Source organism: Pristiophorus japonicus, chromosome 23 (genome assembly GCF_044704955.1).
Source record: "Pristiophorus japonicus isolate sPriJap1 chromosome 23, sPriJap1.hap1, whole genome shotgun sequence".
Taxonomy (NCBI): Eukaryota; Metazoa; Chordata; class Chondrichthyes; family Pristiophoridae; genus Pristiophorus; species Pristiophorus japonicus.
Window position 1 is genome coordinate 4,034,095 of NC_091999.1, and position 69,836 is coordinate 4,103,930.

A 69,836-nucleotide genomic window follows, 5' to 3' on the forward strand; every position below is an offset into this window, starting at 1 on the left:
CGCTCCTCCGCCCCCGATCTCTGGCCGCTCCTCCGCCCCCGATCTCTCGCTGCTCCTCCGCCCTCGATCTCTGGCCGCTCCTCCGCCCCCGATCTCTCGCCGCTCCTCCGCCCCCGATCTCTCGCCGCTCCTCCGCCCCCGATCTCTGGCCGCTCCTCCGCCCCGATCTCTCGCCGCTCCTCCGCCCCGATCTCTCGCCGCTCCTCCGCCCCCGATCTCTCGCCTCTCCTCCGCCCCGATCTCTCGCCTCTCCTCCGCCCCGATCTCTGGCCGCTCCTCCGCCCCGATCTCTGGCCGCTCCTCCGCCCCCGATCTCTGGCCGCTCCTCCGCCCCCGATCTCTGGCCTCTCCTCCGCCCCGATCTCTCGCCGCTCCTCCGCCCCGATCTCTCGCCGCTCCTCCGCCCCCGATCTCTCGCTGCTCCTCCGCCCCCGATCTCTCGCCGCTCCTCCGCCCCTGATCTCTCTCCGCCCCGATCTCTCGCCGCTCCTCCGCCCCCGATCTCTCGCCTCTCCTCCGCCCCGATCTCTCGCCGCTCCTCCGCCCCCGATCTCTCGCTGCTCCTCCGCCCCCGATCTCTGGCCGCTCCTCCGCCCCGATCTCTCGCCTCTCCTCCGCCCCGATCTCTGGCCGCTCCTCCGCCCCGATCTCTGGCCGCTCCTCCGCCCCCGATCTCTGGCCGCTCCTCCGCCCCCGATCTCTGGCCTCTCCTCCGCCCCGATCTCTCGCCGCTCCTCCGCCCCGATCTCTCGCCGCTCCTCCGCCCCCGATCTCTCGCTGCTCCTCCGCCCCCGATCTCTCGCCGCTCCTCCGCCCCTGATCTCTCTCCGCCCCGATCTCTCGCCGCTCCTCCGCCCCCGATCTCTCGCCTCTCCTCCGCCCCGATCTCTCGCCGCTCCTCCGCCCCCGATCTCTCGCTGCTCCTCCGCCCCCGATCTCTGGCCGCTCCTCCGCCCCCGATCTCTCTCCGCCCCGATCTCTCGACGCTCTTCCGCCCCGATCTCTCGCCGCTCCTCCGCCCCCGATCTCTCTCCGCCCCGATCTCTCGCCGCTCCTCCGCCCCGATCTCTCGCCGCTCCTCCGCCCCGATCTCTCGCCGCTCCTCCGCGCCGATCTCTCTCCGCTCCTCCGCCCCGATCTCTCGCCGCTCCTCCGCCCCGATCTCTCGCCGCTCCTCCGCCCCCGATCTCTCGCCGCTCCTCCGCCCCGATCTCTCTCCGCTCCTCCGCCCCGATCTCTCGCCGCTCCTCCGCCCCGATCTCTCTCCGCTCCTCCGCCCCGATCTCTCGCCGCTCCTCCGCCCCGATCTCTCGCCGCTCCTCCGCCCCCCGATCTCTCGCCGCTCCTCCGCCCCCGATCTCTCGCCGCTCCTCCGCCCCCGATCTCTCGCCTCTCCTCCGCCCCGATCTCTCGCCGCTCCTCCGCCCCCGATCTCTCTCCGCCCCGATCTCTTGCCGCTCCTCCGCCCCCGATCTCTCGCTGCTCCTCCGCCCCGATCTCTCTCCGCCCCGATCTCTCGCCGCTCCTCCGCCCCCGATCTCTCGCTGCTCCTCCGCCCCGATCTCTCGCCGCTCCTCTGCCCCTGATCTCTCTCTGCCCCGATCTCTTGCCGCTCCTCCGCCCCGATCTCTCGCCGCTCCTCCGCCCCCGATCTCTCGCTGCTCCTCCGCCCCCGATCTCTCGCCGCTCCTCTGCCCCTGATCTCTCTCCGCCCCGATCTCTCGCCGCTCCTCCGCCCCCGATCTCTCTCCGCCCCGATCTCTCGCCGCTCCTCCGCCCCCGATCTCTCTCCGCCCCGATCTCTCGCCGCTCCTCCGCCCCGATCTCTCGCCGCTCCTCCGCCCCGATCTCTGGCCGCTCCTCCGCCCCGATCTCTCGCCGCTCCTCCGCCCCGATCTCTCGCCGCTCCTCCGCCCCCGATCTCTCGCCGCCCCTCCGCCCCGATCTCTCGCCGCTCCTCCGCCCCCGATCTCTCTCCGCCCCGATCTCTCTCCGCTCCTCCGCCCCGATCCCGCTCCTCCGCCCCCGATCTCTCGCCGCTCCTCCGCCCCCCGATCTCTCGCCGCCCCTCCGCCCCCCCGATCTCTCGCCGCTCCTCCGCCCCCGATCTCTCTCCGCCCCGACCTCCCGCCGCTCCTCCGCACCAAACAATCGCCCAACCTCCGGCCGGATCGCACGCCAAATCTCAGCCGCGATCCCTCATCAGCCCTCCGCACACAAGCGCCGAAAGGCGATGGCCCGAGAGCTGCAAAGTGGGAATAGGCTGAACGGCCTCTTGGACACGATGGTCCGAAAATTGCAAATTTCGGTAAAATTTCAAGCATTTATCCCAATTGGCTTGTTTTTTGTTGTTGTTGTTGTTTGAAGGCAGCTGTTGCAATGCTGCTGGATGCCATTTGGTTTTTATTTGTTATGTTGTGTTGTTGCTGTTGCCAAAAAACTAAAAAAAAAGGTCAATGCAAACTTGTACTTACAGAGCCTGAGTGTGACATGTCTGGGGACTCCCCTGTCAGCTGTTCAGTCCATTGTGTCACTTTCAGTGGGAGCACCACTCAGACTCCGCCCACCGCCACGCTCGCGGCCAGTCCCCATGGTGATCCCCCCCCACGCACGTGGCGGCTGCCCCATTGTGACGCCACGCAGCGAGGGACCATCCCGCGCCGCGCATGCTCGCTCTCGCACCTGAGCCCCGGCTGAGGGAACTACAACCCCCGGCGAGCACTGCGGCAGCGGCGCTGCTCTGCGCGTGCGCGGGCTGCTGCTCACTGTGGCAAGTTCTTAAGAGGACACTCACTCACTCACTCAAGTCACACAGGACTCAGTGCCATTGCAGTGAAGGTGTGCACCACCTCACAACCCAGGGGTGGGGGGGGGGGGCAATTGGTAGTGCATGCTGCATTCATGGGAGATGTGGGCATGGCTGGCGTAATAAGGAAAGAAAGACTTGCATTTCGATAGCGCCCTGCTCAACCACCGGACGCCTCGAAACGCTTCATAGACATCGAAACATCGAAAATAGGTGCAGGAGTGGGCTATTCGGCCCTTCGAGCCTGCACCACCATTCAATAAGATCATGGCTGATCATTCCCTCAGTACCCCTTTCCTGCTTTCTCTCCATAACCCTTATCCCTTTAGCCGGAAGGGCCATATCTAACTCACCCTTGAATATATCCAATGAACTGGTCCCAACAACTCTCTGCGGCAGAGAATTCCACAGGTTCACCTCTCTCTGGGTGAAGAAGTTTCTCCTCATCTCGGTCCTAAATGGCTTACCCCTTATCCTTAGACTGTGACCCCTGGTTCTGGACTTGCCCAACGTCGGGAACATTCTTCCTGCATCTAACCTGTCCAGTCCCGTCAGAATTTTATATGTTTCTATGAGATCCCCTCTCATCCTTCTAAAATTCCAGTGAATACAGGCCCAGTCGATCCAGTCTCTCCTCATATGTCAGTCCTGCCATCCCGGGAATCAGTCTGGTGAACCTTCGCTGCACTCCCTCAATAGCAAGAACGTCCTTCCTCAGATTAGGAGACCAAAACTGAACACATTATTCCAGGTGAGGCCTCACCAAGGCCCTGTACAACTGCAGTAAGACCTCCCTGCTCCTATACTCAAATCCCCTCGCTATGAAGGCCAACATACCAGTTGCCTTCTTCACCGCCTGCTGTACCTGCATGCCAACTTTCAATGACTGATGTACCATGACACCCAGGTCTCGTTGCACCTCCCCTTTTCCTAATCTGCCGCCATTCAGATAATATTCTGCCTTCGTGTTTTTGCCCCCAAAGTGGATAACCTCACATTTATCCACATTATACTGCATCTGCCATGCATTTGCCCACTCACCTAACCTGTCCAAGTCACCCTGCAGCCTCTTAGCGTCCCCCTCACAGCTCACACCGTCACCCAGCTTAGTGTCATCTGCAAACTTGGAGATATTACACTGCAACCAATGAAGTGCTTTTGCAATACAGTCGCTGTTGCAATGTGGGAAACGCAGCAGATAATTTGCGCACAGCAAGCTCCCATGAACGGCAATGTGTTCATGAGCAGATAATCTGTTTTATTATTATCTCTCTTAGGCGGTCCCTTGTATCGAGGATGACTTGCTTCCACGCCAAAAAGGGATGAGTTCACAGGCATTTCAATGAAGGATCTAATATTCCAGATCCCGAACTACATATTGAAGGGTGGAAGATGCCCTGTGCGTGGATATGTTTAACGTGGGGTGGCCGTTGTACACCAGCCACCACACGGAGCTTGACAGAGCGAGGCCTTGGTCCAGTGGCAAGGGTTAACCAGGACGTCTGGAGACCAGCTCTGCTGCACGGACCTAGTGCGCCCACACACATATCGCACAGTGTGGGCTGGGCCCGTGTTGCCCCTGGGCCCTCGCCTCTTCTGGGCCCCAAACTCTCGCCTCTCCTGGGCCCCGATCACGTCCCTCTACAGTCTCTCGCTGCTCCTTCGCCCCGACCCATCCGCTCCTGCTGTACCTGCCCACGCTCCAATCAGCAACCTGGATCTTGGTGATGTCCAGTCCCATTGTCCTCCTCATCACCGTCACCCTCCCTGACTGGCTCAGTGTCAGGTCGAGGCCGTAAAAAGATGTTTAAAATTATTATAATAATTTTAAAACATAAGAAATAGGAGCAGGAGTCAGCCATTCGGCCCCTCGAGCCTGCTCCGCCATTCAATAAGATCATGGCTGATCTGATCATGGACTCAGCTCCACTTCCCCGCCCGCTCCCCATAACCCTTCACTCCTTTATCGCTCAAAAATCTGTCTATCTCCGCCTTAAATATATTCAATGATCCAGCCCTCCACAGCTCTCTGGGGCAGAGAATTCCACAGATTTACAACCCTCTGAGAGAAGAAATTCCTCCTCATCTCAGTTTTAAATGGGCGGCCCCTTATTCTGAGACTATGAAACATAGAAACATCGAAAATAGGTGCAGGAGTAGGCCATTCGGCCCTTCGAGCCTGCACCGCCATTCAATAAGATCATGGCTGAACATTCCCTCAGTACCCCTTTCCTGCTTTCTCTCCATACCCCTTGATCCCTTTAGCCGTAAGGGCCACATCTAACTCCCTCTTGAATATATCCAACGAACTGGCCTCAACAACTCTCTGCGGTAGAGAATTCCACAGGTTAACAACTCTGAGTGAAGAAGTTTCTCCTCATCTCAGTCCTAAATGGCCGACCACTTATCCTTAGACTGTGACCCCTGGTTCTGGACTTCCCCCAACATCGGGAACATTCTTCCTGCATCTAACCTGGCCAGTCCCGTCAGAATCTTATATGTTTCTATGAGATCCCCTCTCATCCTTCTAAACTCCAGTGAATACAGGCCCAGTCGATCCAGTCTCTCCTCATATGTCAGTCCTGCCATCCTGGGAATCAGTCTGGTGAACCTTCGCTGCACTCCCTCTATTTCTAGGTTCCCCCATGAGGGGAAACATTCCCTCTGCATCTACCTTGTCAAGCCCCCTCAGAACCAAGCTGGGGTTCTATTGGGTCTGGTGACCGTCACGTGACTGGCTAAGCCACTCACAATTCAACAGCTCTGCAAACCTGTGAGCATACTCACAGGTGCATACATTGCAGCCGGCATTTATTGCCCATCCCTAATTGCCCCTGGAGTAGGTGGTGGTGAGCCGCCTTCTTGAACCGCTGCAGTCCGTGTGGTGAAGGTGCTCCCACAGTGCTGTTAGGGAGGGAGTTCCAGGATTGTGACCCAGCGACGATGGAGGAACGGCCGATATATTTCCAAGTCAGCATGGTGAGTGACTGGGAGGGGAACGTGGAGGTTGTTATGTCTATAGTGTACTTATGAGTGACTCCACAAGGCAATGTGTTGTACTTGAACTGTAGTGACCTTGGTCCTTTTTCCCCAAACTCCAGAGTTCTGTGCAAGGACGGTGTGCAGCCTTTTATACAGGGCCCTGCCACCAGGCCAGGAGACCCCGGTCTCCACCAGTTGCACCCTCTAGTGGTGCCAGCATGTATGTACACATCGAAACATAGAAAATAGGTGCAGGAGTCGGCCATTCGAGCCTGCACCACCATTCAATAAGATCATGGCTCATCATTCAACCTCAGTACCCCTTTCCTGCTTTCTCTCCATACCCCTTGATCCCTTTGGCAGTAAGGGCCACATCTAACTCCCTTTTGAATATATCCAATGAACTGGCCCCAACAACTTTCTGCAGTCGAGAATTCCACAGGATAACCACTCCCTGAGTGAAGAAGTTTCTTCTCATCTCCGTCCTAAATGGCTTACCCCTTATTCTTAGACTGTGACCCCTGGTTCTGGACTTCCCCAACATCGGGAACATTCTTCCTGCATCTAACCTGTCCCGTCCCGTCAGAATTTTATATGTTTCTACGAGATCCCCTCTCATCCTTCTAAACTCCAGTGAATACAGGCCCAGTTGATCCAGTCTCTCCTCATATGTCAGTCCTGCCATCCCGGGAATCAGTCTGGTGAACCTTCGCTGCACTCCCTCAATAGCAAGAACATCCTTCCTCAGATTAGGAGACCAAAACTGAACACTATATTCCAGGCGAGGCCTCACCAAGGCCCTGTACAACTGCAGTAAGACCTCCCTGCTCCTATACTCAAATCCTCTCGCTATGAAGGCCAACGTACCATTTGCCTTCTTCACCGCCTGCTGTACCTGCATGCCAACTTTCAATGACTGATGTACCATGACACCCAGGTCTCGTTGCACCTCCCCTTTTCCTAATCTGCCGCCATTCAGATAATATTCTGCCTTCATGTTTTTGCCACCAAAGTGGATAACCTCACATTTATCCACATTATACTGCATCTGCCATGCATTTGCCCACTCACCTAACCTGTCCAAGTCACCCTGCAGCCTCTTAGCATCCTCCTCACAGCTCACACCGCCACCCAGCTTAGTGTCATCTGCAAACTTGGAGAAATTACACTCAATTCCTTCATCTAAATCATTGATGTATATTGTAAATAGCTGGGGTCCCAGCACTGAGCCCTGCGGCACCCCACTAGTCACTGCCTGCCGTTCTGAAAAGGACTCGTTTATCCCGACTCTCTGCTTCCTGTCTGCCAACCAGTTCTCTATCCACATCAGTACATTACCCCCAATACCATGTGCTTTGATTTTGCACACCAATCTCTTGTGTGGGACCTTGTCAAAAGCCTTTTGAAAGTCCAAATAGACCACATCCACTGGTTCTCCCTTGTCCACTCTACTCGTTACATCCTCAAAAAATTCCAGAAGATTTGTCAAGCATGATTTCCCTTTCATAAATCCATGCTGACTTGGACCAATCCTGTCACTGCTTTCCAAATGTGCTGCTATTTCATCTTTAATAATTGATTCCAACATTTTCCCCACCACCGATGTCAGACTAACCGGTCTATAATTACCCGCTTTTCACTCTCCCTCCCTTTTTAAAAAGTGGTGTTACATTAGCTACCCTCCAGTCCATGGGAACTGATCCAGAGTCGATAGACTGTTGGAAAATGATCACCAATGCATCCACTATTTCTCGGGCCCACGGTGTGAATCTTATTGATAGTACATCAGGTAAACAAGTCTCCATCTTATACAATCTCACAGTGACTACACATAGAGCATATCCATAATCAGCATACAACACAGGTGATGGTGTTCCTGTGCGCCTGCTGCCCTTGTCCTTCTAGGGGGGTAGAGGCCGTGGGTTTGGGAGGTGTTGCCGAAGAAGCCTTGGCGAGTTGCCGCGGTGCATCTTGTAGACGGTGCACACTGCAGCCACGGTGCGCCGGTGGTGGAGGGAGTGAGTGTTGAAGGTGGTGGGGAGCGTGCCGATCGAGCGGGGCTGCTTTGTCCTGGATGGTGTCGAGCTTCTCGAGTGTTGTTGGAGCTGCAACTCATCCAGGCAAATGGGGAGTGTTCCATCACACTCCTGACTTGTGCCTTGTAGATGGCGGAAAGGCTTTGGGGAGTCGGGAGGTGAGACACTCGCCGCAGAATACCCAGCCTCTGACCTGCTCCTGTAGCCACAGTATTTATGTGGCTGGTCCAGTTAAGTTTCTGGTCAACGGTGACCCCCAGGATGTTGATGATGGGGGATTCGGCGATGGTAATGTGGTTGAATATCAAGAGGCGGTGGTTAGATTCTCGCTTGTTGGAGATAGTCATTGCCTGGATCTTGTGTGGCGCGAATGTTAAATGGCAAAAAATAACATAAGGTAAAAGAAATAGATGAGAGTTTAGGACTGTCCGAGGCAAGAGACAAGGGTAACATAAGCGGTCAGGGCACAAATACAGAAGTTTAAAAATCTGTTAAAAATTAAAAGTGACCGGAACAACTGTTAAAGATAAATGAAACTGCCTGTACAGCAATGTACACAGCATCCAAAATAAAACAGGGGGAACTGGAGGCAATAATCCCTAGCGAGGAACAAGATTGTAGTTGGAATACCTGAAACATGGTTACATAAATAACTGGACTGGCAACTAAGTGTTGCAAGTTGTAAAAGAAAGACTTGCATTTCTATAGCGCCTTTCACAAGCACCGGACGTCCCAAAGCGCTTTACAGCTGATGAAGTACTTTTGGAGTGTAGTCACTGTTGTAATGTGGGAAACGCCAACTTGCGCACAGCAAGCTCCCACACACACAGCAATGTGATCATGACCCAGATAATCTGTTTTTGTTATGTTGATTGAGGGACAAATATTGGCCCCAGGACACCGGGGAGAACTCCCCCTGTTCTTCTTCCAAATAGAGATCTCTTACATCCACCTGAGGCCTCGGTTTAACGTCTCATCTGAAAGACGGCACCTCCGACAGTGCGGCACTCCCTCAGCACTGCACTGGAGTGTCGGCCTGGATTATGGGGCTCAAGTCTCTGGAGTGGGACTTGAACCCACAATCTCCTGACTCAGAGGCGAGGGTGCTGCCCACTGAACCACTGGCTGACAGTGTTATATATGCAATTATATCTCATTAATGTCACCATTAGCAATTATTCAAAAATCACAGAACGGTCACAGCACAGTAGGAGGCCATTCGGCCCATCGAGCCCGTGCTGGCTCTCTGCAGGAGCACCTCAGCCAGTCCCACTCCCCCCGCCCTTTCCCCGGAGCCCGGTACAATTTGTTCCTTCAGATACTTATCCAACTCCCTTTTGAAAGCCACGATTGAGTCTGCCCACACCACCCTCTCAGGCAGAGCATTCCTAGATCCTCACCACTCGCTGCGTAACAAAGTGTTCCCTCGTGTCGCCTTTGGTTCTTCTGCCAATCGCCTTAAATCTGTGTCCCTCTGGTTCTCGACCCTTCCACCAATGGGAACACTTTCTCTCTCTCTCTCTACTCTGTCCAGACCCCTCACGATTGTGAACACCTCGATCAAATCTCCTCTCGACCTCCTCTGCTCCAAGGAGAACAACCCCAGCTTCTCCAGTCTATCCACGTAACTGAAGTCCCTCATCCCTGGAACCATTCTCGTAAATCCCTTCTGCGCCCTTTCTAAGGCCTTCACATCCTTCCTAAAGTGCGGTGCCCAGAATTGGACACAATACTCCAGTTGTGGTCGACCTAGTATTTTATAAAGGTTCATCGTAACTTCCTTGCTTTTGCACTTATAGGAAAAAATTCCGAGGGACAGGATAGATCTTCCTATAGAAAGACCTGGATTAATCAAGGACAGTCAGCACGGATTTGTTAAGATAAGGTCGCGTCTGACTGACTTGAATGAACTTTTCGAGGAGGGAACCAGGAGGGTCGATGAGGACAGTGTGTACGATGTAGTGTACATGGATTTTAGCAAAGCTTTTGATAAGGTTCCACATGGCAGACTGGTCACGTAAGTAAAAGCCCCTGGGATCCAGGGCAAAGCGGCAAGTTGGATCCACAATTGTCTCAGAGGCAGAAAGCAGAGGGTCATGGTTGATGGGTGTTTTTGTGACTGGAAGGATGTTTCCTGTGGGGTTCTGCAGGGCTCAGTGCTGGGTCCCTGGCTTTTTGTGGTATACATCAATGATCTAGACTTGAATGTAGGGGGTATGATTACGAAGTTTGCAGATGATATTAAAATGAGGAACACAGGGACCCTGAAGGTAGCAGGCCAGGTGGATAAGGTGGTTAAGAAGGCATACGGAATGCTTGCCTTTATTAGCCGAGGCATAGAATATAAGAGCAGGGAGGTTATGCTTGAACTGTATAAAACACTGGGTATGGCCACAGCTGGAGTACTGCGTGCACAGTTCTGGTCACCACATTACAGGAAGGATGTGATCGCACTGGAGAGGGTACAGAGGAGATTTACCAGGATGTTGCACTGGAGAGGGTACAGAGGAGATTTACCAGGATGTTGCACTGGAGAGGGTACAGAGGAGATTTACCAGGATGTTGCACTGGAGAGGGTACAGAGGAGATTTACCAGGATGTTGCACTGGAGAGGGTACAGAGGAGATTTACCAGGATGTTGCACTGGAGAGGGGACAGAGGAGATTTACCAGGATGTTGCACTGGAGAGGGTACAGAGGAGATTTACCAGGATGTTGCACTGGAGAGGGTACAGAGGAGATTTACCAGGATGTTGCACTGGAGAGGGTACAGAGGAGATTTACCAGGATGTTGCACTGGAGAGGGGACAGAGGAGATTTACCAGGATGTTGCACTGGAGAGGGTACAGAGGAGATTTACCAGGATGTTGCACTGGAGAGGGTACAGAGGAGATTTACCAGGATGTTGCACTGGAGAGGGTACAGAGGAGATTTACCAGGATGTTGCACTGGCGAGGGTACAGAGGAGATTTACCAGGATGTTGCACTGGAGAGGGTACAGAGGAGATTTACCAGGATGTTGCCCTGGACTGGAGAATTTTAGCGATGAGGAAAAATTGGATAGGCTGGGGTTGTTTTCTTTGGAACAGAGGAGGCTGAGGGGAGACCTTATGGAGGTGTATAAAATAATGAGGAGCCTAGGGTGGATAGGACGGACCTGTTTCCCTGGGCAGAGGGGTCAACAACCAGGGGGCATAGATTTAGAGTAATTGGGGGGGGGGGGGGAGGTTTAGAGGGGGATTTGAGGGGAAATGTCTTCACCCAGAGGGCGGTGGGGGTCTGGGGGGGGAACTCACAGCCTGAAAGGGGGGGTAGAGGCAGAAACCCTCACCACATTTGGATGTGCTCCTGAAGTGCCGTAACCCACAGGGCTCCGGACCCAGAGCGGGAAAGTGGGATTAGGCCGGGTAGCTCTTGGTCGGCCGGCGCAGGACACGATGGGCCGAGATGGCCTCCTCCCCTGCTGTAAATCTGTATGATTCTATGCGTCCATTTATGAAGCCTAAGACTTAAAAAAAAACTGCTTTCTGGAACCATTTTTGTGAATCTTTTGTGAAGGCCTCTGAGAATTGATTATATTGGCGATAATGTCATCAATTGATGCTAATAATTGTATTATCTGCTAACGCCCCTGTGACGCGTCTTGGGACATGTCGTGATGTTCGAGGCGTTATATAAACATAAGTTACTGCAGTTAATTGTAATATTGCAGAATTGGCAATATTTGTGTTATTTGCAGTGATGGTAAACACAGGGGGAAACAATTGCAAGCAGTTTATTTCTTTAGTCGGCCTGTGCCAGTTCAGTGTTGAGGGATTGGGTGAAACAAGCCAGATTGCTTTAGTTAATGTTTAATGGTTAATGTTTAATGTTATTGAGTCAGCAGGGTGTGTGGGCAGGACCCAGGCTCCAGCTGTGAGCCACACGACGGCATGACGCAGGCGCGCCTTGATTGACGGCAGCCGCCGGCCAATGGGCAGCGGCGCCGGCGCCGGCCAATGGGAGGGAGCGGGAGGCGAGCCTCCCGGCGCGGCCATTTTGTGCAGCCCATGGCCGGGGCCCGGGGGGTGAGTGGGCGCCGCCGCCGCCGCCGCCGCTCCCCCGCCCCCCGCTCCCCCTCCCCCTCCCCCCGCTCCCCGCCCCCCGGTGGTGTCGCTCGGCGGGCCCGCGGCTCACGGTCCAACCGCCGGGGGGAGGGGAGGGACTAACCGATCCACATCTAAAACCAACTGGTGCTGGGGGGCGGGGCACTCTGTTAAAGGGGCAGGCCATTAAAGGGAGGGGGCAGTTAAAGGGGCAGGCCATTAAAGGGAGGGGGCAATTAAAGGGGCAGGGCATTAAAGGGAGGGGGCAGTTAAAGGGGCAGGCCATTAAAGGGAGGGGGCAATTAAAGGGGCAGGGCATTAAAGGGAGGGGGCAATTAAAGGGGCAGGGCATTAAAGGGAGGGGGCAATTAAAGGGGCAGGCCATTAAAGGGAGGGGGCAATTAAAGGGGCAGGCCATTAAAGGGAGGGGGCAATTAAAGGGTCAGGCCATTAAAGGGAGGAGGCAATTAAAGGGGCAGGGCATTAAAGTGAGGGGGCAATTAAAGGGGCAGGCCATTAAAGGGAGGGGGCAATTAAAGGGGCAGAGCATTAAAGGGAGGGGGCAATTAAAGGGGCAGGGCATTAAAGGGAGGGGGCAATTAAAGGGCAGGCCATTAAAGGGAGGGGGCAATTAAAGGGGCAGGGCATTAAAGGGAGGGGGCAATTAAAGGGGCAGGGCATTAAAGGGGCAGGCCATTAAAGGGAGGGGGCATTAAAGGGGCAGGGCATTAAAGGGGCAGGCCATTAAAGGGATAGGGCAATTAAAGGGGCAGGGCATTAAAGGGATGGGGCAATTAAAGGGGCAGGGCATTAAAGGGAGGGGGCAATTAAAGGGGCAGGGCATTAAAGGGAGGGGAGCAATTAAAGGGACAGGCCATTAAAGGGAGGGGGCAATTAAAGGGGCAGGGCATTAAAGGGAGGGGGCAATTAAAGGGAGGGGGCATTAAAGGGGCAGGCCATTAAAGGGAGGGGGCAATTAAAGGGAGGGGGCAATTAAAGGGATGGGGCAGTTAAAGGGGCAGGTCATTAAAGGGATGGGGCAGGGCATTAAAGGGATAGGGCAATTAAAGGGGCAGGGCATTAAAGGGATGGGGCAATTAAAGGGGCAGGGCATTAAAGGGATGGGGCAGTTAAAGGGGCAGGGCATTAAAGGGATGGGGCAGTTAAAGGGGCAGGGCATTAAAGGAATGGGGCAGTTAAAGGGGCAGGGCATTAAAGGGGCAGGGCATTAAAGGGAGGGGCAGTTAAAGGGGCAGGTCATTAAAGGGATGGGGCAGGGCATTAAAGGGATAGGGCAATTAAAGGGGCAGGGCATTAAAGGGATGGGGCAATTAAAGGGGCAGGGCATTAAAGGGAGGGGGCAATTAAAGGGGCAGGGCATTAAAGGGATAGGGCAGTTAAAGAGGCAGGGCATTAAAGGGATGGGGCAGTTAAAGGGGCAGGGCATTAAAGGGCAGGGCAATTAAAGGGGCAGGGCATTAAAGGGGCGGGGCATTAAAGGGATGGGGCAGTTAAAGGGGCAGGGCATTAAAGGGAGGGGCAGTTAAAGGGATGGGGCATTAAAGGGATGGGGCCATTAAAAGGATGGGCCGTTAAAGGTATAGGAAAATTAAAGGGATGGGGCCGTTAAAGGGATGGGGCAATTAAAGGGATAGGGAATTAAAGGGATGGGGCCGTTAAAGGGATGGGAAATTAAAGCGACGGGGCATTAAAGGGATGGGGAATTAAAGGGATGGGGCCATTAAAGTTATGGGTCCATTAAAGGGATGGGCCCGTTAAAGGGAAGGGCCGTTAAAAGGATGCAGCTATTAAAGGGATGGGCCATTAAAGGGGCAGGGCACGTGATTAAAGAGATGGGCCGTTAAAGGAGCAGGGCATGTGATTAAAGGGATGGAGCCATTAAAGGGATCGGGCTATTAAAGGGATGGGCTGTTAAAGGGGCAGGGCACATGATTAAAGGGATGGGGCTATTAAAGGGGCAGTGTGCACGATTAAAGGGATGGACCATTAATGGGGCAGTGCATGTGATTAAAGGGCTGGGGCAATTAAAGGAATTGTGTGGGGAATAAAGCATGGGGGAAATATATGCGCAGTGAAAGAAAGACTTGTATTTATATAGCGCCTTTCATGACCACTGGACATCTCAAAGCGCTTATGCTATAAAAGGGTCATTGTGGTTAAAAGGACTGGGCAATGAATGGGGTTGTGTGATTAATGGGGCAATGCGTGATTAAAGAGCCAGTGTGGAATTGGGTAGTTAAAGGGACGGTGTGTTATTAAGGACCGGTGTGTGTAATTAAAGAGGCTGTAAATCAATGAAAGATGTAAAAAAGGAGAAACACTTTCCAGTGTTTGAAGGTTTGGTAACCAGAGGGGGAGATTGCAGCGCGTTGTTGTGATCTGAAAGAACGGTGAAAGCATATTCAATGGTAGCTTTCAAAAGGGAATTGGATAACTAGCTGCAGGGGGGAAAAAGTGCAAGGCGTTTGGGAAAGTGCAGGGGAGTGGGACTTTCTAAGAGCTGGCACAGGCACGATGGGCCGAATGGCCTTCTGTACTGTACCATGCCACGATTCTATGCAGACCAGAGGGAGTTCTCTCCGGTGTCCTGGGGCCAACCAACATCACTGACATAATTTTATCGCATTGCTGCTTGTGCGAGCTTCAATAAAGTACTTAGTTGGCTTTTGAGCATCCCCGGTTTTAAATGCTCCACCGTCGGTGGCTGTGCCCCCAAGCTCTGGAACCCCCTGCCTAAACCTCTCCACCTCTCTTTCCTCCTCCAAGATGCTCCTTAAAACCTACCTCTTTGACCAAGCTTTTGGTCACCTGCCCTAATTTCCACTTGGGCGGCTCGGCGGCAATTTTTTTTTCCGTGAAGCACCGGGGGGGGCGTTTCACTGCGTTAAAAGGCGCTATCTCAATGCAAGTCGTTGTTGTTGTAGGGCGCTTTTGGGATGTCTTGAGGTCGTGGAAGGCGCTCTCGAAATGCAGCTCCGTTAACTTTCCCCCGTTGCTGACTTTTGCTTGTTAACTCCCTTCTGCAGTCGAACACAGCCGGCCGCTGAGAGCCATCGCATCGGAGCCAGCCCCGGCGAGAGCCGACGGCGTCGCCGGCCTTCGAACATGGACGGATAAGAGCGAGAGCTCTGTGGCCGGCGGGCAGGACATTTATAACGTCGGGAGCGACCCGGGGGGAAAAGCGGCGAGACGCACACGGCCCAGAGACAGAGCGAGAGAGCGAGAGAGAGAGAGACTCAGAAGGCGTTGCCGGATGCGCGGGCCGTTGAGCGTGCTTTGACCAACGACGGTGGGCTACCTCACGGCTGGGGGGGCGGTGGTGTGGGGGGCGGGGTTTGGAGGGGCGGGGTGGTGGGTGGGGGGTGGAGAGAGGGGGGTAAGAAAACCGTCCCATCGCCATCAAGCAGACCGGAAAGATGGACGCCGGCGATCCCGGCGCGGGCTGCGACCGGCCGTCCGAGCTGGAGGCCCGCGGCCAACGCGTCGCCGATCGCGGCAACTGTGTCGGCGCGCGGGGCGACCGCGGCGGGCGGGCCGGTGACCGAGACAGCCGCGACGTTGGCGACCGAGACAGCCGCGACGTTGGCAACCGCGACGGGCGCGCCCATGACCGAGACAGCCACGACGTTGGCGACCGAGACAGCCGCGACGTTGGCGACCGGAACAACTGTGCCGCCGCCGCCGCCGCCCGCCCCTTCGCCTGCTCCGAGTGCGGCAAGCACTTTGCCCACTCCTCCACCCTGCTGACCCACCGGCACACCCACACGGGGGAGCGGCCCTTCGCCTGCGGGGTGTGCGGCAAGAGCTTTGCCCGCTCCTTCAGCCTGCTGACCCACCGCCGGGTACACACGGGCGAGCGGCCCTTTGTGTGCGGCCACTGTGGCAAGGGCTTCACCCAGTCCTGCAACCTGCTGAGCCACCGCCGGGTGCACACCGATGAGCGGCCCTTCCGCTGCTCCCACTGCGGCAAGGGCTTCCGGGTGTCCAGCAGCCTGGCCCGGCACCGGCGGGTGCACACCGGCGAGCGGCCCTTCGTGTGCGCCGAGTGCGGCATGGGCTTCACCCAGTCCTCCCACCTGCTGGCTCACCGCCGGGTGCACACCGGCGAGGGCCCCTTCGCCTGCGGGGTGTGCGGCATGGGCTTCACCCACTCCTCCTCGCTGCTCACCCACCAGCGGGTGCACACCGGGGAGCGGCCCTACACCTGCCGGCTGTGCGGCAAGGGCTTCACCCAGTCCTCCAACCTGATGACCCACCAGCGGGTCCACACCGGGGAGCGGCCCTTCCGCTGCTCCCAGTGTGCCAAGCGCTTCAAGGTCTCTTCCCACCTGCTGCGGCACCAGAGAGTGCACGCCGGCGACGAGGGGCCGGGGGAAGGGGAGGGGGGCGAGCCGCCTCGCCGGCCCAGCTGATCGACCGGGTTCTGGGTTCTCCGTTCCCCCCCCGGGTTCTGGGTTCCCCGTTCCCCCCCCGGGTTCTGGGTTCCCCGTTCTCCCCGGGTTCTGGGTTCTCTGTTCCCCCCGGGTTCTGGGTTCTGGTTCCCCCCGGGTTCTGGGTTCCCCGTTCCCCCCCGGGTTCTGGGTTCCCCGTTCCCCCCGGGTTCTGGGTTCCCCGTTCCCCCCGGGTTCTGGGTTCCCCGTTCCCCCCCGGGTTCTGGGTTCCCCGTTCCCCCTCGGGTTCTGGGTTCCCTGTTCCCCCCCGGGTTCTGGGTTCCCTGTTCCCCCCCGGGTTCTGGGTTCCCTGTTCCCCCCCGGGTTCTGGGTTCCCCGTTCCCCCCGGGTTCTGGGTTCCCCGTTCCCCCCCGGGTTCTGGGTTCCCCGTTCCCCCCGGGTTCTGGGTTCGCTGTTCCCCCCGGGTTCTGGGTTCCCCGTTCCCCCCGGGTTCTGGGTTCTGGTTCCCCCCGGGTTCTGGGTTCGCTGTTCCCCCCGGGTTCTGGGTTCCCCGTTCCCCCCCGGGTTCTGGGTTCTGGTTCCCCCCGGGTTCTGGGTTCCCCGTTCCCCCCGGGTTCTGGGTTCTGGTTCCCCCCGGGTTCTGGGTTCACCGTTCCCCGTTCCCCCCAGGTTCTGGGTTCTGGTTCCCCCCGGGTTCTGGGTTCCCTGTTCCCCCCGGGTTCTGGGTTCGCTGTTCCCCCCGGGTTCTGGGTTCCCCGTTCCCCCCCCCGGGTTCTGGGTTCCCTGTTCCCCCCGGGTTCTGGGTTCCCTGTTCCCCCCCGGGTTCTGGGTTCCCCCCCCCGGGTTCTGGGTTCCCCGTTCCCCCCCAGGTTCTGGGTTCCCCGTTCCCCTCGGGTTCTGGGTTCCCCGTTCCCCCCGGGTTCTGGGTTCCCCGTTCCCCCCGGGTTCTGGGTTCCCCGTTCCCCCCGGGTTCTGGGTTCCCCGTTCCCCCCCGGGTTCTGGGTTCCCCGTTCCCCCCGGGTTCTGGGTTCCCCGTTCCCCCCGGGTTCTGGGTTCCCCGTTCCCCCCGGGTTCTGGGTTCCCCGTTCCCCCCGGGTTCTGGGTTCCCCGTTCCCCCCCGGGTTCTGGGTTCCCCGTTCCCCCCGGGTTCTGGATTCGCTGTTCCCCCTCCCTTCCCATCCTCGATTCCAGCGCCCGAGGGGACAAGGGGAGGGATGGGGGAGTCGCCTCGTGGACCTACCTGATAGTCCGGGTTCGCTGTTTAACCCCCTCCCCCCCCCTCCCCCACCTCCTCTCTCCCTCGATTCTAGCGTCGGGAGATCTCTTTCGACTGACTTCACACAAAACCTCCATCCCCCAATACATCATCACCGGCAGTCCCTCGGAACCGAGGGAGACCTGCTCCCGTTCTAAAAGCGAGTTCCCGGGTGACTGAGCAGTCTCTTGTCACAGCCCGTGGTTGGAGGAAAGGGTGGGGGCGGGGGGGGGGGCTGGGTTTGCCGCACGCTCTCGGCGACGAGGCACTCGAGGTGCTCAGCGCCCTCCCGGATGCACCTCCTCTCACCGAGGGCGGTCTTTGGCCAAGTTGGGGCTTTCAACACGTGGTGTACACCTTGAAATAAACCAGCTTTGTTCTAAACCCACACGTGGATGGATCTTTTCGGCGCGGTGTCAGGTTTACCGCGGGGGGGGGGGAAGTGCTGTGAGGAATTGTCGCTGTTCCGTCGGGGGGGTGGGGTGGGGTATGGGGGCGCTCGCGATCCCTACGAGTCCAGAGTGTCGCTTGACCCCGATGAGCCGCGGCAGTACCTGACAGTAAACATTGCGTAATTTACTTGACAAAACAAGAGCCCCATTATCAACAGCGCGATTGCAGCAGACAGTCTACAGTGTCTATTTTATAAAGAGCCGCCGCAGACTACAGCAAAAGCGGGACTCGAGACCGGAACCACGGCGGCTTGTCCCGATAAAGGCAGGTGTATAACGCAGTACGGGTAACGTGCGGGAAATCGACTCACGCCAACTGAGAGCACTCCCATCATCATGGGCAGTCCCGCGAAGCGAGGACGACTTGCTTGGATGATACTAAGTTGGGTGGCAGTGTGAGCTGCGAGGAGGATGCTATGAGGCTGCAGAGCGACTTGGATAGGTTAGGTGAGTGGGCAAATGCATGGCAGATGAAGTATAATGTGGATAAATGTGAGGTTATCCACTTTGGTGGTAAAAACAGAGAGACAGACTATTATCTGAATGGTGACAGATTAGGAAAAGAGGAGGTGCAACGAGACCTGGGTGTCATGGTACATCAGTCATTGAAGGTTGGCATGCAGGTGCAGCAGGCGGTGAAGAAAGCAAATGGCATGTTGGCCTTCATAGCGAGGGGATTTGAATACAGGGGCAGGGAGGTGTTGCTACAGTTGTACAGGGCCTTGGTGAGGCCACACCTGGAGTATTGTGTACAGTTTTGGTCTCCTAACTTGAGGAAGGACATTCTTGCTATTGAGGGAGTGCAGCGAAGGTTCACCAGACTGATTCCCGGGATGGCGGGACTGACCTATCAAGAAAGATTGGATCAACTGGGCTTGTATTCACTGGAGTTCAGAAGAATGAGAGGGGATCTCATAGAAACGTTTAAAATTCTGACGGGTTTAGACAGGTTAGATGCAGAAAGAATGTTCCCAATGTTGGGGAAGTCCAGAACCAGGGGTCACAGTCTGAGGATAAGGGGTAAGCCATTTAGGACCGAGATGAGGAGAAACTTCTTCACCCAGAGAGTGGTGAACCTGTGGAATTCTCTACCACAGAAAGTAGTTGAGGCCAATTCACTAAATATATTCAAAAGGGAGTTAGATGAAGTCCTTACTACTCGGGGGATCAAGGGGTATGGCGAGAAAGCAGGAAGGGGGTACTGAAGTTTCATGTTCAGCCATGAACTCATTGAATGGCGGTGCAGGCTAGAAGGGCTGAATGGCCTGCTCCTGCACCTATTTTCTATGTTTCTATGTTTCCACGCAAAAAGGGATGAGTTCACGGGTGTTTCAATGAAGGGCCTGACATTCCAGGCCCCGAACTCCACCCTGAAGGGCGGAAGATGCCTGTGCGTGGGTTTTTTTTTTAACGTGGGGTGGCCGTTGCACACCAGCCCACCACACGGGCTTGACAAGAGCGCGGTTTAACCAAGGGTTAAGGGTCAAGGGGCAGTGGCAAGGGTTAACCAAGACGACTGGAGACCAGCTCTGCTGCACGGACGCAGTGCGCGCGCACGCGTGTCGCACAGTGTAGGGCGGAGCCCGTGCTGCCCCCCTCTGGGCCCTGGCCTCTGGCAAGGCCCCCCGCCCCCCCGAACTCACGCCTCTCCTGGGCCGCCGGTCGCTTCCATCCGCGAGCTCTCGCCGCTCCTTCGCATCCCTCCTGCCGTGCCTGCCCGCAGCGCAACCAGCGAGCTGGCTTTGCAGCCGGCGCTCTCCTGCAGCAGCACGCGCCGCTCCCTGCGTTGGCCTGCCGCCACTTGGAGCAATCCAGGCCGTGATTGACAGGGGGAAAATCAGCCAAGGCCGTGATTGATGGGGAAAATCAGCCAAGGCCTTGATTGACGGGAAAATCAGCCAAGGCTGTGATTGACGGGGAAAATCAGCCAAGGCCGTGATTGACGGGGAAAATCAGCCAAGGCCGTGATTGACAGGGGGAAAATCAGCCAAGGCCGTGATTGACGGGGAAAATCAGCCAAGGCCGTGATTGCCGGGGAAAATCAGCCAAGGCGGTGATTGACAGGGGGAAAATCAGCCAAGGCCGTGATTGACAGGAAAATCAGCCAAGGCCGTGATTGACGGGAAAATCAGCCAAGGCCGTGATTGACGGGAAAATTAGCCAAGGCCGTGATTGACGGGAAAATTAGCCAAGGCTGTGATTGACGGGAAAATCAGCCAAGGCCGTGATTGACGGGAAAATCAGCCAATCATCTCCGTTCCGGCCCGGAATAGTGGTGTCACTCCGTGAAGCCCAACGATGGGAATGAGCTAGAGCATATACAACACCCTTTATTTTCTTTGGGCGAAAAATTCGTTATAGCCCGGTTTGAGGCGGTAATACCGCCCGGTCGCCAACTTTAGCACCGGGCGATGTTTAGCGCCTCCGACTGGGATATTCCCTTTGAGCGCCCCGAGAGGGGAGCGGAGGGCGAAGGGAAGCGTCCCACACCTCTCTGAGGGCGCTAACGCTGATCCCTGGGGGCGGGAAGGCCACTGAAATTCTGCCGCCAGGAAACGGGCATCCCAGCGCCTAAAGGGGGCCAGCCGGATGGCTAAAGTAAAGCCAAGTCCGGCTAAATAACAGTGCCCAGCATCTAGGAGCGACGCGTTAATGGAAACAAAATTAAGTTCACAGCCCCACCTGCTCCCCCTCGGACATATGATCCCGGCAGCTACTTCGTGTCATCTGTTTTCCCTGTCGGAGGTAGTGCCGGGCGCTATGGCAGGCGAGAGCAGTCAAGTTCAGGCCGCAGTGCTACAGAGGCATCGCACACCTGGAGTACTGCGTACAATTCTGGTCTCCTGATTTAAGGAGGGATTATACCTGCATTGGAGGCAGTTCAGAGAAGGTTCACTCGCTTGATTCCTGGGATGAAAGGGGTTGTCCTATGAAGAAAGGTTGAGCAGGTTGGGCCTCTACTCTTTGGAGTTTAGAAGCATGAGAGGTGATCTTATTGAAACGTCAAAGATTCTGAGGGGGCTCGACAGGGTAGACGCAGAGAGGATGTTTCCACTGATGGGGGAGACTAGAGCTAGGGGGCATGGTCTCAGAATAAGGGGCCGCCCATTTAAAACTGAGTTGAGGAGGAATTTCTTCTCTCAGAGGGCTGTAAATCTGTGGAATTCTCTGCCCCAGAGAGCTGTGGAGGGCTGGGTCATTGAATATATTTAAGGCGGAGATAGACAGATTTTTGAGCGATAAGGGAGTGAAGGGTTATGGGGAGCGGGCAGGGAAGTGGAGCTGAGTCCATGATCGGATCAGCCATGATCTTATTGAATGGCGGAGCAGATTCGAGGGGCCGAATGGCCGACTCCTGCTCCTGTTTCTTCGTAAAAGATGAGTCTCTAGCTCTTTGTGTTTTAAATTAGCCTCATTGCAACTGATTGCGTGAGGGAATGCGTTCCTTTCAGTTCTAGCCCCTCCGCGCCCCCCCCCCCACCCCCCCCGGCGCCCATGACAACACTGGGTTGTCAGGAGGCCCTATGGTGTCGGCTGACGTCACCTCCTCATTTGCACAGGAACTTCCTGCTCGCTGTAGGCACGGGGGCCCAGGAATAGGTCTCGGTCGGTTGGCGCCGAACTGCCGAGCGATCCAATATCCCCCGCCCCCCCCCCCCCCGGCCGATGCTCCCGCCCCAGGGTTCTGCGGCATCGCACGAGTCGGAGCCCGGACGCTCCCAACACCATCCTCCCATTTTAGTGGGGGAGGAAACTCGGAAATCGCAGGATAATCCAAACGGGACAAAGACCCACCGGGCGGTAAGTGAGGGCAGTCGGGGGAGGGGGGTATGTGCGGGGAGGGGCCAGTAAGGGGTATAAATGGGGAGGGGGGGATGAGGGGGATGAATGGGGAGGGGGAGTGAGGGGGATAAATGGGGAGGTTGGGAATGAGGGGGATGAATGGGGAGGGGGAAATGAGGGGGATGAATGGGGAGGGGGAAATGAGGGGGATGAATGGGGAGGGGGAGTGAGGGGGATAAATGGGATGGGGGGAGTGAGGAGTATAAATGAGGAGGGGGCAGTGAGGGGGATAAATGGGATGGGGGGAGTGAGGGGGATAAATGAGGAGGGGGAGCGAGGGGGATAAATGGGGAGGGGGGAGTGAGGAGTATAAATGAGGAGGGGGCAGTGAGGGGGATGAATGGGGAGGGGGAAATGAGGGGGATGAATGGGGAGGGGGAGTGAGGGGGATAAATGAGGAGGGGGCAGTGAGGGGGATAAATGGGATGGGGGGAGTGAGGAGTATAAATGAGGAGGGGGCAGTGAGGGGGATAAATGGGATGGGGGGAGTGAGGGGGATAAATGAGGAGGGGGAGCGAGGGGGATAAATGGGGAGGGGGGAGTGAGGAGTATAAATGGCGAGGGGGATAAATGGGGAGGGGGGAGCGAGGGGAATAAATGAGGAGGGGGCAGTGAGGGGGATAAATGGGATGGGGGGAGTGAGGGGGATAAATGGGGAGGGGGGAGTGAGGGGGATAAATGGGGAGGGGGGCGTGAGGGGGATAAATGGGGAGGGGGGAGTGAGGGGAATAAATGGGGAGGGGACAGTGAGGGGGATAAATGGGGAGGGGGGAGTGAGGGGGATAAATGGGGAGGGGGAGTGAGGGGAATAAATGAGGAGGGGGCAGTGAGGGGAATAAATAGGGAGGGGGGAGTGAGGGGAATAAATGGGGAGGGGGGAGTGAGGGGGATAAATGGGGAGGGGGAGGAAGGGGAATAAATGTGGAGGGGGAGTGAGGGGGATAAATGGGGCGGGGCAGTGAGGGGGATAAATGGGGAGGGGGGGAGTGAGGGGTATAAATGGGGAGGGGGAGCGAGGGGATAAATGGGGAGGGGGCAGTGAGGGCAATAAATGGGGAGGGGGGAGTGAGGGGGATAAATGGGGAGGGGGGAGTGAGGAGTATAAATGGTGAGGGGGATAAATGGGGAGGGGGGAGCGAGGGGAATAAATGAGGAGGGGGCAGTGAGGGGGATAAATGGGGAGGGGGGAGTGAGGGGGATAAATGGGGAGGGGGGAGTGAGGGGGATAAATGGGGAGGGGGGAGTGAGGGGGATAAATGGGGAGGGGGGAGTGAGGGGGATAAATGGGGAGGGGGGTGAGGGGGATAAATGAGAAGGGGGGAGTGAGGAGTATAAATGGCGAGGGGTATAAATGGGGAGGGGGGAGCGAGGGGAATAAATGAGGAGGGGGCAGTGAGGGGGATAAATGGGGAGGGGGGAGTGAGGGGGATAAATGGGGAGGGGGGAGTGAGGGGGATAAATGGGGAGGGGGGAGTGAGGGGGATAAATGGGGAGGGGGGAGCGAGGGGAATAAATGGGGAGGGGGGAGCGAGGGGAATAAATGAGGAGGGGGCAGTGAGGGGAATAAATGAGGAGGGGGCAGTGAGGGGGATAAATGGGGAGGGGGGAGCGAGGGGAATAAATGAGGGGGCAGTGAGGGGGATAAATGGGGAGGGACAGTGGGGGATAAATGGGGAGGGGGGAGTGAGGGGAATAAATGGGGAGGGGGGAGTGAGGGGAATAAATGGGGAGGGGGGAGTGAGGGGAATAAATGGGGAGGGGGGAGTGAGGGGGATAAATGGGGAGGGGGAGGAAGGGGAATAAATGTGGAGGGGGATAAATGGGGCGGGGGCAGTGAGGGGGATAAATGGGGAGGGGGTGAGGGGGATAAATGGGAAGGGGGGGTGAGGGGGATAAATGGGAAGGGGGGGTGAGGGGGATAAATGAGAAGGGGGGAGTGAGGGGGATAAATGGTGAGGGGGATAAATGGGAAGGGGACAGTGAGGGGGATAAATGGGGAGGGGGGAGTGAGGGGAATAAATGGGGAGGGGGGTGAGGGGAATAAATGGGGAGGGGGGAGTGAGGGGAATAAATGGGGAGGGGGGAGTGAGGGGGATAAATGGGGAGGGGGGAGTGAGGGGAATAAATGTGGAGGGGGATAAATGGGGCGGGGGCAGTGAGGGGGATAAATGGGGAGGGGGGAGTGAGGGGTATAAATGGGGAGGGGGAGCGAGGGTATAAATGGGGAGGGGGGAGTGAGGGGGATAAATGGGGAGGGGGTGAGGGGGATAAATGGGAAGGGGATGGTTTGAGGGGGATAAATGGGGAGGGGGGAGTGAGGGGGATAAATGGTGAGGGGGGTGAGGGGGATAAATGGGAAGGGGACAGTGAGGGGGATAAATGGGGAGGGGGGAGTGAGGGGAATAAATGGGGAGGGGGGTGAGGGGAATAAATGGGGAGGGGGGAGTGAGGGGGATAAATGGGGAGGGGGGAGTGAGGGGGATAAATGGGGAGGGGGGTGAGGGGAATAAATGGGGAGGGGGGAGTGAGGGGGATAAATGGGGAGGGGGCACACAGGAAGGGGCTACAAATTCCGAAATTGATTTCATGAAATTGCCCCGGCATTATTTCTACGCGGAATTTGAACCCACTCGTGGCTCGATGTTGTCCATCGGACACTGCGGGATAGCCACAGGAAGGACCACGGGGACACGACTTTAGCTGCATCCACTAACCTGAGGAGAAAACTAATTGTGTCCAATTCTGGGCACCGCACTTTAGGAAGGATGTGAAGGCCTTAGAGAGGGTGCAGGAAAGATTTACTGGAACGATTCCAGGGATGAGGGACTTCAGTTACGTGGGTCGACTGGAGAGGCTGGGGTTGTTCTCCTCGGAGCAGAGAAGGTCGAGAGGAGATTTGATCGAGGTGTGCAAAATCGTGAGGAGTCTGGACAGAGTAGAGAGAGAGAGAGAGAAAGTGTTCCCATTGGCGGGAAGGGTCGAGAACCAGAGGGACACAGATTTAAGGCGATTGGCAGCAGAACCAAAGGCGACACGAGGGAAAACCTTTTTACGCAGCGAGTGGTGAGGATCTGGGAATGCACGGCCTGAGAGGGTGGTGGAGGCAGACTCAATTGGGGCTTTCAAAAGGGAGTTGGATAAGGACCTGAAGGAACACAAGTTGCAGGGCTCCGGGGAAAGGGCGAGGGGAGTGGGACTGGCTGAGGTGCTCCTGCAGAGAGCCGGCACGGGCTCGATGGGCCGAATGGCCTCCTGGGCTGTAACCCGTTCGATGAAAACGTCTTCCACACAATACAGGTAAATGTACTTCGCAGGTTTATATATTTTAATACAACACATGCCGCCATTTTTACTAAGGTATGGAATCCTGGCGTGAATTTACCAGGCACAACACATCTTCGGGGTTTTTTTTGCCCAGCGGTTGTGAGCGGGACTTTGACCATCGGAGAGATTGCTGAGGAAGTTGGCTCGCACAAGTTGTGCCAGACCTTAGCCCCCACCTCCTCCATCCAGACCTGCCCTCGCCCTCCATCAAGAGTCGCCCCTTCCCCCCCCTGCCCGCCATCCAGAACACCATTGCCCTTTGCCCTGTTGCAGCTGCTTGCTATTGGCCGAGCTTATTTTGGTCTGCTGGCCCGGAGCGGGTAGTTTGATTGGTTGAGCTGCCCTCTCCATTTAACGTTGCTGGCGTTTCCATGGTAGGACCAGTCGACAAGAGCTGTTGACAAAGCATACGGGATCCTCGGCTTTACAAACAGAGGCATAAGAGTCTCCCTTACCTAAGGAAGGATACACTTGCCACAGAGGGAGTGCAGCGAAGGTTCACCAGACTGATTCCTGGGATGGGGGCATTGTCCTATGAGGAGAGATTGAGCAGACTGGGCCGATATTCTCCAGAGTTTAGAAGAATGAGAGGTGATCTCATTGAAACACACAACGTTCTTACAGGGCCTGACAGGGTAGATGCAGGGAGGGTGTTTCCCCCGGGGCTGGGGAGTCTAGAACCAGGGGTCACACAGTCTCAGGATAAGGGCTCGGGCCATTTAAGACTGAGATGAGGAGAAACTTCTTCACTCGGAGGGGGGGTGAATCTTTGGAATTCTCTGCCCCAGAGGGCCGTGGAGGCTCAGTCCTCGAGTATATTCAAGACGGAGACCGATAGATTTTTGGATATTGAGGGAATCGAGGGATTATGGGGACAGTGCAGGGAAAGTGGAGTTGAGGTCAAAGATCAGTCATGATCTCATTGAATGGCGGAGCAGGCTCGAGGGGCCGAATGGCCGACTCCTGCTCCTAATTCTTATGTAAGCATGGAAGTTATGCTAAAACATGATAAAAAGGATGAACAAGCCGGGTCTCTTTTCTCTTGATAAAACAAGGCCGAGGGGTGACCTAATAGAGGTCTTTAAAATGATGAAAGGCTTTGGTAGAGTGGATACAGGGAGAATGTTTCCACTTGTGGGGAAGAGCATAACTAGAGGCCATCACTATAAGATAGTCACCAAGAAATCCAATGGGGAATTCAGGAGAAACGTCTTTCCCCAGAGAGCGGTGGGAATGTGGAACTCGCTGCCACAGGGAGGGGTTGAGGGGAACAGTATCCATGCATTTAAGGAGCGGCTGGACATATGAGGGAGAAGGGAACAGAGGGTTATGCCGATAGATTTAGATGAGGAAAGACGGGAGGAGACTGGAGTGGAGCATAAACTCCGGCAGGGACTGGTTGGGCCCAATGGCCTGTTCCTGTGCCGTATATCCCATGTACTATTTAAAACACTGGTTCGGCCCCAGCTGGAGAATTTTGCCCAATTCTGGGCACCACATTTGCAGAAGGATGTCAAGGCCTTGGAGAGCGTGCAAGAGATTTATTGGAGTGGCACCAGGGACTTCAGTCATGAATGGTGGTGGACAGTTAAACAATTAACAGAAGGAGGCGGCTCCAGGAATATCCTCATCCTCCCATGATGGCGGAGCGCATGGTTGGATGCAGCAAAGGCTTACGGGCCCCAACAACATCCCGGCCTTCGTGCTGAAGGCTTGTGCCCCAGAACTAGCCGCGCCTCTAGCCAAGCTGTTCCAGTACAGCTACAACACTGGCATCTACCCGACAATGGGGAAAACTGCCCGGGTATGTCCTGTCCTGGCCAATTACCGCCCCGTCGGTCTGCTCTCAATCATCAGCAAAGTGGTGGAAGATGTCGTCGAGGGTGCTATCGAGCGGCACTTGCTCACCAATAACCTGCTCACTGCTGCCCAGTTTGGGTTCCGCCAGGAACACTGGGCTCCTGACCTCATCACAGCCTTGGTCCAAACAGGGACCAAAGAGCTGAATTCCCGAGGCGAGGTGAGAGTGACTGCCCTCGACATCAAGGCAGCATTTGACCGAGTGTGGCATCAAAGGGGAAACTCTCCACTGGCCTGGAGTCATACCTGGCACAAAAGAAGATGGTTGTGGTGGTTGGAGGTCAATCATCACAGCTCCATCACTGCAGGAGTTCCTCAGGGCAGTGTCCGAGGCCCAACCATCTTCAGCTGTTTCATCAATGACCTTCCCTCCATCATAGGGTCAGAAGTGGGGATGTTCGCTGATGACTGCACAGTGTTCAGTTCCATTCGCAACTCCTCAGGTAGTGAAGCAGTCCGTGCCCACATACAGCAAGACCTGGACGATATTCAGGCCAGGCAATGACTATCTCCAGCAAGCGAGAGTCTAGCCAGTTCCCCTTGACATTCAACGGCATTGCCATGGCCAAATCCCCCACCATCAACATCCTGGGGGGTCACCGTTGACCAGAAACTTATCTGGACCAGCCACATAAATACTGTGGCATCAAGAGCAGGTCAGAGGCTGGGTATTCTGCGGCAAGTGTCTCACCTCCTGACTCCCCAAAGCCTTTCCACCATCTACAAGTCAGGAGTGTGATGGAACACTCCCCGCTTTGCCTGGATGAGTTGCAGCTCCAACAACACTCGAGAAGCTCGACACCATCCAGGACAAAGCAGCCCCGCTCGATCGACACGCTACCCACCACCTTCAACACTCACTCCCTCCACCACCTTCAACACTCACTCCCTCCACCACCGGCGCCCCCTGGCTGCAGTGTGCACCGTCTACAAGATGCACCGCGGCAACTCGCCAAGGCTTCTTCGGCAACACCTCCCAAACCCGCGGCCTCTACCCCCTAGAAGGACAAGGGCAGCAGGTCCATGGGAACACCACCACCTCCACATTCCCCTCCCAGTCACACACACACCATCCCTCGACTTGGGAATATATCGGCCATTCCTTCATCGTCGCTGGGTCACAATCCTGGAACTCCCTCCCTAACAGCACTGTGTGGGAGCACCGTCACCACACGGGACTGCAGCGGTTCAAGAAGGGGGCTCACCACCTCCTTCTCCAGGGGCAATTAGGGGACGGGCGATAAACGCCGGCCTTGCCAGCGACGCCCACATCCCAGGAACGAATAAAAAGAAATGAACCAGAGGGAAGATGAGAATTGTTTTTTTATGCAGCGAGTTGTTGTGATCTGGAATGCGCTGCCTGACAGGACAGTGGAAGCGGATTCAATAGCGACTTTCAAAAGAGGAATTGGATAATTGCTTGAAGGGGGAGAATTTTGCAGGGATATGGGGAAAGAGTAAGGGGGAGTGGGACTAATTCGATTGCTCTTTCAGAGAGCTGGCACGGCTATGATGGGCCGAATGGCCTTCTATGCTGAGACACAATTCTATGAAGAGAGCAAAGTGGTTGCTGATGTAAAACATTTTTGGGGTGTTCGCTTTCATTCCTTATCCATGCCTTTGTTACCTCCAGACTCGACTATTCCAACGCACTCCTGGCTGGCCTCCCACATTCTACCCTAGAGGTAAACTAGAGGTGATCCAAAACTCGGCTGCCCCGTGTCCTAACTCGCACCAAGTCCCGCTCACCCATCACCCCCCTGTGCTCGCTGCCCCGTGTCCTAACTCGCACCGAGTCCCGCTCACCTATCACCCCCTGTGCTCACTGCCCCGTGTCCTAACTCGCACCGAGTCCCGCTCACCCATCACCCCCTGTGCTCGCTGCCCCGTGTCCTAACTCGCACCAAGTCCCGCTCACCCATCACCCCCTGTGCTCGCTGCCCCGTGTCCTAACTCGCACCAAGTCCCGCTCACCCATCACCCCCTGTGCTCACTGCCCCCGTGTCCTAACTCGCACCGAGTCCCGCTCACCCATCACCCGCTGTGCTCACTGCCCCCGTGTCCTAACTCGCACCGAGTCCCGCTCACCCATCACCCCCTGTGCTCACTGCCCCGTGTCCTAACTCGCACCGAGTCCCACTCACCCATCACCCGCTGTGCTCGCTGCCCCGTGTCCTAACTCACACCAAGTCCCGCTCACCCATCACCCACTGAGCTCGCTGACCGACATTGGCTCCCGGTTAAGCAACGCCTCAATTTCAAAATTCTCATCCTTGTTTACAAATCCCTCCATGGCCCTCGCCCCCTCCCTATCTCTGTAATCTCCTCCAGCCCCACAACCCCCCGAGATGTCTGCACTCCTCTAATTCTGCCCCCCTGACCATCCCTGATTATAATCGCTCCACCATCGGTGGCCGTGCCTTCTGTTGCCTGGGCCCCAAGCTCTGGAACTCTCTCCCTGAACCTCTCCGCCTCTCTACCTCTCTCTCCTCCTTCAAGTCTCTCCTTAAAACCGACCTCTGTGACCCAGCTTTTGGTCACCTGCCCTAATTTCTTCTCATGTGGCTCGGTGTCAAATGTTTATCGCCTAGTACATCTGTGAAGCACCTTGGGATGTTTCATTACGTTAGAGGCGCTATATAAATGCAAAGTTAGGTGGGAAAGCAAGTTGTGAGAAGGGACGCAAAGAATCTACAGAGGGATACAATACAGACAGGCTAAGCTCATTCAAGACTGTTCCGACGTGCTCAGAATGAGGAAGAGTTTGCAGGACTTCACCATTAATTGACAAGAGTCATTTAATTCATTTCGTAATTTAACATGGGCCGTCATGAACGGCTGCAGTCCGTGAGGAGGTGATGGTGTTCCCGTTCGCCTGCTGCCCTGGTCCTTCTAGGCGGGTAGAGGCCGCGGGTTTGGGAGGTGTTGCCGAAGAAGCCTTGGCGAGTTGCCGCGGTGCATCTTGTAGACGGTGTACACACTGCAGCCAGGGGGCGCCGGTGGTGGAGGGAGTGAGTGTTGAAGGTGGTGGAGGGAGTGAGTGTTGAAGGTGGTGGAGGGAGTGAGTGTTGAAGGTGGTGGGTCGCGTGCCCATCGAGCGGGCCTGCTTTGTCCCGGATGGTGCCGAGCTTCTCGAGTGTCGTGGGAGCTGCAACTCACCCGGTGCCTCGTGATATGTGAGCCTCTGAGGGATCATGGTTAATAATACTATGGTACAGCCAAGTTTGATGTGCAAGAGTCCACGCGTAGCAAGAGGCCATTCAGCCCCTCAAGCCTGTCCCACCCTGAAATCGGAGCATGCCTGAGCTGCATCTCAAGTCCATTTACCCACCTGTGTTCCACACCCCTTTGATACCCTTACCGAACAAAAATCCTTGCCTATTTAGCAGCAGGAAATGCTGGGAATGTCAGCGGGTCAGGCAGCATCTGTGGAGTGAAAACAAGAGTTAATGTTTCAGGTCGGAGTGCCTTCGTCAGAACCGGAGGAAAAAAAATGGAGACGGAGCAGATGTTTAAGCAAGTGCAGGGGGCGGGGTCAGTGACGGGGAGGAGAGGAAAGAACAAAAGGGAAGGTCCTGTGACAGGGTGGAAAGCAGGAGAGATTCGAGGGACAAAAGGGATGATGGGGGGGAGAAATGAGATGGTAATGGAATGAGTTCAGAGGCACAAGATGCAAAGATGGGACGGGAAAGCAAGTTGTGAGGAGCACACAAATAATCTGCAAAGGGACATATTCAGGCTCAGTGAGTGGGCAAACATTTGGCAGACGGAGTATAATGTGGGAAAGTGTGAGGTTATCCACTTTGGTAGGAAAAATAAAAAAAGCGAATTATTATTTAAATGGGGAGAGATTACAAAGTGCTGCAGTACAGAGGGACCTGGGGGTTACCTTGTGCATGAAACACAAAAAGTTAGTCTGCGGGTACAGCAAGTGATCAGGAAGGCCAATGGAATCTTGGCCTTTATTGCAAAGGGGGATAGAATATAAAAGCAGAGAAGTCCTGCTACAATTCTACAGGGTATTGGTGAGGCCACACCTGGAGTACTGCGTGCAGTTTTGGTCTCCGTATTTAAGGAAGGATATACTTGCATTGGAAGCTGTTCAGAGAAGGTTCACTCGGTCGATTCCTGAGATGAGGGGGGTTTGTCTTATGAGGAAAGGCTGAGCAGGGTGGGCCTCTACTCATTGGAGTTTAGAAGAATGAAATGTGTAAGATTCTGAGGGGGCTTGACAAGGTGGATGCAGAGAGGATGTTTCCACTGATGGGGGAGACTAGAACTAGGGGGCATGATCTTAGAATAAGGGGCCGCCCACTTAAAGATGAGGAGGAATTTCTTCTCTCAGAGGGTTGTAAATCTGTGGAATTCTCTGCCCCAGAGAGCTGTGGAGGCTGGGTCATGGAATATATTCAAGGCGGAGATAGACAGATTTTTGAACGATAAGGGAGTCAAAGGTGATAGGTCCTTACTACACAGTATAAATGCACACGAGGCCCATGCTTGAGAGAAGGTCAGTCTGTGACCTGTCCTTTATTTCATAGCACTCAAGTGATGGAAGTGGGTGGAGCTTCCCCTTTTAGACCTGAAGGTCCAGGTTTGGAGTGTCTCCCACAAGTTCACCACCTAGTGGTCAGTGTTCTCACAGTGTACAACTTCGGTCAGATTACACATGGGTTACAATGCTGGTTGAATACATGACAAAAGGGAGCGGGCGGGGAAGTGGAGCTGAGTCCATGATCGGATCAGCGGAGAAGGCCCGAGGGGCAAAATGGCCGACTCCCGCTCCTATTTCTTACGTCCTTAAAAGATGAGTCGAGATGGGGTGTGAATGGCGGGATCACCATCAGCCTTCTGAATGCACAACACAGTCCTTTCCCTTGAATAGCCACCTAAAGCCCCCCCCCTTCCAGTCAAGATACTCACTTGGAGTGTTCATTGCAAGGAATTCCTGATTCTGGCTTTCAACCTTCACACATCGCCCACAATTGTCTCAAAGGAACCTTGAATTCTTGTCAGAGTTCCTCAGAAGGGAGCATGAGCACAGTTGTAGAAGCCCCCCGTGAAATTGTGAAAGAGTGCCTGACTGAGGAACTTGTGGAGCCAGTAGCCCGAGATTCCAGCCACACACAATGCAGTGATGAGAACTCAAACAGTTACAGGGTATTGGTGAGGCCACACCCGGAGTACTGCGTGCAGTTTTGCTCTCCGTATTTACGAAAGGACATATTTGCTTTGGAGGCAGTTCAGAGAAGGTTCACTCGGTTGATTCCGGAGATGAGGGGGGTTGACTTATGAAGAAAGGTTGAACAGGTTGGGCCTCTACTCATTGGAGTTCAGAAGAATGAGAGGTGATCTTATCGAAACGTATAAGATAATGAGGTGGATGCAGAGAGGATGTTTCCACTGATGAGGGAGACTAGAACTAGGGGGCATGATCTTAGAATAAGGGGCCGCCCATTTAAAACTGAGATGGGGAGAAATTTCTTCTCTCAGAGGGTTGTAAATCTGTGGAATTCGCTGCCCCAGAGAGCTGTGGAGGCTGGGACATTGAATATGTTTAAGACAGAAATAGTTTCTTAAACGATAAGGGAATAAGGGGTTATGGGGAGCGGGCAGGGAAGTGGAGCTGAGTCCATGATCGGATCAGCCATGATCGTATTAAATAGCGGAGCAGGCTTGAGGTGCCGTATGGCCTATTTCTTATGTTCTTCTTAAACCTCTCCGCCTCTCTACCTGCCCTCCAAGATGTTCGTGAAACCTGACATCATTGACCAAGCCTTTGGTCACCTATTCTCATATCTCCTAGTGACAGTCTTGGCTCAGTGGGTAACACCCTCGCCTCTGAGTCAGAAGGTTGTTGGTTCAAGTCCCACTCCAGGGACTCGAGCACATAAATCTAGGCTGACACTCCCAGTGCAGTACTGAGGGAGCACTGCACTGTCGGAGGGGCAGTACTGAGGGAGCGCCGCACTGTCGGAGGGGGCAGTACTGAGGGAGCGCCGCGATGTCGGAGGGGCAGTGATGAGGGAGCACTGCACTGTCGGAGGGGCAGTACTGAGGGAGCGCCGCACTGTTGGAGGGGCAGTACTGAGGGAGCGCCGCACTGTCGGAGGGACAGTACTGAGGGAGCGTCACACTGTCGGAGGGGCAGTATTGAGGGAGCGCCGCACTGTCGGAGGGGCAGTACTGAGGGAGCGTCACACTGTCGGAGGGGCAGTACTGAGGGAATGCTGCACTGTCGGAGGGGCAGTACTGAGGGAGCGCCGCACTGTCGGAGGGGCAGCACTGAGGGACCGCCGCACTGTCGAAGGGGCAGTACTGAGGGAGTGCCGCACTGTCGGAGGGGCAGTACTGAGGGAGCACCGTACTGTCGGAGGGGCAGTACTGAGGGAGCGCCGCACTGTCGGAGGGGCGGTACTGAGGGAGCACCGTACTGTCGGAGGGGCAGTACTGAGGGAGCGCCGCACTGTCGGAGAGGCAGTACTGAGGGAGCGCTGAACTGTCGGAGGTGCTGTACTGAGGGAGCCCCGCACTGTCGGAGGGGCAGTACTGAGGGAGCGCCGCACTGTCGGAGGTGCTGTACTGAGGGAGCCCCGCACTGTCGGAGGTGCTGTACTGAGGGAGCCCTGCACTGTCGGAGGGGCAGTACTGAGGGAGTGCCGCACTGTCGGAGGTGCTGTACTGAGGGAGCGCCGCACTGTCGGAGAGGCAGTACTGAGGGAGCGCCGCACTGTCGGAGGTGCTGTACTGAGGGAGCCCTGCACTGTCGGAGGGGCAGTACTGAGGGAGCCCCGCACTGTCGGAGGGGCAGTATTGAGGGAGCGCCGCACTGTCGGAGGGGCGGTACTGAGGGAGCGCCGCACTGTCGGAGGGGCGGTACTGAGGGAGCGCCGCACTGTCGGAGGGGCAGTACTGAGGGAGCGCCGCACTGTCGGAGGGGCAGCACTGAGGGAGCCCCACACTGTCGGAGGGGCGGTACTGAGGGAGCGCCGCACTGTCGGAGGGGCGGTACTGAGGGAGCCCCGCACTGTCGGAGGGGCGGTACTGAGGGAGCCCCGCACTGTCGGAGGGGCGGTACTGAGGGAGCGCCGCACTGTCGGAGAGGCAGTACTGAGGGAGCGCCGCACTGTCCGGGGTGCCGTCTTTCAGAAGAGACGTTAAACCGAGGGCCCCGTCTGCCCTCTCAGGTGGACGTAAAAGATCCCACGGCCACTATTTCGAAATGGGGCAGGGGGGAGTTATCCCCAGTGTCCTGGGGCCAATATGTATCCCTCAATCAACATCACAAAAAAACCGGATGATCTGGGTTCATTGCCACGTTGCTGTTCATGGGATCTTGCTGTGCGCAGATTGGCTGCCGCGTTTCCCACAGTGACTACACTCCAAAAGTACGTCATTGGCTGTAACGCGCTTTTGCGACGTCCGGTGCTTGTGAAAGGCGCCATCTAAATGCAAGTCCTTTTCCTTATTTGTCTCGGTGCAAGCTCGTGCCCGACTCAGCCCCTGTGAAGCACACTGGGACATTGTACTACGTTAATGGCGCTGTCTGATAATGTATGTTGTTGGTGTTGTTGGCTGGCTTTCTTAAGGCAGACCTGCTCTCATTTGCCTGCCAGCCTTTGTTGCAACAGTCTCTGGTTTGTTCGGTGTCAAGAGGAAGTGGCAAGGTTTGGCTGCTGCCCACTTCTCTGTCCGCGGGTTGGTCAGTAGAACTGCCAATTGATCTGTCATAGTCCACTCTCTCCCTGCAGCTCCTCTGATCTCGGCATGGACTCCTGAACAACTAAGCTGCTCTGCTGGACTCTCCCGCCAGAGGGAATAGTTCCTGCTCACGGACCCTGTCAAATCCTTTAATCATCTTAAAACACCTCATCCCTTAATCCCCCCATACCCGAGAGGACACAAGCCCAGCTGACCCGTCAAGGTTACGCGTACAATTGCTGCTCAACGTGCAGCTGGGAAAATCTCCAGCCTCCTCGCCTGAAGTCGGAGGGTGAAAGTCACAGTCACTCCTCATCATCATCATCGACAGTCCCTCGGAGTCGAGGAAGACTTGCTCCCACTCTAAAAGCGAGTCCTCAGGTGGCTGAACAGTCCCAATACGAGAACCACAGTCCCTGTCACAGGCGGGACAGACAGTGGTTGAGGGAAGGGGAGGGTGGGACTGGTTTGCCGCACGCTCCTTCCGCTGCCTGCGCTTGCTTTCTGCACGCTCTCGGTGCTCAGCGCCCTCCCGGATGCACTTAGGGTGGGACTGGTCTTTGGGCCCAGGGACTCCCAGGTGTCGGTGGGGGGGGATGTTGCACTTTATCAGGGGAGGCTTTGAGGGTGGTCCCTTGTAACGTTTCCTCTGCCCACCCTGGGGCTCGCTTGCCGTGTAGGAGTTCCGAGTAGAGCGCTCGCTTTGGGAGTCTCGTGTCGGGGGGACATGCGGACAATGTGGCCCTGCCCAGCGGAGCTGGTCGAGTGTGTGGTCAGTGTTTCGATGCTGGGGATGTTGGGCCTGGTCGAGGACGCTAACGTTGGTGCGTCTGTCCTCCCAAGGGATTTGCAGGATCTTGCAGAGACATCGTTGGTGGTATTTCTCCAGCGACTTGAGGTGTCTACTGTACATGCTCCATGTCTCTGAGCCATACAGGAGGGCGGGTATCACTACAGCCCTGTAGACCATGAGCCTGGTGGTGGATTTGAGGGTCTGGTCTTCGAACACTCTTTTCCTCAGGCGGCCGAAGGCTGCACTGGAGGCGGTGTTGGATCTCCGCGTCAATGTCTGCCTTTGTTGATAAGGGGCTCTCGAGGTATGGGCAATGCCCGTCGTTTGGTGGTGTGCAGTTGGGCAGCACAGCCTGTCCCCTGGGCGAATCGCCACCCGGAGCGAGTCTTTCCTCGCTCATCTCCTTCTCGTCCCGCCTCAGCTCATCCGCTGCTGAAGCCCTCACCCATGCCTTTGTTACCTCCAGACTTGACTATTCCAACGCGTTCCTGGCTGGCCTCCCACATTCTATCCGACGTCAGAGGTGATCCAAAACTCGGCTGTCCGTGTTCTAACTCGCACCAAGCCCCGCTCACCCATCACCCACTGTGCTCGCTGCCCCCGTGTCCTAACTCGCACCGAGCCCCGCTCACCCATCGCCCGCTGTGCTCACTGCCCCGTGTCCTAACTCGCACCAAGTCCCGATCACTCATCACCCCCTGTGCCCCGTGTCCTAACTTGCACCGAGTCCCACTCACCCATCACCCCCTGTGTTCTAACTCGCACCCAGTCCCGCTTACCCATCACCCCCTGTGCTCACTGCCCTGTGTCCTAACTCGCTCCGGGTCCCGCTCACCCATCACCCCCTGTGCTCACTGCCCCGTGTCCTAACTCGCACCAAGTCCCACTCACCCATCACCCCCTGTGCTCACTGCCCCGTGTCCTAACTCGCACCGAGTCCCGCTCACCCATCACCCCCTGTGCTCGCTGCCCCCGTGTCCTAACTCGCACCGGGTCCCGCTCACCCATCACCCCCTGTGCTCGCTGCTCCGTGTCCTAACTCGCACCGAGTCCCACTCACCCATCACCCCCTGTGCTCACTGCCCCGTGTCCTAACTCGCACCAAATCCCACTCACCCATCACCCCCTGTGCTCGCTGCCCCGTGTCCTAACTCGCACCAAGTCCCGCTCACCCATCACCCCCTGTGCTCACTGCCCCGTGTCCTAACTCGCACCGAGTCCCACTCACCCATCACCCCCTGTGCTCACTGCCCCGTGTCCTAACTCACACCAAGTCCCACTCACCCATCACCCCCTGTGCCCACTGACCCGTTTCCTAACTCGCACCGAGTCCCACTCACCCATCACCCCCTGTGCTCGCTGACCTACATTGGCTCCCGGTTAAGCAAGGCCTCGACTTCAAAATTTACACCCTTGTTTACAAATCCCTCCATGGCCCTCGCCCCCTCCCTATCTCTGTAATCTCCTCCAGCCCCACAACTCCCCCCCCCACTCCCTCCCCAAGTACAGTTTACGTGCTCTTTTCGCTTCGTTGCTTTAAACGTGGAATTACACACACACTCAGTTGTAGTAAATGGCAGGATCATGTCTTTTATTTAGACATTCGTACTATACAAAGCAAGTATGAATGTTACTGAGACACATCACAAAGGCAGCTCTCTCTCCCGATTTCCGTGGCTGTTTGTGACACGCACACCTTCCGAGTTTCCAGCGTCTAATGTGTGGTATGTGTCCAACAAAAACCAGTTCCATCTCTTGTACCTAAAAAGCCTTTGAAACTCTTGTTTCCTTGCATAGTACATACAGACAATTAACTTGCAGACAATGTAGACTCAAATGTCATTGTCCCGAAATCACGACTAACTGCTTTCTGAATTACTATACACAAACCAGATTGTTTCCTCTCATAGTCCACTACCAGGCCAACATCGAAGCACTGACCACACACTCGACCAGCTCCGTTGGGCAGGGCCACATTGTCCGCATGTCCCCGACACGAGACCCAAAGCGAGCGCTCTACTCGGAACTCCTTCACGGCAAGCGAGCCCCAGGGTGGGCAGAGGAAACGTTACAAGGGACCACCCTCAAAGCCTCCCCTGATAAAATGCAACATCCCCCACCGACACCTGGGAGTCCCTGGGCCCAAAGGCCAGTCCCGCCCCTAAGTGGAGGAAGTGCATCCGGGAGGGCGCTGAGCACCTCGAGTCTCGTCGCCGAGAGCGCGCAGAAAGCAAGCGCAGGCAGTGGAAGGAGCGTGCGGCAAACCAGTCCCACCCTCCATATAAGATTATGAGGGGGCTCGACAAGGTGGATGCAGAGAGGATGTTTCCACTGATGGGGGAAGACTAGAACTAGGGGGCATGGTCTGAGAATAAGGGGCTGCCCATTTAACACTGAGATGAGGAGGAATTTCTTCTCTCCGAGGGTCGGGAATCTGTGGAATTCTCTGCCCCAGAGAGCTGTGGAGGCTGGGTCATTGACTATATTTAAGGTGGAGATTGACGGGTTTTTGAGCGATAAGGGAGTGAAGGGTTACGGGGAGCGGGCGGGGAAGTGGAGCTGAGTCCATGATCAGATCAGCCATGATCTTATTGAATGGCGGAGCAGGCTCGAGGGGCCATATGGCCTACTCCTGCTCCTATTTCTTATGTTCTTATATTATGTTCTTTCCCTCAACGACTATCTGCCCCACCTGTGACAGAGACTGTAATTCCTGTATTGGACTGTTCAGCCACCTAAGGACTCATTTTCAGAGTGGAAGCAAGTCTTCCTCGATTCCGAGGGACTGCCTATGATGATAACACAAACCAGATCGTTTCCTCGCATAGTAACAAAGAGACATTCAAATACTTAACATACAAACGCTGTCATGAAAAACCAGATGATCAACAGATCCATGCATAGATAGTATCAATGATACATACAAGTAGTTAACACACGGATAAATGCCCAGCTAACTCATTATCCTGAAGTCAAGTCTCACTCATCATCATCATCATCAAAGGCAGTCCCTCGGAATCGAGGAAGACTTGCCTCCACTCTAAAAGTGAGTTCTCAGGTGACTGAACAGTCCAATAGGGGAACCACAGTCCCTGTCACAGGTGGGACAGGCAGTGGTTGAGGGAAGGGGAGGGTGGGACTGGTTTGCCGCACGCTCCTTCCGCTGCCTGCGCTTGCTTTCTGCGCGCTCTCGGCGACGAGACTCGAGGTGCTCAGCGCCCCTCCCGGATGCACTCCCTCCACTTAGGGGCGGGACTGGTCTTTGGGCCCAGGGACTCCCAGGTGTCGGTGGGGGATGTCGCACTTTATCAAGGGAGGCCTTGAGGGTGGTCCCTTGTAACGTTTCCTCTGCCCGCCCTGGGGCTCGCTTGCCGTGTAGGAGTTCCGAGTGGAGCGCTCGCTTTGGGAGTCTCGACATGCCATAAATCGACTCCCACCACGACGTACCGTAAACACACAGCTGATCAGATAGACACACTTCTATGGCTACATGGCTCCATACCGTCTAGCGGCCTGTTTCGATCCAGTCGCCCTCTGTTTTAATACAGACTTCAAGCTTCAACTTTTAACCCTTTCGATTTGCCAAGGCAAAGCGTTTCAGGAATTCGGGCTTTCTTGTTGTTGGCTGAAATAACCTTTGCACACGGGCATTATATTTCTGGAGCAGGAATTGAACCCACAACCTTCTGATTCAGAGGCAAGGAATCATAGAATCATAGAACGGTCACAGCACAGAAGGAGGACATTTGGCCCATCGAGCCCGTGTTGGCTCTCTGCAAGAGCACGTCGGCTAATCCCACACTCCCGCCCTTTCCCCGTAGCCCTGCAAAATTCTTTCCAGAATTGGACACAATACTCCAGTTGTGGCCAAACCAGTGTTCTATAAAAGTTCATCGTAACTTCCTTGCTTTTGTACTCTGTGCCTCTATTTATGAAGCCCAGGATCCCGTAAGCTTTTTTTTAACCGCTTTCTCAACCTGCTCTGCCACCTTCAGCGACGTGTGCACATATACCCCCCAGGTCTCTCTGTTCATGCACCCCCTTTAGAATTGTACCCTTTAGTTTATGTTGCCTCTCCTAGTTTTTTTCTACCAAAATGTTATCACTTCGCACTTTTCTGCGTTAAACTTCATCTGCCACATGTCCGCCCAGTCCACCAGCCTGTCTATGTAGAAACATAGACAATAGGTGCAGGAGTAGGCCATTCGGCCCTTCGAGCCTGCACCACCATTCAATAAGATCATGGCTGATCATTCCCTCAGTACCCCTTTCCTGCTTTCTCTCCATACCCCTTGATCCCTTTTAGCCGTAAGGGCCACATCTAACTCCCTCTTGAATATACCCAACGAACTGGCCTCAACAACTCTCTGCGGCAGGGAATTCCACAGGTCAACAACTCTCTGCGGCAGGGAATTCCACAGGTCAACAACTCTCTGAGTGAAGAAGTTTCTCCTCACCTCGGTCCTAAATGGCCTGCCCCTTATCCTGAGACTGTGTCCCCCTGGTCCTCTTGAAGCCTATCACTGTCCTCCTCACTGTTGCCTATACGTCCAAGTTTTGTGTCATCTGTAAATTTTGAAACTGTGCCCTGTACACCCAAGTCCAAGTCATTAATATATATCTCAAGAAAAGCAGTGTTCCCAGTACCCCTGGGGAACACCACTGTATCCCTTCCTCCAGCCCGAAAAACAACCAGTCACCACCACTCTCTGTTTCCTGTCACTTAGCCAATTTAATACCCAGGCTGCTCCTGTCCCTTTTATTGCATGGGCTTCAACTTTCTTGGCAAGCTTATTATGTGGCACTTTGGAAGTCCGTGTATATCACATCAACTGCATCGCCTTCGTCTACCCTCTCTATTACCTCATCAGAATACTCCAATCAAGTTAGTTTAACCCGATTTGCCTTTAACAAGTTAATTAATCCACACTTGTCCAAGTGACTGTTAATTTTGTCCCTGATTATTGTTTCTGAAAGCTTCCTTACCTCTGAGGTTAAACTGACTGGCTTGTAGTTGCTGGGTTTATCATAGAATCATAGAAGTTTACAGCCATCTCGGCCCATCGTGTCCCGTGCCGACCGACCAAGAGCTACCCGGCCTAATCCCACTTTCCCGCTCTGGGTCCGTAGCCCTGTGGGTTACGGCACTTCAGGTGCACATCCAAATGTGGTGAGGGTTTCTGCCTCTATCCCCCCTTTCAGGCCGTGAGTTCCGCCCCAGACCCCCACCGCCCTCTGGGTGAAGACATTTCCCCTCAAAGCCCCTCTAAACCTCCCCCCCAATTACTTTCAATCTGTGCCCCCTGGTTGTTGACCCCTCTGCTAAGGGAAATAGGTCCGTCCTATCCACTCTATCCAGGCCCCTCATCATTTTATACACCTCAATCATCTCTCCCCTCAGCCTCCTCTGTTCCAGAGACAACAACCCCAGCCTATCCAATCTTTCCTCATCGCTAAAATTCTCCAGTCCCGGCAACATCCTGGTAAATCTCCCCTGTACCCTCTCCAGTGCAATCACGTCCTTCCTGTAATGTGGTGACCAGAACTGTGCACGCAGTACTCCAGCTGTGGCCTAACCAGTGCTTTATACAGTTCAAGCATAACCTCTCTGCTCTTGTATTCTATGCCTCGGCTAATAAAGGCAAGTATTCCGTATGCCTTCTTAACCTCCTTATCCACCTGGCCTGCTACCTTCAGGGATCTGTGGACCTGCACTCCCAGGTCCCTCTGTTCCTCGACACTTCTCAGTGTCCGAACATTTAATGTGTATTCCCTCGCCTTGTAAGCCCTCCCCAAATGAATTAACACGCACTTCTCCAGATTGATCGCATCGGACTCAAGGGATTGAATGGCCTCCTCCTGTTCCTGTGCAACAGGCTCGAGGGGCTGAATGGGCCTCCTCCTGTTCCTGTGTAACAGGCTCGAGGTGCTGAATGGGCCTTCTCCTGTTCCTGTGTAACAGGCCCGAGGAGCTGAATGGCCTCCTCCTGTTCCTGTGTAACATGCCCGAGGGGCTGAATGGGCCTCCTCCTGTTCCTGTGTAACAGGCCCGAGGGGCTGAACGGCCTCCTCCGGCTCCTGTGTAACAGGCTCGAGGGGCTGAACGGCCTCCTCCTGTTCCTGTGTAACAGGCTCGAGGGGCTGAATGGGCCTCCTCCTGTTCCTGTGTAACAGGCCTGAGGGGCTGAATGGGCCTCCTCCTGTTCCTGCGTAACAGGCTCGAGGGGCTGAATGGCCTCCTCCTGTTCCTGTGTAACAGGCTCGAGGGGCTGAACGGCCTCCTCCTGTTCCTGTGTAACAGGCCCGAGGGGCTGAACGGCCTCCTCCTGTTCCTATGTAACAGGCTCGAGGGGCTGAATGGCCTCCTCCGGTTCCTGTGTAACAGGCTCGAGGGGCTGAATGGCCTCCTCCTGTTCCTGTGTAACAGGCTCGAGGGGCTGAATGGCCTCCTCCTGTTCCTGTGTAACAGGCTCGAGGGGCTGAATGGGCCTCCTCCTGTTCCTGTGTAACAGGCTCGAGGGGCTGAATGGCCTCCTCCTGTTCCTGTGTAACAGGCTCGAGGGGCTGAATGGGCCTCCTCCTGTTCCTGTGTAACAGGCTCGAGGGGCTGAATGGGCCTCCTCCTGTTCCTGTGTAACAGGCTCGAGGGGCTGAATGGGCCTCCTCCTGTTCCTGTGTAACAGGCCCGAGGGGCTGAATGGGCCTCCTCCTGTTCCTGTGTAACAGGCCCGAGGGGCTGAACGGCCACATCCTGTGCTTACGATTGGCTGGCATAAAGGGCACCGACACACTCTGTTTAAATCACCGGTGCTTTATTTGACATATGTACAGAGCATACAAAACTGGGCCCAGTTCAAAAGGGCCGCCAACAGACAGCAAACCCCCAGCAACCGTGACAACCGAACGGTACCCGCTGGCGGGTGCCGGCAAACACCCGCGGCGACGGCAGAAACCCGCCCACTAGCCAAACCGGGGAGAGCGGAGCGGCCCGGACAGAAGGCTGCGACGGCCCCCTTGTGGCGTGAAAAACCAGAAGCCCCGCGGGAGGGACAGGCGCACTGGCGGCGATTCAAGTCGGGAGCAGCCCGACTCCACAGTCCGCCCGATTTTCCGGTCGGCCGGAGACATCGACGAGGAAATTCGAGCGGGGTGCAAAAGAACCGGGGGGAGGGGGGGGGGGGAGTGGGGGGGACACGATGGGGGGGGGTGGGGGCGCAGTTGTACGAGGAGAATGTTTTTTTTCCCGTGAGTCCGCGTGACCCGGGAACGCGCTTGCTTGAAAGGGGCGGCGGGAATTAGATTCAACCGTTGACTTTCAAACAGGGGAATTGGATAAATGCCCCGAACGGGAATTTATTTTCACGGGGGCCACGGGGAAAGGACGGGAGGTGGGGGGGGCGCGGGGGGGCGTGGGACAAGCCGGAAAGTGCTCTTCCAGTTGAGCCGGCACGGGCCCGACGAGCCGTAAGGGCCTCCTGTCCCGTAACCTTCATTATGTATGTACTCCACGAGGAAAAGGTTTGCGGGGCTAACGGGAAAGCAGTTACCAGTCAGTGGGAGGGGCGGGGGGAGGTGTTGGGAGGGCGGAGGGGAACGTCACGGGCCGCAATGGGACCAAAATGGCCTCCGGTGCCATAAGATCCGATGATTCCGTGATAAAGATGGAAGGGAGGGTGGGGGGTGTGCTCAAACGTATGACGGGCTCCGAACGGGGTAAATAAGGAGAAAATGGTCAGCTCTTAACCGATAAGGGGGTTGCGGGGAGCGGGCGGGGAAGTGGAGCTGAGTCCATGATCGGACCAGCCATGTTGGACGGCCGAGCAGGCTCGAGGGGCCGAATGGCCGACTCCGGCTCCTGGTTCTTCCGTTCCGACAGAGCTGGCACCAGGCTCGACGGGCCCAAATGGCCTCCTTCCGTGCCGTAAGAGATTTTGTTCCCGTTGGCAGAAGGGTCCGGTGACCAGAGAGAGAGAGAGAGAGAGAGAGAGACACGCACACAGATTTCAGGCCCATCGTCAACAGGACCAGAGGAGAGGCCGAGGAGATTTGCTTTTCGTTGCGCGGCGAGCCGGGAAGGGCTGGAGCGCGCTGCCCGATAGGGCGGTGGGAGCAGGTTCAAAAAAAAAAAGGGTGGGGGGGGGGGGGGGGGGAAATTGGATACTCGTAAAGGAAGGGGGGGGGGGGAAAAAAAATCAGCAGGGGCTTCCGGGGGAAAGAACAGCGGGGGGGAGGGTGCAGGGATGGAGAAGCCAATGCCTCTTTCAAAGATGGGCCGAATGGCCTCTTGCCGTGCTGGACGGCACTGCGATTCCACTGGAGCCTGCCTCCCGAGGCCCACTTTCCGCCCCAGAGTTAGGTCAAGTTTGCAAAAGGCGAAAGAAATCGCAAGGGGGAGCGACAAGACAATGACGGGACGCTTTGAAGGGCGCTTTGGAGGGGGCCTGGGGCCCGCCCGGCCAAATGCTGAAGGAAACGGGGTTCTGGTTCATTTTAAGTGCGGCCACACTTCAGGATAATTCGCTTTTTAACCGTGATGAAAAGCGGAAAAGAATGTGACTTGGATTTCCAGCAGTCAAAGCCAGGACCTCACTTCCCTCAGCAGTCACTCTCTGAATAAGCAACCAGCCTCCGTGTCAACCTCTGTTCACATCAGCAGTCTATCCCACCATCCCCCCCACCCGCCTCTAGACTTGACAGGCAGAGACAACTCCACCCCTTCCTTGCCATTCAAGGCAATCAGCCCTCCATTCCTCGCACTCCTCTCCCCCTCCCCAGTTGTGGCCAACTCGCTCGCCTCCCACTCCCCCCCGAGTAAGTGCTGACTCTCACCCATCCCCCCAGCCCCCTCTCTCTCACCCCTCCCCCCGCCAGCCCCAGCTAATGCTAATCCCTACCCCTCCCACTATCCCGAACGTTAACTCTCCACGTCCTCCGAGTTAATGCTACCTCCCACTGCCCCCGCCCCCCCCCCCCCCAGTTCATGGCAACTCTCCCATTGGCAGAAGGGAGGGGAGAGAGAGAGAAAGAGGAGCGAGGTTCGGGGGTGGGGGGGGGGGCTCCGAGGGGGCGCTTGGCCTCGCCGGCCCCCACACCGACCCCCTGGTGAAGCCTCCTGCCCGCCCTGGTGAACCCACCCAGCCCGCCAGGGGACCCCCCCCCCCCCGCGCCCCGCGGCAGGGCTCAGGCGTGCACTCGCTGGTGTTTGAGCAGGTGGGAGGACTGGCTGGACCTTCGGGGACCCCCCGGGGACCCCCCCTGGGGACCTCCACTGTTCCCCCCCCCCCCTCCCGGGGACCCCCCCTCCCCGCGGCAGGGCTCAGGCGTGCACTCGCTGGTGTTTGAGCAGGTGAGAGGACTGGCTGGACCCTCAGGGACCCCCCGGGGACCCCCCCTCCCCGCGGCAGGGCTCAGGCGTGCACCCGCTGGTGTTTGAGCAGGTGGGAGGACTGGCTGGACCCTCGGGGACCCCCACCGTCCCCCCCCGGGACCCCCCCGCCCCGCGGCAGGGCTCAGGCGTGCACCCGCTGGTGTTTGAGCAGGTGGGAGGACTGGCTGGACCCTCGGGGACCCCCCCTGGGGACCTCCACTGTTCCCCCCCCCCCCTCCCGGGGACCCCCCCTCCCCGCGGCAGGGCTCAGGCGTGCACTCGCTGGTGTTTGAGCAGGTGGGTGGACTGGCTGAAGGCCTGGACCCTCGGGGACCCCCCTGGGGACCCCCACTGTCCCTCCCGGGGACCCCCCCTTCCCACGGCAGGACTCAGGCGTGCACTCGCTGGTGTTTGAGCAGGTGAGAGGACTGGCTGGACCCTCAGGGACCCCCCGGGGACCCCCCCTCCCCGCGGCAGGGCTCAGGCGTGCACCCGCTGGTGTTTGAGCAGGTGGGAGGACTGGCTGGACCCTCGGGGACCCCCCTGGGGACACCCACTGTCCCTCCCGGGGACCCTCCCTTCCCACGGCAGGGCTCAGGCGTGCACCCGCTGGTGTTTGAGCAGGTGGGAGGACTGTCTGAAGGCCTGGACCCTCGGGGACCCCCCTGGGGACCCCCCCGCCCCGCGGCAGGGCTCAGGCGTGCACCCGCTGGTGTTTGAGCAGGTGGGAGGACTGGCTGAAGGCCCGGCCACAGACGGGGCAGGGGAAGGGCCGCTCCCCGGTGTGCACCCGCTGGTGGCGGCGCAGGTTGGAGGAGACGGTGAAGCGCTTGCCGCACAGCCGGCAGCCGAAGGGCCGCTCGCCGGTGTGCACCCGGCGGTGGGTCAGCAGGCAGTCGGCCCCGCTGAAGCGCTTGCCGCAGTCCCCGCAGGCGAAGGGCCGCTCGCCCGAGTGGGCCCGCTGGTGGGTGAGCAGCGAGGAGGAGACGGTGAAGCCTTTGCCGCACAGCCGGCACACGTAGGGCCGCTCGCCGGTGTGCAGCAGCCGGTGGGCCAGCAGGTGGGCCGACTCGCCGAAGCCCTTGCCGCAGTCGCCGCACACGTAGGGCCGCTCCCCGGTGTGCACCCGCTGGTGCCGCAGTAGCTTGGACGACTGGCCGAAGGCCTTGCCACACCGGCCGCAGCGGAAGGGCCGCTCGCCGGTGTGGGTGCGCCCGTGCACCTTCAGCTCGCCGGGGCTCTTGAAGCGCTTGCCGCAGGCCGCGCAGCCGAAGGCCCGCTCCTCGGTGTGCACCCGGCGGTGGGTCAGCAGGTGGGAGGAGCTGGCAAAGCGCTTGCCGCACTCGGCGCAGGCGAAGGGCCGCTCGCCCGAGTGGGCCCGCCGGTGGTTCTCCAGCTCCGACGGGTAGACAAAGCCCCGGCCGCACTCGCCGCAGCGGTAGGGCAGGCCGGCCCGGCCGTGGCTGCTGCAGCGGTGCCGGGCCAGGCCCGAGGGCCGGCGGAAGCGCAGGCCGCACACCGGGCAGGGGTGGGGCCGCTCGCCGCTGTGCACCAGCCGGTGGGCCTTCAGCCCGTGGGGCCGGCCGAAGCACTTGCCGCACTCGCCGCACTGGTACACCCGGCCGTGGGCCGCCCGGTGCTTCTCCAGCCACAGCCGCGACTTGAAGGCCCGGCCGCACACGGGGCAGTCCAGGGTCCGCGCCCCCGGCCGGGGCCGGCACTCCAGCCCTCCCCCCGCCTCCCCCCGCACCCCGTACTCTGATCCGCCCGGCTCCCCTCCGTATTTGGATACGCCCGCCTCATCTCCATATTCAGCTCCGCCCCCCTCATCTCCATGTTCAGCTCCGCCACCCTCATCTCCATATTCGGCCCCGCCCACCTCATCTCCATGTTCAGCTCCACCCCCCTCTTCTCCATATTCGGCCCCGCCTGCCTCATCTCCATATTCAGCCCCGCCTGCTTCATCTCCATATTCAGCTCCGCCCACCTCATCTCCATATTCAACTCCGCCCGCCTCATCTCCATGTTCGGCTCCGCCTGCCTCAGCTCCATGTTCGGCTCCGCCCACCTCATCTCCATGTTCGGCTCCGCCCGCCTCATCTCCATATTCGGCTCCGCCAGCCTCATCTCCATGTTCGGCTCCGCCCACCTCATCTCCATATTCGGCTCCGCCCGCCTCATCTCCATGTTCGGCTCCGCCCACCTCATCTCCATGTTCGGCTCCGCCCACCTCATCTCCATGTTCGGCTCCGCCCGCCTCATCTCCATATTCGGCTCGGCCTGCGTCATCTCCATATCTGGCTCCGCCCACGTTAGCTCCATATCCGGCTCCGCCCGCCTCATCTCCATATTCGGCCCCGCCCACCTCATCTCCATATTCGGCTCCACCGGGCGAATCGGGCGGCTCTCGAGGCGACGACTTGTCTGGGCGGCTTCTCGTCTCCCCCTCCGATGGCGCCCTGTGAAAATAAGCCGACAATTAAAATGAATTGCAAGAAGGACGTGATTGCACTGGAGAGGGTACAGAGGAGATTTACCAGGATGTTGCACTGGAGAGGGTACAGAGGAGATTTACCAGGATGTTGCACTGGAGATGGTGCAGAGGAGATTTACCAGGATGTTGCACTGGAGAGGGTGCCGAGGAGATTTACCAGGATGTTGCACTGGAGAGGGTACAGAGGAGATTTACCAGGATGTTGCACTGGAGATGGTGCAGAGGAGATTTACCAGGATGTTGCACTGGAGAGGGTGCAGAGGAGATTTACCAGGATGTTGCACTGGAGAGGGTACAGAGGAGATTTACCAGGATGTTGCACTGGAGAGGGTACAGAGGAGATTTACCAGGATGTTGCACTGGAGATGGTGCAGAGGAGATTTACCAGGATGTTGCACTGGAGAGGGTGCAGAGGAGATTTACCAGGATGTTGCACTGGAGAGGGTGCAGTGGAGATTTACCAGGATGTTGCACTGGAGAGGGTACAGAGGAGATTTACCGGGATGTTGCACTGGAGAGGGTACAGAGGAGATTTACCAGGATGTTGCACTGGAGAGGGTGCAGAGGAGATTTACCAGGATGTTGCACTGGAGAGGGTACAGAGGAGATTTACCAGGATGTTGCACTGGAGAGGGTACAAAGGAGATTTACCAGGATGTTGCACTGGAGAGGGTACAGAGGAGATTGACTAGGATGTTGCACTGGAGAGGGTGCAGAGGAGATTTACCAGGATGTTGCACTGGAGAGGGTACAGAGGAGATTTACCAGGATGCTGCACTGGAGAGGGTGCAGAGGAGATTTACCAGGATGTTGCACTGGAGAGGGTACAGAGGAGATTTACCAGGATGTTGCACTGGAGAGGGTACAGAGGAGATTTACCAGGATGTTGCACTGGAGAGGGTGCAGAGGAGATTTACCAGGATGTTGCACTGGAGAGGGTACAGAGGAGATTTACCAGGATGTTGCACTGGAGAGGGTACAGAGGAGATTTACCAGGATGTTGCACTGGAGAGGGTACAGAGGAGATTTACCAGGATGTTGCACTGGAGAGGGTACAGAGGAGATTTACCAGGATGTTGCACTGGAGAGGGTACAGAGGAGATTTACCAGGATGTTGCACTGGAGAGGGTACAGAGGAGATTTACCAGGATGTTGCACTGGAGAGGGTACAGAGGAGATTTACCAGGATGTTGCACTGGAGAGGGTACAGAGGAGATTTACCAGGATGTTGCACTGGAGAGGGTACAGAGGAGATTTACCAGGATGTTGCACTGGAGAGGGTACAGAGGAGATTTACCAGGATGTTGCACTGGAGAGGGTACAGAGGAGATTTACCAGGATGTTGCACTGGAGAGGGTACAGAGGAGATTTACCAGGATGTTGCACTGGAGAGGGTGCAGAGGAGATTTACCAGGATGTTGCACTGGAGAGGGTACAGAGGAAATTTACCAGGATGTTGCACTGGAGAGGGTACAGAGGAGATTTACCAGGATGTTGCACTGGAGAGGGTACAGAGGAGATTTACCAGGATGTTGCACTGGAGAGGATACAGAGGAGATTTATCAGGATGTTGCACTGGAGAGGGTGCAGAGGAGATTTACCAGGATGTTGCACTGGAGAGGGTACAGAGGAGATTTACCAGGATGTTGCACTGGAGAGGGTACAGAGGAGATTTACCAGGATATTGCACTGGAGAGGGTACAGAGGAGATTTACCAGGATGTTGCACTGGAGAGGGTACAGAGGAGATTTACCAGGGTGTTGCCGGGACTGGAGAATTTTAGCGATGAGGAAAGATTGGAGAGGCTGGGGTTGTTTTCCTTGGAACAGAGGAGGCTGAGGGGAGACCTGATTGAGGTGTATAAAATGATGAGGGGCCTGGATAGAGTGGATAGGACGGACCTGTTTCCCTGGGCAGAGGGGTCAACAATCAGGGGGCATAGATTTAAAGTAATTGGGGGGGAGGTTTAGAGGGGATTTGAGGGGAAATGTCTTCACCCAGAGGGTGGTGGGGGTCTGGGGGGGAACTCACGGCCTGAAAGGGGGGAAGAGGCAGAAACCCTCACCACATTTGGATGTGCTCCTGAAGTGCCGTAACCCACAGGGCTCCGGACCCAGAGCGGGAAAGTGGGATTCGGCTGGGTAGCTCTTGGTCGGCCGGCACGGACACGATGGGCCGTAATAATTACTGTAACCACAGGAAGTCATGGCAAGCGGATGGAAATCTGCGAGCTGCAGCGGGGAAGGGAGGCCACAAGTGCCGGGTAGAGAAAAAAATAACTTGCATTTATATCGTGCCCTTCACTACCACACGACATCCCAAAGCACTTTACAGCCAATGAAGTATATGTGTTTGAACTGTTGTAATGTAGGAAACGCAACACCTCTGTACTGGCACCAGGCGTGTTAGTCTAGACCTTGTGCTGAAACATATGGAGTGGGACGGTGAGCTCACAACCCTCTGACTCGGAGGCGAGGGTGCTGCTCACTGAGCCATAGCTGACTCCTTAATACTAACATTAATGTTGGGTTTGGGATTAGGGTTGGGTTTGGGATTATGGTTAAGGTTTGCGATTAAGGTTGGGTTTGGGATTAGGGTTGCGTTTCGGATTAACGTTAGTTTTGGGATTAAGGTTGGGGTTGGGATTAAGGTTGGGTTTGGGATTAGGGTTGGGGTTGGGATTAAGGTCAAGGTTTGGGACTAGGGTTGGGTTTGGGGATTAAGGTTGGGGTTGGTATTAGGGTTCCGTTTGGGATTAAGGTTGGGGTTGGTATTAGGGTTCCGTTTGGGATTAAGGTTGGGGTTGGGATTAGGGTTCCGTTTGGGATTAAGGTTGGGGTTGGGATTAGGGTTCCGTTTGGGATTAAGGTTGGGGTTGGTATTAGGGTTCCGTTTGGGATTAAGGTTGGGGTTGGGATTAGGGTTCCGTTTGGGATTAAGGTTGGGGTTGGGATTAGGGTTCCGTTTGGGATTATGGTTGGTGTTGGGATTAAGGTTGGGTTTGGGATTAAGGTTGGGGTTGGGATTAGGGTTCCGTTTGGGTTTAAGGTTGGGGTTGGGATTAAGGTTAAGGTTTGGGATTAAGGTTGGGTTTGGGATTAAGGTTAAGATTTGGGATTAAGGTTGGGTTTGGGATTAAGGTTGGGTTTGGGATTAAGGTTGGGGTTGGGATTAAGGTTGGGGTTGGGATTAGGGTTCCGTTTGGGATTGAGGTTGGTTTGGGGATTAACTACAACAACAACAACTTGTCCCAAGACACTTCACAGCAGTACTATCAGACACAAAATTTGACACTGAGGGCAGGTGACCAAAAGCTGGGTCAAAGAGGCAGGTTTTAAGGAGCATCTTGAAGGAGGAGAGAGAGGTAGAGAGGCGGAGAGGTTTAGGGAGGGAGTTCCAGAGGTTGGGGCCCAGGCAACAGAAGGCACGGCCACCGATGGTGCAGCGATTATAATCAGGGATGGTCAGGAAGGCAGAATTAGAGGAGCGCAGACATCTCGGGGAGTTGTGGGGGCTGGAGGAGATTACAGAGATAGGGAGGGGGCGAGGGCCATGGAGGGATTTGTAAACAAGGCTGAGAATTTTGAAATCGAGACGTTGCTTAACCGGGAGCCAATGTAGGTCAGCGAGCACAGCGGGTGATGGGTGAGTGGGACTGGGAGCGAGTTAGGACACGGGACAGTGAGCACAGGGGGTGATGGGTGAGCGGGACTCGGTGCGAGTTAGGACATGGGGGCAGCGAGCACAGGGGGTGATGGGTGAGCGGGACTCGGTGCGAGTTAGGACACGGGGGCAGCGAGCACAGGGGGCGATGGGTGAGCGGGACTCGGTGCGAGTTAGGACACGGGGGCAGCGAGCACAGGGGGCGATGGGTGAGCGGGACTCGGTGCGAGTTAGGACGCGGGGCAGTGAGCACAGGGGGTGATGGGTGAGCGGGACTCGGTGCGAGTTAGGACACGGGGGCAGTGAGCACAGGGGGTGATGGGTGAGCGGGACTCGGTGCGAGTTAGGACACGGGGCAGTGAGCACAGGGGGTGATGGGTGAGCGGGACTCGGTGCGAGTTAGGACGCGGGGGAAGCGAGCACAGGGGGTGATGGGTGAGCGGGACTCGGTGCGAGTTAGGACGCGGGACAGCCGAGTTTTGGATCACCTCTAGTTTACGGTAGGGTAGAATGTGGGAGGCCAGCCATGAGTGCGTTGATTAGGATTAAGGATGGGTTTGGGATTAAGGTTGGGGTTGGGATTTGGATTAAAGTCGAGGGTTACGATTAAGATTGAGGTTGGGGTTAGGATTAAGGTTTGGTTAAATTTACAGTTGGGTTTAGGGTTAAGGTTAGGTTGGGGGATATGGGCAGGAGGGTGGTTGTCCTCTCTTTGTTTCCATATTCACAACTATTTTTGGATTGCACTGGATCATGCCACTCCCAGAGACTGGGGAGGGAGAGAGAGAGACTGGGGAGGGAGAGAGACTGGGGAGAGAGAGAGACTGGGGAGGGAGAGAGACTGGAGAGAGAGAGAGACTGGGGAGGGAGAAAGACTGGGGAGGGAGAGAGACTGGGGAGAGAGAGAGACTGGGGAGAGAGAGAGACTGGGGAGAGAGAGAGACTGGGGAGAGAGAGACTGGGGAGAGAGAGAGACTGGGGAGGGAGAGAGACTGGGGAGAGAGAGACTGGGGAGAGAGAGAGACTGGGGAGGGAGAGAGACTGAGGAGAGAGAGAGACTGGGGAGAGAGAGAGACTGGGGAGGGAGAGAGACTGGGGAGAGAGAGAGACTGGGGAGGGAGAGAGACTGGGGAGAGAGAGACTGGGGAGAGAGAGAGACTGGGGAGGGAGAGAGACTGAGGAGAGAGAGAGACTGGGGAGAGAGAGAGACTGGGGAGGGAGAGAGACTGGGGAGAGAGAGAGACTGGGGAGAGAGAGAGAGAGAGATACTGGGGAGAGAGAGAGACTGGGGAGGGAGAGAGACTGGGGGGAGAGAGAGAGAGACTGGGGAGAGAGAGAGAGAGACTGGGGAGAGAGAGTGACTGGGGAGAGAGAGACTGGGGAGGGAGAGAGACTGGGGAGAGAGAGATAGACTGGGGAGAGAGAGAGACTGGGGGAGAGAGAGAGATAGACTGGGGGGAGAGAGTGACTGGGGAGAGAGAGACAGAGACAGATGTGAGAGCGAGAGAGACTGGGGGAAGAGAGAGAGAGAGAGAGACTGGGTTAGAGGGAGAGAGAAACAGTGCGAGAGGGAGAGACTGGGGAGAGAGAGAGAAAGAGAGAGAGACTGGGGTAGAGAGAGAAACAGTAAGAGAGCGAGAGAGACTGAGAGAGAGAGACACAGACTGGGGAAAAGAGAGAGAGAGAGAGACAGAGAGCAACTAGGGAGAGAGAGACTTCGGAGAGAGAGAGACTGGGGAAGAGAGAGAGAGAGAGACAGAGAGAGACTAGGGAGAGAGAGACTGGGGAGAGAGAGAGAGAGAGACAGACAGAGAGAGTTAGAGAGAGACTGAGAAGCGAGAGAGACTGACTGGGGAGAGAGATAGACTGGGGAGAGAGAGAGAGACAGATTGGAGAGTGAGAGAGAGAGAGAGATAGACTGGGGAGAGAGATAGACTGGGGCGGGAGAGAGACTGGGGAGAGAGAGAGACTGGGGAGAGAGAGAGAGACAGATTGGAGAGTGAGAGAGAGAGAGAGAGAGAGATAGACTGGGGAGAGAGATAGACTGGGGCGGGAGAGAGACTGGGGAGAGAGAGAGAGAGAGAGAGAGACAGAGAGAGATAGAGAGAGACTGAGAAGCGAGAGAGACTGACTGGGGAGAGAGAGTGAAAGAGACTGAGGAGAGAGAGAGAGATTGGGGAGAGAGAGAGAGAGACAGATTGGAGAGTGAGAGAGAGTGAGAGAGATAGACTGGGGAGAGAGAGAGACTGGGGAGAGAGAGAGAGATAGACTGGAGAGAGAGAGAGAGAGATAGACTGGAGAGAGAGAGATAGACTGGGGAGAGAGAGAGACTGGGGAGAGAGATAGAGACTGGAGAGAGAGAGAGATAGACTGGGGAGAGAGAGAGACTGGGGAGGGAGAGAGACTGGGGAGGGAGAGAGAGAGACTGGGGAGAGAGAGAGACTGGGGAGAGAGAGAGAGATAGACTGGGGAGAGAAAGAGACTGGGGACGGAGAGAGACTGGGGAGGGAGAGAGAGAGACTGGGGAGAGAGAGGGAGAGAGACTGGGGAGAGAGAGAGAGAGCGACTGGGGAGAGAGAGAGAGAGCGACTGGGGAGAGAGAGTGAGAGCGACTGGGGAGAGAGAGAGATAGACTGGGGAGAGAGAGAGAGAGCGACTGGGGAGAGAGAGAGATAGACTGGGGAGAAAGAGAGATAGACTGGGGAGAGAGAGAGAGAGCGACTGGGGAGAGAGAGAGAGATAGACTGGGGAGAGAGAGAGATAGACTGGGGAGAGAGAGAGAGCGACTGGGGAGAGAGAGAGAGATTGGGGAGAGAGAGAGATAGACTGGGGAGAGAGAGAGATAGACTGGGGAGAGAGAGAGATAGACTGGGGAGAGAGAGAGAGATAGACTGGGGAGAGAGAGAGATAGAGATAGACTGGGGAGAGAGAGAGAGAGATAGATTGGGGAGAGAGAGAGAGATAGACTGGGGAGAGAGAGAGACAGAGATAGACTGGGGAGAGAGAGAGAGAGAGAAACACTGGGGAGAGAGAGAGACTGGGACGGGAGAGAGACTGGGGAGAGAGAGAGACTGGGGAGAGAGAGAGACTGGGGAGTGAGAGAGAGATAGACTGGGGAGGGAGAGAGACTGGGGAGAGAGAGAGAGATAGACTGGGGAGAGAGAGAGATAGACTGGGCAGAGAGAGAGATAGACTGGGCAGAGATAGAGACTGGGTGAGAGAGACTGGGGAGAGAGAGAGAGATAGACGGGAGAGAGAGAGATAGACTGGGCAGAGAGAGAGACTGGGGGAGAGAGAGAGATAGACTGGAGAGAGAGAGAGATAGACTGGAGAGAGAGAGAGAGAGACTGGGGAGAGAGAGAGACTGGGGAGAGAGGGAGAGAGACTTGGGAGAGAGAGAGAGATAGACTGGGGAGAGAGAGAGAGACTGGGGGGAGAGAGACTGCGGGGAGAGAGAGACTGGAGAGAGAGAGAGACTGGGGAGGGAGAGAGACTGGGGAGGGAGAGAGAGAGACTGGGGAGAGAGAGAGACTGGGGAGAGAGAGAGAGATAGACTGGGGAGAGAAAGAGACTGGGGACGGAGAGAGACTGGGGAGGGAGAGAGAGAGACTGGGGAGAGAGAGGGAGAGAGACTGGGGAGAGAGAGAGAGAGCGACTGGGGAGAGAGAGAGAGAGACTGGGGAGAGAGAGTGAGAGCGACTGGGGAGAGAGAGAGATAGACTGGGGAGAGAGAGAGAGAGCGACTGGGGAGAGAGAGAGATAGACTGGGGAGAAAGAGAGATAGACTGGGGAGAGAGAGAGAGAGCGACTGGGGAGAGAGAGAGAGATAGACTGGGGAGAGAGAGAGATAGACTGGGGAGAGAGAGAGAGCGACTGGGGAGAGAGAGAGAGATTGGGGAGAGAGAGAGATAGACTGGGGAGAGAGAGAGATAGACTGGGGAGAGAGAGAGATAGACTGGGGAGAGAGAGAGAGCGACTGGGGAGAGAGAGAGAGAGCGACTGGGGAGAGAGAGAGCGACTGGGGAGAGAGAGAGAGAGCGACTGGGGAGAGAGAGAGATTGACTGGGGAGAGAGAGAGAGATAGACTGGGGAGAGAGAAAGACTGGGGAGGGAGATAGACTGGGGAGAGAGAGAGACTGGGGAGAGAGAGAGACTGGGGAGGGAGAGAGACTGGGGAGAGAGAGAGACTGGCGAGGGAGAGAGACTGGGGGGAGAGAGAGACTGGGGAGAGCGAGAGACTGGGGAGAGAGACAGACAGGGGAGGGAGAGAGACTGGGGAGAGAGAGAGACTGGGGAGGAGAGAGACTGGGGAGAGAGAGAGACTGGGGAGGGAGAAAGACTGGGGAGAGAGAGAGACTGGGGAGGGAGAGAGACTGGGGGGAGAGAGAGACTGGGGGGAGAGAGAGACTGGGGAGAGAGAGAAACTGGGGAGAGAGAGAGACTGGGGAGAGAGAGAGACTGGGGAGGGAGAGAGACTGGGGAGAGAGAGAGACTGGGGAGAGAGAGAGACTGGGGAGGGAGAGAGATTGGGGATAGAGAGACTGGGGAGAGAGAGAGACTGGGGAGAGAGAGAGACTGGGGAGGGAGAGAGACTGGGGAGAGAGAGAGACTGGGGAGAGAGAGAGACTGGGGAGAGAGAGAGACTGGGGAGAGAGAGACTGGGGAGAGAGAGAGACTGGGGAGGGAGAGAGACTGGGGAGAGAGAGACTGGGGAGAGAGAGAGACTGGGGAGGGAGAGAGACTGAGGAGAGAGAGAGACTGGGGAGAGAGAGAGACTGGGGAGGGAGAGAGACTGGGGAGAGAGAGAGACTGGGGAGAGAGAGAGAGAGAGATACTGGGGAGAGAGAGAGACTGGGGAGGGAGAGAGACTGGGGAGAGAGAGAGAGAGACTGGGGAGAGAGAGAGAGAGACTGGGGAGAGAGAGTGACTGGGGAGAGAGAGACTGGGGAGGGAGAGAGACTGGGGAGAGAGAGAGATAGACTGGGGAGCCAGAGAGACTGGGGGAGAGAGAGAGATAGACTGGGGGGAGAGAGTGACTGGGGAGAGAGAGACAGAGACAGATGTGAGAGCGAGAGAGACTGGGGGAAGAGAGAGAGAGAGAGAGACTGGGTGAGAGGGAGAGAGAAACAGTGCGAGAGGGAGAGACTGGGGAGAGAGAGAGAAAGAGAGAGAGACTGGGGTAGAGAGAGAAACAGTAAGAGAGCGAGAGAGACTGAGAGAGAGAGACACAGACTGGGGAAAAGAGAGAGAGAGAGAGACAGAGAGCAACTAGGGAGAGAGAGACTTCGGAGAGAGAGAGACTGGGGAAGAGAGAGAGAGAGAGACAGAGAGAGACTAGGGAGAGAGAGACTGGGGAGAGAGAGAGAGAGACAGACAGAGAGAGATAGAGAGGGACTGAGAAGCGAGAGAGACTGACTGGGGAGAGAGAGTGAAAGAGACTGAGGAGAGAGAGAGAGATTGGGGAGAGAGAGAGAGAGACAGATTGGAGAGTGAGAGAGAGAGAGAGATAGACTGGGGAGAGAGATAGACTGGGGCGGGAGAGAGACTGGGGAGAGAGAGAGACTGGGGAGAGAGAGAGACAGATTGGAGAGTGAGAGAGAGAGAGAGAGAGATAGACTGGGGAGAGAGATAGACTGGGGCTGGAGAGAGACTGGGGAGAGAGAGAGACTGGGGAGAGAGAGAGAGACAGATTGGAGAGTGAGAGAGAGAGAGAGAGAGATAGACTGGGGAGAGAGATAGACTGGGGCGGGAGAGAGACTGGGGAGAGAGAGAGAGAGAGAGAGACAGAGAGAGATAGAGAGAGACTGAGAAGCGAGAGAGACTGGCTGGGGAGAGAGAGTGAAAGAGACTGAGGAGAGAGAGAGAGATTGGCGAGAGAGAGAGAGAGACAGATTGGAGAGTGAGGGAGAGTGAGAGAGATAGACTGGGGAGAGAGAGAGACTGGGGAGAGAGAGAGAGATAGACTGGAGAGAGAGAGAGAGAGATAGACTGGAGAGAGAGAGAGATAGACTGGAGAGAGAGAGAGAGAGATAGACTGGAGAGAGAAAGAGAGAGATAGACTGGAGAGAGAGAGAGATAGACTGGGGAGAGAGAGAGACTGGGGAGAGAGATAGAGACTGGAGAGAGAGAGAGATAGACTGGGGAGAGAGAGAGACTGGGGAGGGAGAGAGACTGGGGAGGGAGAGAGAGAGACTGGGGAGAGAGAGAGACTGGGGAGAGAGAGAGAGATAGACTGGGGAGAGAAAGAGACTGGGGACGGAGAGAGACTGGGGAGGGAGTGAGAGAGACTGGGGAGAGAGAGGGAGAGAGACTGGGGAGAGAGAGAGAGAGCGACTGGGGAGAGAGAGAGAGAGACTGGGGAGAGAGAGTGAGAGCGACTGGGGAGAGAGAGAGATAGACTCGGGAGAGAGAGAGAGAGCGACTGGGGAGAGAGAGAGATAGACTGGGGAGAAAGAGAGATAGACTGGGGAGAGAGAGAGAGAGTGACTGGGGAGAGAGAGAGAGATAGACTGAGGAGAGAGAGAGATAGACTGGGGAGAGAGAGAGAGCGACTGGGGAGAGAGAGAGAGATTGGGGAGAGAGAGAGATAGACTGGGGAGAGAGAGAGATAGACTGGGGAGAGAGAGAGATAGACTGGGGAGAGAGAGAGAGATAGACTGGGGAGAGAGAGAGATAGACTCGGGAGAGAGAGAGAGAGCGACTGGGGAGAGAGAGAGATAGACTGGGGAGAAAGAGAGATAGACTGGGGAGAGAGAGAGAGAGTGACTGGGGAGAGAGAGAGAGATAGACTGAGGAGAGAGAGAGATAGACTGGGGAGAGAGAGAGAGCGACTGGGGAGAGAGAGAGAGATTGGGGAGAGAGAGAGATAGACTGGGGAGAGAGAGAGATAGACTGGGGAGAGAGAGAGATAGACTGGGGAGAGAGAGAGAGATAGACTGGGGAGAGAGAGAGACAGAGATAGACTGGGGAGAGAGAGAGAGAGATAGACTGGGGAGAGAGAGAGAGATAGACTGGGGAGAGAGAGAGACAGAGATAGACTGGGGAGAGAGAGAGAGAGAGAGAAACACTGGGGAGAGAGAGAGACTGGGACGGGAGAGAGACTGGGGAGAGAGAGAGACTGGGGAGAGAGAGAGACTGGGGAGTGAGAGAGAGATCGACTGGGGAGGGAGAGAGACTGGGGAGAGAGAGAGAGATAGACTGGGGAGAGAGAGAGATAGACTGGGCAGAGAGAGAGATAGACTGGGCAGAGATAGAGACTGGGGGAGAGAGACTGGGGAGAGAGAGAGAGATAGACGGGAGAGAGAGAGATAGACTGGGCAGAGAGAGAGACTGGGGGAGAGAGAAAGATAGACTGGAGAGAGAGAGAGATAGACTGGAGAGAGAGAGAGAGAGACTGGGGAGAGAGAGAGACTGGGGAGAGAGGGAGAGAGACTTGGGAGAGAGAGAGAGATAGACTGGGGAGAGAGAGAGAGACTGGGGGGAGAGAGACTGCGGGGAGAGAGAGACTGGGGAGAGAGAGAGACAGGGGAGGGAGAGACACTGGGGAGAGAGAGAGACTGGGGAGGGAGAGAGACTGGGGAGAGAGAGAGACTGGGGAGAGAGAGAGACTGGGGAGAGAGAGAGACTGGGGAGGGAGAGAGACTGGGGAGAGAGAGAGACTGGGGAGGGAGAAAGACTGGGGAGAGAGAGAGACTGGGGGGAGAGAGAGACTGGGGAGAGAGAGAGACTGGGGAGAGAGAGAAACTGGGGAGAGAGAGAGACTGGGGAGAGAGAGAGACTGGGGAGGGAGAGAGACTGGGGAGAGAGAGAGACTGGGGAGAGAGAGAGACTGGGGAGGGAGAGAGATTGGGGAGAGAGAGACTGGGGAAAGAGAGAGACTGGGGAGAGAGAGAGACTGGGGAGGGAGAGAGACTGGGGAGAGAGAGAGACTGGGGAGAGAGAGAGACTGGGGAGAGAGAGAGACTGGGGAGAGAGAGAGACTGGGGAGGGAGAGAGACTGGGGAGAGAGAGACTGGGGAGAGAGAGAGACTGAGGAGAGAGAGAGACTGGGGAGAGAGAGACTGGGGAGAGAGAGTGACTGGGGAGAGAGAGAGAGAGACTGGGGAGAGAGAGAGAGAGACTGGGGAGAGAGAGTGACTGGGGAGAGAGAGACTGGGGAGGGAGAGCGACTGGGGAGAGAGAGAGACTGGGGAGGGAGAGAGACTGGGGAGAGAGAGACTGGGGAGAGAGAGAGACTGGGGAGGGAGAGAGACTGGGGAGAGAGAGAGACTGGGGAGAGAGAGAGAGAGAGATACTGGGGAGAGAGAGAGACTGGGGAGGGAGAGAGACTGGGGAGGGAGGGAGACTGAGGAGAGAGAGAGACTGGGGAGAGAGAGTGACTGGGGAGGGACAGAGACTGGGGAGAGAGAGAGACTGGGGAGAGAGAGAGAGAGAGATACTGGGGAGAGAGAGAGACTGGGGAGGGAGAGAGACTGGGGAGAGAGAGAGAGAGACTGGGGAGAGAGAGAGAGAGACTGGGGAGAGAGAGTGACTGGGGAGAGAGAGACTGGGGAGGGAGAGAGACTGGGGAGAGAGAGAGATAGACTGGGGAGCCAGAGAGACTGGGGGAGAGAGAGAGATAGACTGGGGGGAGAGAGTGACTGGGGAGAGAGAGACAGAGACAGATGTGAGAGCGAGAGAGACTGGGGGAAGAGAGAGAGAGAGACTGGGTGAGAGGGAGAGAGAAACAGTGCGAGAGGGAGAGACTGGGGAAAGAGAGAGAAAGAGAGAGAGACTGGGGTAGAGAGAGAAACAGTAAGAGAGCGAGAGAGACTGAGAGAGAGAGACACAGACTGGGGAAAAGAGAGAGAGAGAGAGAGACAGAGAGCAACTAGGGAGAGAGAGACTTCGGAGAGAGAGAGACTGGGGAAGAGAGAGAGAGAGAGACAGAGAGAGACTAGGGAGAGAGAGACTGGGGAGAGAGAGAGAGAGACAGACAGAGAGAGATAGAGAGAGACTGAGAAGCGAGAGAGACTGACTGGGGAGAGAGAGTGAAAGAGACTGAGGAGAGAGAGAGAGATTGGGGAGAGAGAGAGAGAGACAGATTGGAGAGTGAGAGAGAGAGAGAGAGAGAGATAGACTGGGGAGAGAGATAGACTGGGGCGGGAGAGAGACTGGGGAGAGAGAGAGAGAGAGAGAGACAGAGAGAGATAGAGAGAGACTGAGAAGCGAGAGAGACTGACTGGGGAGAGAGAGTGAAAGAGACTGAGGAGAGAGAGAGAGATTGGGGAGAGAGAGAGAGACAGATTGGAGAGTGAGAGAGAGTGAGAGAGAGAGACTGGGGAGGGAGAGAGACTGGGGAGGGAGAGAGAGAGACTGGGGAGAGAGAGAGAGACTGGGGAGAGAGAGAGAGATAGACTGGGGAGAGAAAGAGACTGGGGACGGAGAGAGACTGGGGAGAGAGAGAGAGATAGACTGGAGAGAGAGAGAGAGAGAGATAGACTGGAGAGAGAGAGAGATAGACTGGGGAGAGAGAGAGACTGGGGAGAGAGAGAGAGATAGACTGGAGAGAGAGAGAGAGAGAGAGAGATAGACTGGAGAGAGAGAGAGATAGACTGGGGAGAGAGAGAGACTGGGGAGAGAGAGAGAGACTGGAGAGAGAGAGAGATAGACTGGGGAGAGAGATAGACTGGAGAGAGAGAGAGAGAGACTGGGGGAGAGAGAGAAATAGACTGGAGAGAGAGAGAGACTGGGGAGAGAGAGAGACAGGGGAGAGAGGGAGAGAGACTGGGGCGAGAGAGAGAGATAGACTGGGGAGAGAGAGAGAGACTGGGGGGAGAGAGACTGCGGGGAGAGAGAGACTGGAGAGAGAGAGAGACTGGGGAGGGAGAGAGACTGGGGAGGGAGAGAGAGAGACTGGGGAGAGAGAGAGAGATAGACTGGGGAGAGAGACTGGGAGAGAGAGAAAGAGAGACTAGGGGGGAGAGAGAGAGAGACTCGGGGGAGAGAGAGAGAGAGAGACTGGGGGGAGAGAGAGACTGGGGGCGGGGGAGAGAGAGAGAGAGACTGGGGAGAGAGAGACTGGAGAGAGAGAGAGAGACTGGGAGAGAGAGAGAGAGACTGGGGGAGAGAGAGACTGGGGGAAGAGAGAGAGAATGGGGAGAGAGAGAGAGAGACTGGGGGGAGAGAGAGACTGGGGGAGAGAGAGACTGGGGAGAGAGAGAGACTGGGGAGGGAGAGAGACTGGGGAGAGAGAGACTGGGGAGAGAGAGAGACTGGGGAGGGAGAGAGACTGAGGAGAGAGAGAGACTGGGGAGAGAGAGAGACTGGGGAGGGAGAGAGACTGGGGAGAGAGAGAGACTGGGGAGAGAGAGAGAGAGAGATACTGGGGAGAGAGAGAGACTGGGGAGGGAGAGAGACTGGGGAGAGAGAGAGAGAGACTGGGGAGAGAGAGAGAGAGACTGGGGAGGGAGAGAGACTGGGGAGAGAGAGAGATAGACTGGGGAGAGAGAGAGACTGGGGGAGAGAGAGAGATAGACTGGGGGGAGAGAGTGACTGGGGAGAGAGAGACAGAGACAGATGTGAGAGCGAGAGAGACTGGGGGAAGAGAGAGAGGGATAGAGACTGGGTGAGAGGGAGAGAGAAACAGTGCGAGGGAGAGACTGGGGAGAGAGAGAGAAAGAGAGAGAGACTGGGGTAGAGAGAGAAACAGTAAGAGAGCGAGAGAGACTGAGAGAGAGAGACACAGACTGGGGAAAAGAGAGAGAGAGAGAGACAGAGAGCAACTAGGGAGAGAGAGACTTCGGAGAGAGAGAGACTGGGGAAGAGAGAGAGAGAGAGACAGAGAGAGACTAGGGAGAGAGAGACTGGGGAGAGAGAGAGAGAGAGACAGACAGAGAGAGATAGAGAGAGACTGAGAAGCGAGAGAGACTGACTGGGGAGAGAGAGTGAAAGAGACTGAGGAGAGAGAGAGAGATTGGGGAGAGAGAGAGAGAGACAGATTGGAGAGTGAGAGAGAGAGAGAGAGAGAGATAGACTGGGGAGAGAGATAGACTGGGGCGGGAGAGAGACTGGGGAGAGAGAGAGAGAGAGAGAGACAGAGAGAGATAGAGAGAGACTGAGAAGCGAGAGAGACTGACTGGGGAGAGAGAGTGAAAGAGACTGAGGAGAGAGAGAGAGATTGGGGAGAGAGAGAGAGACAGATTGGAGAGTGAGAGAGAGTGAGAGAGAGAGACTGGGGAGAGAGAGAGACTGGGGAGAGAGAGAGAGATAGACTGGAGAGAGAGAGAGAGAGAGATAGACTGGAGAGAGAGAGAGATAGACTGGGGAGAGAGAGAGATTGACTGGGGAGAGAGAGAGAGATAGACTGGGGAGAGAGAAAGACTGGGGAGGGAGATAGACTGGGGAGAGAGAGAGAGAGCGACTGGGGAGAGAGAGAGCGACTGGGGAGAGAGAGAGAGAGCGACTGGGGAGAGAGAGAGATTGACTGGGGAGAGAGAGAGAGATAGACTGGGGAGAGAGAAAGACTGGGGAGGGAGATAGACTGGGGAGAGAGAGAGACTGGGGAGAGAGAGAGACTGGGGAGGGAGAGAGACTGGGGAGAGAGAGAGACTGGCGAGGGAGAGAGACTGGGGGGAGAGAGAGACTGGGGAGAGCGAGAGACTGGGGAGAGAGACAGACAGGGGAGGGAGAGAGACTGGGGAGAGAGAGAGACTGGGGAGGAGAGAGACTGGGGAGAGAGAGAGACTGGGGAGGGAGAAAGACTGGGGAGAGAGAGAGACTGGGGAGGGAGAGAGACTGGGGGGAGAGAGAGACTGGGGGGAGAGAGAGACTGGGGAGAGAGAGAAACTGGGGAGAGAGAGAGACTGGGGAGAGAGAGAGACTGGGGAGGGAGAGAGACTGGGGAGAGAGAGAGACTGGGGAGAGAGAGAGACTGGGGAGGGAGAGAGATTGGGGATAGAGAGACTGGGGAGAGAGAGAGACTGGGGAGAGAGAGAGACTGGGGAGGGAGAGAGACTGGGGAGAGAGAGAGACTGGGGAGAGAGAGAGACTGGGGAGGGAGAGAGACTGGGGAGAGAGAGACTGGGGAGAGAGAGAGACTGGGGAGGGAGAGAGACTGGGGAGAGAGAGAGACTGGGGAGAGAGAGAGAGAGAGATACTGGGGAGAGAGAGAGACTGGGGAGGGAGAGAGACTGGGGAGGGAGGGAGACTGAGGAGAGAGAGAGACTGGGGAGAGAGAGTGACTGGGGAGGGACAGAGACTGGGGAGAGAGAGAGACTGGGGAGAGAGAGAGAGAGAGATACTGGGGAGAGAGAGAGACTGGGGAGGGAGAGAGACTGGGGAGAGAGAGAGAGAGACTGGGGAGAGAGAGAGAGAGACTGGGGAGAGAGAGTGACTGGGGAGAGAGAGACTGGGGAGGGAGAGAGACTGGGGAGAGAGAGAGATAGACTGGGGAGCCAGAGAGACTGGGGGAGAGAGAGAGATAGACTGGGGGGAGAGAGTGACTGGGGAGAGAGAGACAGAGACAGATGTGAGAGCGAGAGAGACTGGGGGAAGAGAGAGAGAGAGACTGGGTGAGAGGGAGAGAGAAACAGTGCGAGAGGGAGAGACTGGGGAAAGAGAGAGAAAGAGAGAGAGACTGGGGTAGAGAGAGAAACAGTAAGAGAGCGAGAGAGACTGAGAGAGAGAGACACAGACTGGGGAAAAGAGAGAGAGAGAGAGAGACAGAGAGCAACTAGGGAGAGAGAGACTTCGGAGAGAGAGAGACTGGGAAGAGAGAGAGAGAGAGACAGAGAGAGACTAGGGAGAGAGAGACTGGGGAGAGAGAGAGAGAGAGACAGACAGAGAGAGATAGAGAGAGACTGAGAAGCGAGAGAGACTGACTGGGGAGAGAGAGTGAAAGAGACTGAGGAGAGAGAGAGAGATTGGGGAGAGAGAGAGAGAGACAGATTGGAGAGTGAGAGAGAGAGAGAGAGAGAGATAGACTGGGGAGAGAGATAGACTGGGGCGGGAGAGAGACTGGGGAGAGAGAGAGAGAGAGAGAGACAGAGAGAGATAGAGAGAGACTGAGAAGCGAGAGAGACTGACTGGGGAGAGAGAGTGAAAGAGACTGAGGAGAGAGAGAGAGATTGGGGAGAGAGAGAGAGACAGATTGGAGAGTGAGAGAGAGTGAGAGAGAGAGACTGGGGAGGGAGAGAGACTGGGGAGGGAGAGAGAGAGACTGGGGAGAGAGAGAGAGACTGGGGAGAGAGAGAGAGATAGACTGGGGAGAGAAAGAGACTGGGGACGGAGAGAGACTGGGGAGAGAGAGAGAGATAGACTGGAGAGAGAGAGAGAGAGAGATAGACTGGAGAGAGAGAGAGATAGACTGGGGAGAGAGAGAGACTGGGGAGAGAGAGAGAGATAGACTGGAGAGAGAGAGAGAGAGAGAGATAGACTGGAGAGAGAGAGAGATAGACTGGGGAGAGAGAGAGACTGGGGAGAGAGAGAGAGACTGGAGAGAGAGAGAGATAGACTGGGGAGAGAGATAGACTGGAGAGAGAGAGAGAGAGACTGGGGGAGAGAGAGAAATAGACTGGAGAGAGAGAGAGACTGGGGAGAGAGAGAGACAGGGGAGAGAGGGAGAGAGACTGGGGCGAGAGAGAGAGATAGACTGGGGAGAGAGAGAGAGACTGGGGGGAGAGAGACTGCGGGGAGAGAGAGACTGGAGAGAGAGAGAGACTGGGGAGGGAGAGAGACTGGGGAGGGAGAGAGAGAGACTGGGGAGAGAGAGAGAGATAGACTGGGGAGAGAGACTGGGAGAGAGAGAAAGAGAGACTAGGGGGGAGAGAGAGAGAGACTCGGGGAGAGAGAGAGAGAGAGAGACTGGGGGGAGAGAGAGACTGGGGGCGGGGGAGAGAGAGAGAGAGACTGGGGAGAGAGAGACTGGAGAGAGAGAGAGAGACTGGGAGAGAGAGAGAGAGACTGGGGGAGAGAGAGACTGGGGGAAGAGAGAGAGAATGGGGAGAGAGAGAGAGAGACTGGGGGGAGAGAGAGACTGGGGGAGAGAGAGACTGGGGAGAGAGAGAGACTGGGGAGGGAGAGAGACTGGGGAGAGAGAGACTGGGGAGAGAGAGAGACTGGGGAGGGAGAGAGACTGAGGAGAGAGAGAGACTGGGGAGAGAGAGAGACTGGGGAGGGAGAGAGACTGGGGAGAGAGAGAGACTGGGGAGAGAGAGAGAGAGAGATACTGGGGAGAGAGAGAGACTGGGGAGGGAGAGAGACTGGGGAGAGAGAGAGAGAGACTGGGGAGAGAGAGAGAGAGACTGGGGAGGGAGAGAGACTGGGGAGAGAGAGAGATAGACTGGGGAGAGAGAGAGACTGGGGGAGAGAGAGAGATAGACTGGGGGGAGAGAGTGACTGGGGAGAGAGAGACAGAGACAGATGTGAGAGCGAGAGAGACTGGGGGAAGAGAGAGAGGGATAGAGACTGGGTGAGAGGGAGAGAGAAACAGTGCGAGGGAGAGACTGGGGAGAGAGAGAGAAAGAGAGAGAGACTGGGGTAGAGAGAGAAACAGTAAGAGAGCGAGAGAGACTGAGAGAGAGAGACACAGACTGGGGAAAAGAGAGAGAGAGAGAGACAGAGAGCAACTAGGGAGAGAGAGACTTCGGAGAGAGAGAGACTGGGGAAGAGAGAGAGAGAGAGACAGAGAGAGACTAGGGAGAGAGAGACTGGGGAGAGAGAGAGAGAGAGACAGACAGAGAGAGATAGAGAGAGACTGAGAAGCGAGAGAGACTGACTGGGGAGAGAGAGTGAAAGAGACTGAGGAGAGAGAGAGAGATTGGGGAGAGAGAGAGAGAGACAGATTGGAGAGTGAGAGAGAGAGAGAGAGAGAGATAGACTGGGGAGAGAGATAGACTGGGGCGGGAGAGAGACTGGGGAGAGAGAGAGAGAGAGAGAGACAGAGAGAGATAGAGAGAGACTGAGAAGCGAGAGAGACTGACTGGGGAGAGAGAGTGAAAGAGACTGAGGAGAGAGAGAGAGATTGGGGAGAGAGAGAGAGACAGATTGGAGAGTGAGAGAGAGTGAGAGAGAGAGACTGGGGAGAGAGAGAGACTGGGGAGAGAGAGAGAGATAGACTGGAGAGAGAGAGAGAGAGAGATAGACTGGAGAGAGAGAGAGATAGACTGGGGAGAGAGAGAGATTGACTGGGGAGAGAGAGAGAGATAGACTGGGGAGAGAGAAAGACTGGGGAGGGAGATAGACTGGGGAGAGAGAGAGAGAGCGACTGGGGAGAGAGAGAGCGACTGGGGAGAGAGAGAGAGAGCGACTGGGGAGAGAGAGAGATTGACTGGGGAGAGAGAGAGAGATAGACTGGGGAGAGAGAAAGACTGGGGAGGGAGATAGACTGGGGAGAGAGAGAGACTGGGGAGAGAGAGAGACTGGGGAGGGAGAGAGACTGGGGAGAGAGAGAGACTGGCGAGGGAGAGAGACTGGGGGGAGAGAGAGACTGGGGAGAGCGAGAGACTGGGGAGAGAGACAGACAGGGGAGGGAGAGAGACTGGGGAGAGAGAGAGACTGGGGAGGAGAGAGACTGGGGAGAGAGAGAGACTGGGGAGGGAGAAAGACTGGGGAGAGAGAGAGACTGGGGAGGGAGAGAGACTGGGGGGAGAGAGAGACTGGGGGGAGAGAGAGACTGGGGAGAGAGAGAAACTGGGGAGAGAGAGAGACTGGGGAGAGAGAGAGACTGGGGAGGGAGAGAGACTGGGGAGAGAGAGAGACTGGGGAGAGAGAGAGACTGGGGAGGGAGAGAGATTGGGGATAGAGAGACTGGGGAGAGAGAGAGACTGGGGAGAGAGAGAGACTGGGGAGGGAGAGAGACTGGGGAGAGAGAGAGACTGGGGAGAGAGAGAGACTGGGGAGAGAGAGAGACTGGGGAGAGAGAGACTGGGGAGAGAGAGAGACTGGGGAGGGAGAGAGACTGGGGAGAGAGAGACTGGGGAGAGAGAGAGACTGGGGAGGGAGAGAGACTGAGGAGAGAGAGAGACTGGGGAGAGAGAGAGACTGGGGAGGGAGAGAGACTGGGGAGAGAGAGAGACTGGGGAGAGAGAGAGAGAGAGATACTGGGGAGAGAGAGAGACTGGGGAGGGAGAGAGACTGGGGAGAGAGAGAGAGAGACTGGGGAGAGAGAGAGAGAGACTGGGGAGAGAGAGTGACTGGGGAGAGAGAGACTGGGGAGGGAGAGAGACTGGGGAGAGAGAGAGATAGACTGGGGAGCCAGAGAGACTGGGGGAGAGAGAGAGATAGACTGGGGGGAGAGAGTGACTGGGGAGAGAGAGACAGAGACAGATGTGAGAGCGAGAGAGACTGGGGGAAGAGAGAGAGAGAGAGAGACTGGGTGAGAGGGAGAGAGAAACAGTGCGAGAGGGAGAGACTGGGGAGAGAGAGAGAAAGAGAGAGAGACTGGGGTAGAGAGAGAAACAGTAAGAGAGCGAGAGAGACTGAGAGAGAGAGACACAGACTGGGGAAAAGAGAGAGAGAGAGAGACAGAGAGCAACTAGGGAGAGAGAGACTTCGGAGAGAGAGAGACTGGGGAAGAGAGAGAGAGAGAGACAGAGAGAGACTAGGGAGAGAGAGACTGGGGAGAGAGAGAGAGAGAGACAGACAGAGAGAGATAGAGAGGGACTGAGAAGCGAGAGAGACTGACTGGGGAGAGAGAGTGAAAGAGACTGAGGAGAGAGAGAGAGATTGGGGAGAGAGAGAGAGAGACAGATTGGAGAGTGAGAGAGAGAGAGAGATAGACTGGGGAGAGAGATAGACTGGGGCGGGAGAGAGACTGGGGAGAGAGAGAGACTGGGGAGAGAGAGAGACAGATTGGAGAGTGAGAGAGAGAGAGAGAGAGATAGACTGGGGAGAGAGATAGACTGGGGCGGGAGAGAGACTGGGGAGAGAGAGAGACTGGGGAGAGAGAGAGAGACAGATTGGAGAGTGAGAGAGAGAGAGAGAGAGATAGACTGGGGAGAGAGATAGACTGGGGCGGGAGAGAGACTGGGGAGAGAGAGAGAGAGAGAGAGACAGAGAGAGATAGAGAGAGACTGAGAAGCGAGAGAGACTGGCTGGGGAGAGAGAGTGAAAGAGACTGAGGAGAGAGAGAGAGATTGGCGAGAGAGAGAGAGAGACAGATTGGAGAGTGAGGGAGAGTGAGAGAGATAGACTGGGGAGAGAGAGAGACTGGGGAGAGAGAGAGAGATAGACTGGAGAGAGAGAGAGAGAGATAGACTGGAGAGAGAGAGAGATAGACTGGAGAGAGAGAGAGAGATAGACTGGAGAGAGAAAGAGAGAGATAGACTGGAGAGAGAGAGAGATAGACTGGGGAGAGAGAGAGACTGGGGAGAGAGATAGAGACTGGAGAGAGAGAGAGATAGACTGGGGAGAGAGAGAGACTGGGGAGGGAGAGAGACTGGGGAGGGAGAGAGAGAGACTGGGGAGAGAGAGAGACTGGGGAGAGAGAGAGAGATAGACTGGGGAGAGAAAGAGACTGGGGACGGAGAGAGACTGGGGAGGGAGTGAGAGAGACTGGGGAGAGAGAGGGAGAGAGACTGGGGAGAGAGAGAGAGAGCGACTGGGGAGAGAGAGAGAGAGACTGGGGAGAGAGAGTGAGAGCGACTGGGGAGAGAGAGAGATAGACTCGGGAGAGAGAGAGAGAGCGACTGGGGAGAGAGAGAGATAGACTGGGGAGAAAGAGAGATAGACTGGGGAGAGAGAGAGAGAGTGACTGGGGAGAGAGAGAGAGATAGACTGAGGAGAGAGAGAGATAGACTGGGGAGAGAGAGAGAGCGACTGGGGAGAGAGAGAGAGATTGGGGAGAGAGAGAGATAGACTGGGGAGAGAGAGAGATAGACTGGGGAGAGAGAGAGATAGACTGGGGAGAGAGAGAGAGATAGACTGGGGAGAGAGAGAGACAGAGATAGACTGGGGAGAGAGAGAGAGAGATAGACTGGGGAGAGAGAGAGAGATAGACTGGGGAGAGAGAGAGACAGAGATAGACTGGGGAGAGAGAGAGAGAGAGAGAAACACTGGGGAGAGAGAGAGACTGGGACGGGAGAGAGACTGGGGAGAGAGAGAGACTGGGGAGAGAGAGAGACTGGGGAGTGAGAGAGAGATCGACTGGGGAGGGAGAGAGACTGGGGAGAGAGAGAGAGATAGACTGGGGAGAGAGAGAGATAGACTGGGCAGAGAGAGAGATAGACTGGGCAGAGATAGAGACTGGGGGAGAGAGACTGGGGAGAGAGAGAGAGATAGACGGGAGAGAGAGAGATAGACTGGGCAGAGAGAGAGACTGGGGGAGAGAGAGAGATAGACTGGAGAGAGAGAGAGATAGACTGGAGAGAGAGAGAGAGAGACTGGGGAGAGAGAGAGACTGGGGAGAGAGGGAGAGAGACTTGGGAGAGAGAGAGAGATAGACTGGGGAGAGAGAGAGAGACTGGGGGGAGAGAGACTGCGGGGAGAGAGAGACTGGGGAGAGAGAGAGACAGGGGAGGGAGAGACACTGGGGAGAGAGAGAGACTGGGGAGGGAGAGAGACTGGGGAGAGAGAGAGACTGGGGAGAGAGAGAGACTGGGGAGAGAGAGAGACTGGGGAGGGAGAGAGACTGGGGAGAGAGAGAGACTGGGGAGGGAGAAAGACTGGGGAGAGAGAGAGACTGGGGGGAGAGAGAGACTGGGGAGAGAGAGAGACTGGGGAGAGAGAGAAACTGGGGAGAGAGAGAGACTGGGGAGAGAGAGAGACTGGGGAGGGAGAGAGACTGG

The 69,836-nt window shown here is 56.3% G+C and overlaps 2 protein-coding genes across 2 annotated transcripts in view; one reads left to right on the forward strand and one right to left on the reverse strand.

The window, feature by feature from the left end:
- Positions 1-15,303: 15,303 nt before the first annotated feature.
- LOC139235279 (zinc finger protein 771-like) lies at positions 15,304-17,959 on the forward strand. Its single transcript, XM_070866420.1, has one exon. The coding sequence runs from the start codon at positions 15,346-15,348 to the stop codon at positions 16,339-16,341; it is 996 nt and encodes a 331-aa protein (XP_070722521.1). The 5' UTR covers positions 15,304-15,345; the 3' UTR covers positions 16,342-17,959.
- Positions 17,960-44,722: 26,763 nt separating this feature from the next.
- Positions 44,723-69,836, reverse strand: part of LOC139235691 (zinc finger protein 436-like) — a 32,456-nt gene continuing 7,342 nt past the window's right edge. The window contains exon 2 of the mRNA XM_070866729.1: positions 44,723-47,374. Coding sequence (XP_070722830.1) covers positions 45,610-47,374 — 1,765 coding nt within the window. The 3' untranslated portion in view covers positions 44,723-45,609. The remainder of the gene's footprint in view (positions 47,375-69,836) is intronic.

Coding starts and splice junctions, on each gene's coding strand:
- LOC139235279 (XM_070866420.1), top strand. CDS start 15,346: ATGGACGCCGGCGATCCCGGCGCGGGCTGCGACCGGCCGTCCGAGCTG.